This window comes from Nicotiana sylvestris, chromosome 11, assembly GCF_000393655.2.
Source record: "Nicotiana sylvestris chromosome 11, ASM39365v2, whole genome shotgun sequence".
NCBI classification, from domain to species: domain Eukaryota; kingdom Viridiplantae; phylum Streptophyta; class Magnoliopsida; order Solanales; family Solanaceae; genus Nicotiana; species Nicotiana sylvestris.
In genome coordinates, this window is record NC_091067.1 from 99,448,960 (window position 1) to 99,521,048 (window position 72,089).

Sequence of the window (72,089 nt, forward strand, 5' to 3'; positions counted from 1 at the left end):
GCAATATTGGCCTCTTTCAAGATTTAATTGTAATTATATTTATAAAATCGACTCCAGTATTTTTAATTTGATTATACGCATTGTTAACCATTTTAATACCTTTAATTTATTTCCAAAAATTATTTTACTATTTTTTATAAAATAAATAAAGGAAAATGGCTATTTAAATGTTAGCCCATTTGCATTTCAATTTTAGCCAGATTTGACACCCCAATTAAACTCAATTTCAAATCCAATTCCCAGCCCAAATCCTAAATCTACCCGACCCACGACCCTTTAAAATAACCCGCCCGGATTCCCCTTCAATCCAGGTCGTTGATCAACATGATCAACGACCATCCTTAACCCCTTCCTTTTTTAACCCGACCTAAACCCTAAACCTAATCATTTTCCCTTATGTAGCCGCCCTTGAATCCCCCCTTTCTCCCAGTTCTCTCTCAAGCTCCCCTCAAACCCTAGCCGCATCCCTCCGCTTCCACCATAAAATCCCCGGAATCCATGGCTTCCAAGGCCACTGAAGTCCTACACCGACCTCCTATAACTCCTACACGCCTGGTTACTATAGTTTCAAGGCCTAACTCTGAAAAATCTTGGCTCAGACTTTGTTCAATTCGAGTTCTATGGTCGTCTCCACCTTGCTCCGGCCAACCATGGCTATTCAAGCCTGGTCTCAACTTCTCCTACTAAGATCAATGACTTTCCAAGCCTTTCTCACCATCTGGGTTCTGCTGAAACCCTAACTTTTGAGGTTTTTCTGATTTCTTTAGATCTGTTCTAGATCCGTGTTTTCCCTAAACTTTCAAATGTTTTCTCAAAGTTTCTTTCGAAACTCTGCTTTCAAAACCTTTATCTTTTCCGATTTAGGGCTTTGGCAAGATATTTAGAAGTCTCTCTGATCTTTAGCATGTTCTACTATGTTTCTTATGTTGTTCTTCTACTACGTTTCTTATGTTGATTCTTTTACTGTGTTTCTTTATGTTAAAGTCTTACGTTCTTTCTTAGGGTTTCTAATTTTATTTCTTTGTTGATATTTTTGCTTGATTCTCTTGTCTTTCACCTCTACACTCGATTGATGGCAAAATCCCTAAGATTTGGGGTTCATTCAAGTTCTGATATTATATGCTATGTGATTTGTTTGTTCCTCATCTTCGAACTTGTTTGGTTTCAAAACCCTAATTTCTTTGGACCTATTTGAGTTTCTGAAGTTGTTTCATTTGTTGCTCGATTTAATTTCAAAATCTTTTGTTTCTTTATATGATTCTGAATCCCTTCTAAACTCTTCTAAGGTCTTTCTACTGGACCCTTTGCATGCTATTTGATACTCCCTCCCTTCTCCATTGCTTACTTACTGAAACTGACCTATGTGACTACCATGTTCCTGTAGTTCACTACTTACTGATTTTGCAATTGCATGTCACTTTTCTGTTCAGCCTCGCATGCCTAATACTTGTGTGCTCTTTATATATGCTGAGCTTCTCCTCTAAAATGACTTTCAATTTTTGACTAATTTCAGACCTCCTTGTGTAAGTCTGATTGTTTCTATCCTTGTTTTACTAATTTCCCTATTTCTTGGTTTGATTTGAAAACTTTCCTTAGCCTTTCTGACTTGGTTTATTCATGAACCAGTAATTTCGAATCTCTGACTCCTGGATTTACTATGTACTGATTGATTCTAACCTTATTTGTTTAACCGCGTATTTCAAAGATCCTTCCCTTAATTAAACTCCTATGTATTTACCCCTAATTATCTACTTTGCACAAGATGCTTATTTGATATCTTTATTTAAATGATTTCTATTCATTACCGTTTAAGTTTGAACTCCTTAATTAAAGAAGTTCTTCCACTGATTGATTTTAATTGGTACATGGTTATTTTCTTGCCTTATTCTCTGCCTGTTTTCAAACTATAAATACCATGTTCTTTCATTGACATAAGGACACGAACACTCTTAGTTTTCTGAACTCACTCACATTCAAAAAGCACTCTCTCTCTTGTTACTTGTACTGTGGCCCGTTTTCTTTCAAGTACTGCTATGCTGTATTTTGCTTATTTGAAACTGGTATGTCCTGATTAAGGCTTTCAACAACTACAACAATGTGTTTATTTAATATCTTCACTTTCATGTCTTCATATTGCTTGTGTTTAGTTCAGAATTTACTTTAGCATGCTGTAATTTCCTTTCTATTATTCATCCCAAACCCCCTACCCTAATGTATTTGATGTTAATGGTTTGTTTGAGGCATGACAGTATTAAGTATTATTGCCTATGGCTCAAACTTGATTCCCCTGGAATTATAACCTCCATGTCACTATCATATGTTGTGTATTCTTGTTGATTTGTAAGCATAACAACACTCTCTATTGCTGTGCATGCCCAGAACTAGCTAAATGCCTAAGCACATAGGCTCTTTGCAACTTCCCTATACCCCTGAACCCCTTTTGTGTACTTGTTTGTAGATATTTTCCTCTCCTTTATCCCCTTAGAACTCTGTCCTTCACTTGCACTCTCTCTTAGACTTTAAGTTCTGCCCCCCTCTTGTGAGCCTTGCCTTGGGACTTTTTGAGCTCCCTCTGAACTTGGACACTTGATGGCTGAAACTTCCACACTGCACTTATACCCATTATGATAATGCAATTTGAGTGTGAGTATTGCCCGGAGTCCCATTGAGGCTCTTAGGGAACTTTGACACACTCAGATTGGAGAAAGGCTTTGGATCAATGGTCTTTAAGTTGGGTTTATCTTGTAACTCAGAGAGGAAGTCAGAATCAAGCTTCCTCTAGTTGTACTTTTTTACTTTTCCTGATGTAATTTTATTTATTCTGGTTTGTAATAATTTGTAATAAACATTTGGGGCTGGTTAGTGAAAAAGGGTGGGTAACTATGTATGCAAAGGGTAGAAATCATGGCTATAGGATTCTGCATATTCAATTACATCTTGAAATCATGGCTATAGGATTTTGCATATTTAACTTCATTTAGAAATCATGGCTATAGGATTTTGCATATTCAAACTTCACTTAGAAATCATGTCTATAGGATTCTGCATATTCAACTTCACTTAGAAATCATTTCTATAGGATTTTGCATATTCAAACTTCCCTTAGAAATCATGTCTATAAGGCTTCAGCATTTTGGCACTACGTCTACAAGGTCTTAAAATCAGTAACGCCTAGAAAGCATGCCTATAGGAGTCTCTAATAAAAAATCTGATTCGCCTCACTCAGTGTTAGATATAAAACCAGTAGTAATGGCTTCTATCGTTTGCCGAACTTGTAATCAATTCGTTTGAATTCTACCTCTCTCTTTCAATAATCTAAGTCCCTCACTTAGCAAGTTTAACGAGTATGCATTCAAACCGTTTATTTCGAGCCTTACGGTTTCATTGTTATCTGAATCCAGTAGATACCATGCTTATTGGATCCTTGTCCAACACTTAGGCAAGCCTTAGGGTAAAAATATAAATTGAATCTGCTTCTGTTAATAATTACAACTAGTAGACAAGCCTGATTCGGACTTCTTATCTGAGTTATGTGATAAGCTGAATCTGTCTCAACAATTTCCTCTCACCCGTCTTTAATACCTTTTAAATCAGACCTAAACAGTATGTGTAAGTCATGCTAATTATGTACTTCTTTATTTAAGGAGGTATATCTGAGCCTCTTCTTGTTATAAGCTTTCCTCAATTTGCAATGTGTGTTTTGTATGTCGGCTTAGAGGTTTTTTTCCTTTCAAGCTACAAATAAGCCTAATATCCCTCACTTTTAGGATTATTAGTCCTAAATACCTCCGGGACTTATAGAATTGGGGCGGGTAATGGCATGCAATAAGTAAACGAGACCAATTCACGCTTTAAATACCTTAACGTGGTAGAAAGGGTAGATATGGATATGATGACCACGCGATAATGTCACGTGTAGCCCCTCATTGAGGAGTGATTACCGGGCATTGTGTGGGGTGATCCATATTGTTAATAAACCTAGGGCCCCCTTCCCTTATTTCTTTATTTCTTTTATCATTTCAACTCTTTCTTTAAAAAAATCAGCTTTCTTTGCTCTTCCAAACTTTGTTTGTTTGCAAACCATTATATGAAACCCCCTCTTATTTGAGCCTTATTTGTCTACATGTTAATTGCACCCCAAATTCACAATAATTGTCTGGCCGGGAACCACACTAGTGGATTCTGAGGGGTACCTAACACCTTCCCCTTGGAATAATTTCAAGCTCTTACCCTAATCTCTGGTTATTCAAAATCAAACTCTTTTGGTGTCCTAATGTACCCTAATCATTAGGTGACGACTCTTCAAACGCAAACCCAATTCTCAAAAGGAATGAGTTGTCCCTCCAATTGTCATAAACTCTATTTCGCTCTAGAAAAAGGGGGAGTGACAGCAGGGAGGTTCTTCCAGCCAGCCCCAGGACTCAGTCCAGGCCCAAGTCCCAGTGGAGCCACAGATAACAGGGAGCCATTCATAGGTTCCCGAGCAGACAGAGGACCTATGGACCCAGACTTAGGATCCTATGCAGACGAAGGGCCCATAGGGAGTTTCTTTTTCCTCTCTTTCCTTATTTTGTGCTTATTTTGGTTAGTTGGCATTGATGACAATGCTAGCTTTCATTTGAGGGGGTAGCCCTATTTGGATATTTGGATGACTGTATATATGACAGTATTTTTTACTTTATGCTTTCTTTTTTACCTTGGTATGTATATAACTGTATCATTTCATTGCATTTTTCGTACTTTTTACTTTTGGGTCTGTATATAAAGTTACATTCTTCTGTATATATTCATCTTCCCTATTGTATATTCGATTAAATCCCCTATTGTACATATTCATTTTACTTTCCACATTTTCCTTTCTTAGCTTCTTATTTTATGTTTGTAGCTTCTTGTTTTGAGTTTTTGCAATAAGTTTTTGGTTTTCTTAATGCCATGATTCTTTCCAAAGGTGGAATTTGTGTGAACCGGGTGGCTCTTCCCGATGATGGATGGCATGTCAACCTTCTTAAGGGTTTGATTCTGTTTTCTTTTTGATTTTTAGTAGTTAGTTGGTAAGGGTGCCCCAAGCAAAGCTTTACTTGAGCCTAACACATTTTCCTTTGATCCTATGGTTAAAAACAAATCGTTGTGTATATGATGGTGATTATTGTGACCTTGAGACTCTTGTGTTGGCCGATAATCATCAAGTGATTTTTTGGGACCATTGTGTTGCTCAAATATTAGCTAAGGTTGTTGTGGGCCCTCGACTCTATTTCTTTAGCAATCCCATAGCTGGTGTGGTGAGAATTTGAATTGCAAGTCCAAGTCCCGAGCCATTGGTCTAGAACTTGCCCTGAATGTTTGTCTATGCAAAATCCTAAGTGTAATTTGACTTGAGATGTAATTATAGGTTCTCCTTAATCTGAATGATATCTTGAACACTTCCATAGCCTACCAATGATAAAATCTCTAGTCAACCCTTTTGAGCCATAGACCTTTTTCTTTCAAAAACCATGATACAAGACTTTAACCGTTCTAAAATACCCTCTCTTGGCACCCGATCATTCCTTAGCACAAGGCAAAGGCATAAGATTTGGGGAGAGACGAGGAATGCAACAAAGTGGAAAAGGTACAAAATGAAGAAAAGGAAAGGCAATGAAAAAGGAAAAAAATCAAAAAGACAAAAAGAATGTTCAATGTAGAAAAGAATGAAGGGATTCAATAAAAGTAAAAAGAAGAAATGGGTGGAAAGTGAAAATGAGAAAAAGATTTGAAATGAACAAGAAGGAGTGACAGTGTGTCTCTCTAACCCCTAAGAAAGAAGTTAAAGGACTTTAAAAGTCAAGAGAATATATGCCAAAATGAAGCTAAAGAAGTGCTAAAGGGAAGATGAAACCTACTTAGACCAAAAATTTCCTACCCTGAACCAAAAGCCTTCACTATGTCTCTACAAAAGCCCTATATGATCTTGAGATGAGTGAAGCTTACATTAGTGGTGACTCACATAAGGGGCAAGCATATGGTACTTAGAATCGGAGTTGTGACTTTTCTTTAAGAGCGATGAGTGTAGTTCCATTAACCTCGTTCTGAGTGCTACAATCCTAAAGGTGAGGTTTGCTTAGGGAGAGTTAAGGATGTGTGAGTTTGGGTTCCACAATGACCAAAGTAATAGAAAGGGTTTCTTTGATGTATTGAGTCAACTCTTGATACTTTTGTGTCGCACTAAATCCATGGTGCTTAAAAGAGTGAATGTTGTTAATAAATCATTTGAATTGAGGGCAATTGTTAGTCCCAATTGATGCTAGATGAGGTCACTTTAGATCAGCTAAATTTTCTAGGGTTTACTCTTAAGGGGTGGGTCTTATTTTATTTGCTTGAGGACAAGCAAAAGCTTAAGTTTGGGGTAGTTGATAACTAGGGATTATGATGCATTTTACACTCCTTCTTACTTGAGTTTTGATTAGAAATGTGTAAAAAATAGTCCCAAAGGCTTACATGTTGTACTTGATTGTAGGGTTTGGTCAACAAGGTGACAATTCGTTAAAACTAGCTCAAAAAGGAGTGAAACATGCACAAGTACCAAGAACAAGTCCAAGCACAATGTAACAGGACCAATGCGCGCGCACTCCATTATGTGCGGTCCGCAAAGAGGAAGTTCAGAGAGGTGCTCATTTTAGATATTCAAGCAATGCGGCCGCAAAGCATTTCATGCGGACCACATTGGCTTCATTACAGCCGCACTCGATTTTGTGCGGTCCGCAAAGCTAGAGTTCAGAGAGTTGCTAATTTTAGGGATCATAGCCAATGTGGACCACAATAGAAGCTACCGTGGTCGCGAAGTATTTTGTGCGGCCCGCGGTGGCCATGTTCAGAGAGCATAAGTTTAAGCCAAGGAGCCTTAGTGCGGCCACACTCGATTTTGTGCGGACCGCGCTACCCTCGCAGGGGTATTTGTCAAGAAAATTCGGCCTAGTATAAATAGTTTCTTTTCCCATTTTTAGGTTATTAGTTGTAGTTTTAAGCAGAGCTATGCTCGTGAACAGTGTCCCCTTACTATTTTGAGTAATTTTACAATAGTTTTATCATTGAATCTTCAAGTTTAAGTTAGTAATTAAATATTATGGGTTTTTCTTCATCCATTTCTTTGTTTTCTTCTTTTATCATGAGTAACTAGACCCATTATCTAGGGTTATGGCTCAACCCTAGTGTGAGTATTTGATGGGTCTTGTGTTTTAAGGCTTGAATATCTATGAGTGTTTGATATTTGGACTAATTTATGATTTTAATATTAAATTAGTGGTTGCAAACACTAATTTGTGCCTATTTGACTTGGGCCCTTCTTGAGATAGAGAGCCTAAGTCTAGGAAAATTAGTCCAATAAGGAATTGGGGCGTATTCAAGAGATTGATAGCCGCAATTAAAGGGTTAAACGTAGAGATAGTAATACCCGACTTGAACCTCAGTTGCTTGCACAAATTAACACACCCATTGGTCTTGAGAAAGTCAATTAGGGCAAAATCACTCAAACTACCGAGAGGTATAGAGTGAGTAGTATCGTGCAATGGTTATATCATAATCCCCAACATGACAGCCTAGCCTTAGACTTGAGAGCCCGTCAAGTATCCATCTTGGAGAAAGTCACTTTCCTAGTGCCTTTTAACTATTTAGAAAACCTTCAATAGTTTACTCTTATATTAATTTAGCATCTTAGTAGTATAAATTTAGAAGTAATATCAAAACCAATTATGATTAGAAGTGCAATTAGGAACAATTACGCAACTTTAATTTAGATAGAAGCTCAATTTCCATCTCTAGCTCCCTGTGGAAATTGATCCCGACCTTCTCGGGTAAAAGCTGCTTCGACCACTCATGCTACTTTGTAGTAGTGCAAGATTGGCTTCGATAAATCTACACAAGTTTATTATATGGGTGTTGTGTCAAAACCTTGTCACTGCCACGTCGAGGTTAGGTTTGACACATATGAGTACATGGGGTCGGTTGTACTCATACTACACTCTGCATTTCTTGTGGAGACTTTGATACTGGCCCTATCTATTCGTGAGGTGTAGCAACTTGGATTTTCTCATTGGAGACTCGAGGTAGACCTGTTGGCGTCCACAGACCTTGTGACTCCATATCCAGATTTTAGTAGATATTATGGGCATATATGTTATTTTGCACTCAGGTTTGTTTCATTTACGCTTAATTGACTTTATTTGTTGAAACTGAATAACAATTGACTTAACGGTTCTCTAACATTGGCTTGCCTAGCTAGTGACATGTTAGGCGCCATCAAGGCCCCGAAGGTGGGAATTCCGGTTAGTGACAAGTTGGTATCAGTGCACTAGGTTGCCTATGTCTCACAAGTCACTAGCAGGCTTAGTAGAGTCTAGAGGATCGGTACAGAAACGTTTGTACTTATCCCTCAAAGGCTATGAAGTTTAGGAACAAATTTCACTTCTATTCTTCTAAGTCGTGCGATTTTGTTCTCTCATTTCTAATTTAACTCTTTTACTCATGTTTTCTCGTAGATGACAAGAACACGTATTACATCTTTAACTGAGCAGTAGCCAGAGCCCCTAGTGGCAGCTCCTACGAGGGGCAGAGGTCGAGGCCGAGGCCGTACTAGAGGCCAAGGAAAAGGCAGAGCTTACCCAGAGCTCGAGCAGCAGCACCAACAGTAGAGCCTCAAGTGAAGTTTGATGAAGAGGTTCCAGCCCAGACTGTACCTGTTGGACCAGCTCAGGTCCCGGAGGGGTTCATCGCCATCCTAGTGCTTCAGGATACTTTGGTCCGTTTGGTGGGCCGTATGGAGAGTGTGGCCCAGATCGGTACATTTCCCATAGCACCAGTTATCTCTCAGGCTGGGGGAGGAGCACAGACTCCTGTTACTCACATCCCGGAGCAAATGGCTCCCCAATAGCTCAGCTAGTTAGAGTAGTTCAACTGGTTATTTGTGACACTGACCTGTGATGGACCAGCCATATCTTCTGAGGGCTTATTGAGATTGGACAAGTTTACCAAGCACTTTCCAGTTCACTTTAGTGGTGCACCTTCTGAGGACCCCATAGGATTATCTTGACCACTACTATGAGGTGCTGTGGACATAGGGATAGTTGAGACTAATGGAGTCGATTTTGCTGTGTTTCAGATGATAGGTTCCGCCAAGAGATAGTAGAAGGATTTTGTATAGACCAGACTAGCTGGGTCTCCGGCTCTTACTTGAGGCTAGCTCTCTTAGATATTTCATGAGAAGTTCCTTTCTGTCACACTAAGAGAGGATTATTGCAGGCAGTTTGAGCGTCTCCAATAGGGTAGTATGTCAGTCACCCAGTATGAGACCTGTTTTGTGGATCTGGCTCCTCATGCTATTCTTCAGCTTCCTGCCGAGAGAAAGAGGATGAGGAGGTTTATTGAGTGACTTTTCCAGCCTATCAAGTTGCAGATGGCCAAGGAGACCGGGAGTGAGATTTCTTTTTAGATGGTTGCCAATGTCGCCAGGTGAGTCGAGATGGTTCTTGCATAGAGGAGAGGTTAGGGGTCTGACAAGAGGCCTCGTCATTTTGGTGGATTCAGTGGTGCCTCATCTGGAGGCATGGGTACTTTTGATAGAGGCCACCCTCCCAGGCCGTTCTATTCAGTAATCCAAGCATCCTACAGTGCTTCAGGTGGTCGTGGCCCTCATATGCCTTATTCCGACCAACTAGCCTATAGTACACTACCAACTCCTATTAGTGCGCCTCCGCTACAGAGATTTTAGGGTGGTTACTCAGGTCAACAGGGTTAGTTTTAGGGTTAGCAGTCATAACAGCCGAGGTCATGTTATGCTTATGCTGATTAGAGGTACATTGCAAGGTTTTGCCCTCGGGCATCGAGCAACTCACAACATCAGGGTTCTTGTACCATGGCCCCGGCACGGGGTGCTTCACCACCCGCTCAACCACCAGAGGTAGGGGTCAGGCAGCCAGAGGTGGAGATCAGGCCATTAGAGGTGGAGGTCATGCCGCTAGAGGTGGAGGCCAGCGAGCTAAGGACCATCCTAGAGATGTAGTTCAGAGTGGTGGGGCCCAGCCCCGATGATATGTTTTTCCAGCCAGGACTAAGGGTGAGTCATCTGACGCTGTTGTCATAGGTATTGTGTCAATTTGCAATAGAGATGGTTCAGTTCTATTTAATCTGGGTTCTACTTATTCCTATGTGTCATCCTATTTTGCTTTATATTTGGTTGTGCCCCGTGATTCATTGGGTGCTCCTGTGTATGTGTTCACACATGTGGGAAATGCTATTGTTGTAGATTGCATTTATCGTTCATGTGCAGTTACAATTGGGGGTTTTGAGACTAGGTTAGATCTTTTACTTCTCGATATGGTAGATTTTGATATTATCTTATGTATGGATTGGTTGTCACCTTATCTTGCTATATTGGATTGTCACGCCAAGACAGTGACCTTATCCTTGCCGGGGTTGCCTCGATTAGAGTGGAGAGGGACTCCTGGCTATTCTACCCATACGATTATCTCTTATGTTAAGGCTCGACACATGGTCGAGAAAGGGTGTCTAGCTTATTTGGCTTATGTCATCGATTCTAGTGCCGAGGTTCCTTCCATGGATTCAGTACCAGTTGTTCGTGATCTAAAGGTATTTGCTACAGACCTACCGGGGATGCCACCCGACAAGGGTATTGACTTGGCTCCGAGTACTCAGCCGATTTCCATTCTGCCATACCGTATAGCCCCGCCATAGTTAAAAAATTGAAGGATTAGTTGCAAGATTTGCTTGATAAGGACTTCATTAGACCTAGTGTCCCGCCCTGGGGTGCGCCCATGTTATTTGTGAAGAAGAAAGATGGATCGATGAGGATGTGCACAGATTATCGGCATTTTAACAGAGTCACCATCAAGAACAAGTATCCATTGCAAAGGATTGATGACTTATTTGATCAGCTTTAGGGTGCCAAGATGTTTTAAAGATCGATTTGAGTTATGTCCCTAAGACAGCTTTTCGGACTCAGTATGGGCATTATGAGTTTCTAGTGATGTCATTTGGGCTGACAAATGCCCCAGCAGCAATTATGGATTTGATGAACCGGGTGTTCAAGCCCTATCTAGATTCCTTTGTGATTGTGTTTATTGATGATATCTTGATTTACTCCCGTAGTCAAGAGGAGCATGAGCAGTATCTTCGGATTGTACTTTAGACTATAAGAGACAGGCAGTTATATGCTAAGTTTTCAAAATGCGAGTCTTGGTGGGACTCAATCACTTTATTGGGGCACGTTGTATCAACAAGGGGTATTCAGGTGGATCCCAAGAAGATTGAGGCAGTTTAGAACTGGTCTAGGCCCACCTTAATTATGAGGATCCAGAGTTTCTTAGGATTGGTGGGTTAGTACCATCGTTTGTGGAGGGGTTTTCATCAATTGCAGCCATGTTGACCAGTTGACCCAGAAGAGTGCCCCATTCAAATGGTCAGACGAGTATGAGGCGAGCTTTCAGAAGCTCAAGACTATTTTGACTACAGTGTCGATGTTGGTGTTGCCCACAGGTTCAGGATCTTACACGGTATATTGTGATGTATCTTATATTGGACTTGGTGCGATATTGATGCGGGATAGCAAGGTACTTGTATATTCTTCGCAACAGTTGAAGGTTCACGACAATAATTACCATATTCATGACTTAGAGTTGGCAGCCATTGTTCATGCGCTAAAGATTTGGAGGCACTATCTTTACGGCGTCTCGTGTGAGGTATTCACGGATCATCGGAGCTTGCAGTATTTGTTCAAATAGAAGGAACTCAATTTGTGGTAGAGTAGGTGATTGGAGCTACTGAAAGACTATAATATCACCATCTTGTATCAGCCCGGAAAGGCCAATGTGGTGGCCAATGCCTTAAGTAGGAAAACAGTGAGCATGGGCAGCCTTGCATACATTCCAGTCGGTGAGAGATCGATTGCATTAGATGTTCAGGACTTGTCTAATCAGTTTGTGAGGTTGGATGATTCTGAGCCTAGTCGTGTTCTAGCTTGCACAGTAGCTCGGTCTTCCTTGTTTGAGCGCATCAGGGAGCTGTAGTATGATGACCCTTAATTACTTGTCCTTAGGGACACAATGTGGCACGGTGATGCCAAGCATGTTACGATCGGAGATGATGGAGTTTTGAGAATACAAGTTCGTTTTTGTGTGCCTAATATGGATGGACTTCGTAAGTTGATTCTTGAGGAGGCTTATAATTCTTGGTATTCTATCCATCCGAATTCTACCAAGATGTATCAGGACTTGCAACAACATTATTGGTGGAGGAGGATGAAGAAGCACATAGTTGCATATATAGCTCGGTGTCTAAATTGTCAGCAGGTAAAGTATGAGCATCAGAGACCTGGTGGTTTGCTTTAAAAGTTAGAGATTCCTGAGTGAAAGTGGGTGCGTATCACTATGGATTTCATTGTTGGACTCTCACAGACTCAGAAGAAGTTCGATGCAGTTTGGGTCATTATGGACAGGCTTACCAAGTCAGCACATTTCATTAATGTGGCAATTACCTATTCTTTAGAGCAGTTGTTAGAGATTTATATCCGCGAGATCTTCTGTCTTCATGGTGTGCCCGTGTCTATCATTTTTTATCGAGGTACGTAGTTCACCTTGCACTTCTAGAAGGCAGTACATCGTGAGTTGGGCACTTAGGTTGAGTTGAGCACAATATTTCATCCTTAGACGGACAGACAATTCGAGTGCACTATTTAGATATTGGAGGATATGCTTCGCTCTTGTATTATAGACTTCGGAGGTTCTTGGGATCAGTTCTTTCCACTTGTGGAGTTTGCCTACAACAGCAGCTACCACTCGAGCATTCAGATGGCTCCCTGTGAGGCATTATACGGTAGGCGGTGCTGATCACCAAATTGGATGGTTCGAGCCGGGGGAGGCTTGGTTGTTGGGTACAGATTTAGTATAGGATACCTTAGATATGGTCAAGATTATTCAGGATCGACTTCGCACAGCTCAGTCCAGGCAGAAGAGTTACGTCGACCGCATTCATGGTCGGAGAGAGAGTATTGCTGCAGGTTTCACCTACGAAGAGTGTGATGAGGTTTGGAAAGAAGGGCAAGTTGAGCCCTAGGTATATCGGGCCTTTTGAGATTCTTCAGACATTGGGTGAGGTGGCATACAAGCTCGCATTGCCACCCCGTTTATCAGCAGTTCATCCGGTTTTTCATGTGTCCATGCTCTGTAAGTATTACGGTTCCCATGTGTTAGATTTCATCTCTGTCTAGTTGAACAAAGATTTGACTTATGAGGAGGATCCGATGGCTATTCTAGCCTGGCAGGTTCGTCAGTTAAGGTCAAAGAGTTATCCTTCATTTCGAATGAAGTGGAGAGGTCAGCCCGTCGAGGTAGCTGCTTAGGAGTTCGAGTCGGACATGCGGAGTAGCCATCCCCACCTTTTCACCAGCACAGGTACTTTTCTATATCCTTTCGGGGACAAGCAGTTATTTTAAATGTGAAGAATGTGATGACCCGATAGGTCACCTATATTTTACAACTTAATTTGTGCTTTAAAGCCTTAAATACTTTATCTTATCCCTCCTCAAAATATGAAACTTTTGCCTTAAAATCTAATTGAGTTGACTTCGGTCAATATTTTAAGAAAACGAACCTGGATTTGTGTTTTGACGGTCCCGGTGGGTCCATATCATGATTTCGGACATGGGCGTATGCGCAGAATCGAATTCAGAAGTCCCTAGCCCGAGTTATCGGACTTTGTTGATATTTGAAAGTTTAAAAGCTTAATGACTTTAAAACTTTGACTAATGTTTTACTTTATTGATATCGGGTCCGTATTTTGGTTCTAGAACCCGGTATATGTCCAATACTACATTTATGACTTATCTGTCAAATTTGGTGTGAAACAGAGTTGGTTTGACGTGATTCACACGTCCCGTTGTTTATTTAGCGATTCTAAAGTTTCTTGAAAATTTCGTTTGATTTTGGTGTCTGATTCATAGTTCTAAGTGTTATTTTGGCGATTTGATCGCGCAAGCAAGTTCGTATGATGTTTTTAGACTTGTATACATATTTGGTTTAGAGCCCCGAGGGCCCAGATGAGTTTCAAATAGGCTACGGAGTGAAATTTGGACATAGGAATGTGTTGGTTTGTTCCATATCTAGTGTATGCTTCAAACCTCGCAATTTTGAGGCCAGGCTTCGTATTTGTGACCTCTGATAGGTTCGCATTTGCGAGCAACTCATCGCATTTGCGAAGAGTATCTGGGGAACTGTGAGCATGTGATTTGTGCCCAAAAGTGAGTATTCCCAGAAATTCAAACAAAACAATTTCTTTATTATTTTATAATTTTAGGGAATTTTGGTGACATTTTCTGCTAATTGGCGCATTTATATGTGCATTCTAATTCATATGAAAATAAAAAAAATGCATTTGCATTTAGGATTTAATTTCATATTTTTAATGAATTAGGGGTTAATTTGTTTTAGGACAAAAAACAACAACAACAACAACAACGACCCAGTATAATCCCACAAGTGGGGTCTGGGGAGGGTAATATGTACGCAGACCTTACCCCTACCCCGAAGGGTAGCGAGGCAAAATAGGACAAAATAGGAAGAAAATAACAAAAATAGTTCACTTTTGCATTTTTAATTATTTAATTGTGAATTCGTCCGAAATAGTTTTTAAAATAATTTTAGAAATCAATTAGTTTAATTTTAATTGTTGCAATTTTATAAAATCGGAAAAAAATATACAAAAAATAGATAAAAGAAACAAATGAAAAAAAAGAAAACAAAAAGAAATAAAGAAAGGGCGGCCCACGATTTGGGCCATGCCCAAAACAATTCACCCGGGACCAACAATTCATTCTTCTTTCCCATGCCCCAAGCCCAATCCAACACAGACCAGGTCCGGGTCCTCAAAAAATCTAAACGATGTCGTTTTTGCGAAGTCCATCTCAGCAGTTGTTTCTTGATCGAACGAATGAGATCGTCTTAGGTTGTTTTATATATATATGTCCGAAATATTTACCCCCCCTATCTCGTATTTCAACCCCCCCCCTCCGTCCATCCCTAACCCTAAAAAACAAGCCGCCCCCATATCCTTCGCCGGAACCCTACCGCCGGCGAACACAACCTACGCTGATCTGTCCCAAATTCACACCATAGATTCCCCATGAATCCCTCTTTCTAACCATGTCGTTTGTGTCCCTCGAATATTTCTGCATCTCCTTGAATCTTCGACAGAAGATTCTCCGGTCACGACGAGACCTACCCCAAATAATACCAAATTAACACCATGTGATCGCCTGGGCCTCCTCTACCCAACCCCCGTGGCCTTGTCTCTCGAATCTGTCTGGAAAAGCTCGAATCTCAGATAGAGGGTTTCTAACCAAAAACCTAAGGCAGGATCTCCATGATTTCGAACCCTAACAACCCTAACCAGGTGTTTTCTTATGAAAACGCATGGTTAGGGATGTTAAGGGTCAGAAATTTCGGGGATGTGGAGAAAAAACCGCTGGCCGGAGCTCTTCGTGGTCAGGGGGTTCGTATTGGTATTTTTCTTTCATCTTCAATTTCTTTTTCCTTTTCTGATTTTCTGCATGTTTGAATTCCTTGTTTAAATGTCTAGTTAATTTACGTTTTAATTTTTGTCAATATTGCTCTAATCTTTTATCCCGATTTGATTAAGTCTAGTTGTTTGTTTGAATATGTTCCATTTCCTAATACTAGCTCGATTTATAATTTGCTAATAAGTTTTATTAAGTTTTGCTTGAATTAGTTTCTGTTTTTCTGTTAGTTAAATAATAATTAGTTCATGTTTGGTTTCAGTTTGATTAGACGTCTAGCTAGTTCTAATTAGTTTAATTTGTTTTGGTCTGATTAAGGCTGATTTGGATTCTTTGGGAAACTATAATTGGTCCGTTTAAGGCTAACAGAGGGTTTTGAGTCAGTTAGTTAGGGGCTTGAAGTTTAGCTTGTTTGGGTAGTAATTTCAGGGAGGGAATAAGGGTAATTTAGGCATGGAAAAGGGTAGTTGTATTAAAAATAGTAATTTCAAAACTAAGATAAGGGTAGTATAGGTATGGTATAGGTAAAAGAACACCTTAGGGCCTTCTAGAATAAGACTTTAGTGTAGATTTCAGTAAACTTAGGGAAGTAACTTGAGAAATAAGGCAGAAATTGAAGGACTAATAGGGAAAATCTGAAATTAAAAGGGGAAAAAGGTGTGAGTGCCATCTAGAGCATTCTACCTTATTTGTTGCCTATAAAAGGCAACCCCAATGCCTTAATTGAGGGGTCTGAAAAATTTCCTAAGGAAGCTCCTTTCTGAATGTTCAGATCTAAAACTTGAAGTTCAAAACATTTAAAAAAAATCACTGTTTCATTGTTTTCTTCAGGTTGTTTTGGAATTCCAGCTTTAATTCAACATTCTAGTTCATCTCGAAATCAAAAACAGCTTGAACTCTTTCGTGTTTGTTCAATAGTTGAAATCTGAAAAGTGTTTGGAAGTATTTGAGCACTGGTTTTGGTTTATTTGAGTTGGCTGTGGGTTATTCATCGAATGGGTAGATTGATGGGTTCATTGCTGGTTGTATTGGTGCTATTTTGGTTTTGAAAAGTCTCTTGGATCACTGATTCATTTCTGGGTTGAAATTGCTGTTTGAAATTCCAAATCACTGTTGCTTGTTTTGTTGTTACTAACTGCTCCTTCTTCATTTGATATTCAGATTTCCAGGTACACATTTGAACTGTCCCAATGTAAACTCTCCTATCCAACGATGAACTGAAATCGAAGTTTCTGCTGCAGTTCTCTTCTTCTATTCAATTTTATTATGTTATAAACATATCTTGTGAATTAGTGAACTGTTTATTCTAATCAATTATGGACTGTATGCCTGGGCTATTTCGATATGTAGCTTGTGTTCGTTTAGACTTGATTTTAGTATAATAGGTACTGGACTCTGTGTAATCATAGTGCTGTTAAAAAAAATCAAAAATAATTGGTATTGGAATAGTTAACAAACACCTAGTGAATCATTAATTGATTCAGGTTTTGCTAGGTTGAGTCCAGTCAGATGTATGGCCATGTAGGTATTTGGATTGTTGATCAATGTTTGGAGTTGACAATTATAATTGAGAATGCTAATTATTATGGAAAAGGTTATGGAAACCCTGCGGTTTTATTTTGTTTAAAAGGTTGGGCAGAGTCACTTGAGTTTGAATCTCTGTTAGTGTTAATTTGGTAGACTGATTAATTTCTTAGATTAATAATTGTTTGGAAGTAAAAATCGTTTGGTTTGTGTTTGCCCCTGATGGGATTCGACCACCCAGTTGGCTCTGTGTGGCCTGATAGGTTCACCTACTTTGGGCCAAAAGTAGGCCCAGTATTTATAGTTAACGAGAATTGGGTTTTTCACAAGCCTGGTTCATTGGACCAGCAATCATGAAATAAATTCATAAGGATTGGGCCATTTCAAATGGAATAATTGTTTAGGAATTCCTTTTATGTCTATGCACAAAAAATAAAAAATCGTAGTTGCTTTTAGGTTGGCCTTTAAAATAATAAGTGAGACGAGCCTCGCCAAATAAAACTACAAATTGTGGGGGCCCCGATCTAATTTTTTAGAATTCGGAACGGGCCGTTTAGCGAATTTCACGGCTTTCCCTAAAGATAATAACGCGTTAGACACTTTAGAGGCGTTTTTAATAAATTACCTTCTTAAACTCGGGTGCGCATTGATGCGACCTAAATCCAAATCTCAACGGAGTCGAAATGTGTCAACGACCTCGGGTACATTGATTGTGACATGGTTCGAGACACGTCTTCACGACATTGCAATTCTCGTAATAATAATAAAAGTGGTTCGAAAAAAAAAACATAAGCAAGAACATGTTTTGAAATCAGATAAATTCAAAATACAACAGTTGAGCGACCGTGCTAGAACCACGAAAACTGGGAATGCCAACACCTTCTCCCGGATTAACATAATTCCTTATCCGAATTTCTTGTTCACGGACTGTTAATAGAGTCATATTTTTCCTCGGTTCGGGATCAAAACCGGTGACTTGGGACACCCTTAATCTCCCAGGTGGCGACTCTGAACAATAATAATTAAATCCCGTTCCGATTGTCCTTTTACTGGAAAAACTCCTATATTCGTACACCTTCACGGGTACAGGTGAAAAAGGAGGTGTGACAGCTCTGGCGACTCTGCTGGGGATAGATCGAACCCAGAATCTCTAGTTCAGGGTTCAGAATTCGAGCTTAGATAAATTGTTGTATTTGGTTATATATGATTTTCCTACATGTTTCATAATAAATGTGCTAAATGCTACCGCTTTGATATCATTTGAAATGTATATAAACTGTGTCGATACCCTTCTCTATTCACCTCCGGGGATGTGCGTACTGGTTGAGACTCCCTATTCTGTTAGTGTCATACCATGAAATAAAAAAGAGGCTCGGATAAGTTACAAAGACGGACGATCTCGTGGGTCCCCGGTACGCTGCCCCCTCATCGACTCGAGTTGTCCACTTGGGTGCACTGTTTAGAACACATACCTAGGTTTTGAACCTAGAATAACTTGACTTCATGTCGGATCCCTAGTAAGAGCGCTTAATTGCATCATGCCGCATTTGACTTAGGGGACTCAACACATGGGTTGGGTCCGTCTAGGGCTAGCAACCTGAAATGAAAAGACCATCCTAATGCATCCTACTTGTTCTGTACATATATTTGTTCCGAACCGGCATGTTGACCAACTTTTGAATCTCGGGAATTTTGGAAAATTGAGAAAAAAAGGAAAAGAGAAAAAGAGAGAAATAGCAGTTAGAGAGTTAAATGATTATTTTAGAAAAACCAATGACCAGATACTGTCGAAACTCCGCCAAAATTTTGAGAAAATGGAAAAAGAAAAATGTTTTATTTTTAATAGTTTGTTTTACTAAAAAGCAAAGGAAAAATAGAAAAAGAGTCTTGAAAAAGAAAAGAAAAAGAGTCTTTGTTTTAGTTTGGGAAAAAAAAATAGGTTGTTTATTGTTTGTTGAAAATGAAAAAGAGAAAGGAGAGTCGTTATTTTGTCTTATTTTCAAAAAATAGAAAAGGAAAAATAGTTTGTCTTACCATGGAAAATGAAAATCAAGAGCCTTGTTTTCAAAAATATAGTTAGTTTCTTGGCCCGAACTACGCAGGTTTGATTCTCACAGGGTGTGAGATACGTAGGCAACCTTCCTCGGGTCCAACCTCCCCTTTGCAAAAAATAGCCAAAAATATTTCAGTTTACATTTTTGCATGAATAAATCAGGTGATGTCGTTTTGTCAAAAATAGCCGAACCTTCCCGAGATGGACGCCGGAAGGTTGACTATGCATAACGACCACCTTTGGTCAATTTTGATTTTTGACCGGTTGACTCTCACAGCTTTAAAATCTTCGTTCTGGGGAGTGCTGAAAGGCCGTATTTGAAAACCGAGTCTTTCATTTTAAATTTGGGAAAGGAAATAGTTAATTTTGTTTTGAGTCAAATAAAAATTTTGCTTTTGCTTAAATCACCTTAATAAATGTGCAGGATGAGCACGATGCAAAACGAACCTTTCTCAATAATGACAAAAATCCCTATCGAGTTGCGGCTATGGTGGAACGATTTAGGAAAAGAAGGACAAGACGAAGTCAAGAAATATCTGAAAGGTCTTATGGGTTAGCTGGAAATCAAGCCTCGGGGTGATATTATAAGAGCGTTGGTTACTTGCTGGGACCCAGCGCACAATGTCTTCCACTTCCCAGATTTTGAGCTCACCCCAACTCTGGAGGAAATCGCCGGGTACATCGAAAATGCTGAGGTTCCGTTAAGAGAAAAATATCTGGTTGCTCCAAGAGCCAACATGGGGCATCGGTTTTTAGATTCATTAAAAATACCCAGGACAGTCCATAATCCAGATTTGGCAAAAGGCTTCTGTACTCTGCGCTTCATATACGACAGATACAGCCATGTGGGAGGGTTTAACAAGACGGACATCAAGCTATACAGTAAAAATAACCGTCAAAAATGGGATGAATACAGACGGGTGGCTTTCATGATAACCTTTTTAGGACTCCTGGTGTTCCCAAGGAAAGACGAGAATATTGATATAAAAGTAGTCGGGGTCGTCAGTACCTTGCTTGCTCAAAATGAAAGCACTCTTGCGCCTATGATCGTGTCTGACATTTTCCGAGCTCTCACTGCCTGCAAAGCCAGGGGAAACATTTTTGAGCGGTGTAACTTGTTGCTACAAATGTGGATGACCGAGCATCTATGCTAACGTTCCCCGCTCTTGAGTTATGGTTCGTATGACAAGACATGTATATGAAAGTTTTACACAAGGATTGACGGGGTTAGTCTGCCTGAAGGAGTAATAGCATGGATATCATACTTTCGTACTCTCACGGACAGTCAGATACAGTGGACGTTGGGATGGTTGCATGTTGAAGAAATCATATACATGCCAGCAGCTAGGTCGTATTTTCTTTTAATGGTGTGAGCACGTGATTTTTGCTTCACGGAAATTACTCCAAAAGAAATCAAAACTAAAACAAATGGTTTTGTTGTACAATTTTTTTTTTGATTTTACGTGGCATTTTTGGTAGTTAGTTGTAGTTTGTGTGTGATTGTTTAGTTTTGTCGAATGAAAATGCAAAAATGCATGTCGCATATGAACTTGGATATCATTCTACTATTAGGAATTAATCAAACCATAAGTTGGCTTTAAAAGGGAAATCACAAAATATGCAGCTGTTATTCTATTTGTTGTCCTTGAGTGATTTTAAATGTTAATGTGTGTGATAGTTGTTTAATATTTGTATAGTTTTGTTTTACAATTTAGGTGGGATTTTTAGAAATTAAAGAAGAAGGAAGAAAGGGGTTTTCGGATTGGGCCAGTTTGAATTAAATAAGAACAGGACCAAACCAAAATAACCCAGTCCAAATGCCCTTTTACCCGGTCCAATTAGGCGGGCCACACGACCGTCCAAACGACGTCGTTGTGTCACCCTCAATTTGGACCGTTGATCTCACTAGATTGATGGTCCAGATCACTCACCCATAACCCCATACCCGACCCGTTACCCGAACCAACCCCGACCCAAACACTAAATCAAACGACACCGTTTGATTAGCTCTTGGATCTTGGCCGTTGATCTTGACTGATCCAATGGCCAGGATCAAAACACACCCCCCGTATATAACCCCTCATCTCTCACCTCGCACCCCCAAGCCAGACCCCTCCCTCATCTTCGTCTCCCTCACCAGACCAGACCCCACCAACCCTAGCGCTGCACCCTTTCCCCCTCACCGTAAATCCGGCGGCAACAACGCCGGTGACCACCAAATTAACACCCCTGGTGCACCTTGACCCACTGGACACAGATCTGTAAAACGTTTGGTTCGAATCAACCCACATAGTCTCGAATCTTCGTCTGATGATTCGAGCCAAACCTCAGCTTGTACGAACCAACCCCAGACTAACACCCAATAATCCCCTTTACTTCCTCGTCCCTAATCCCTGAACAGATTGGTTCGAACATGGTTGAAAGCCATCGAATAACGGATCTAGGGTTTTCAACAGTTCAAGACGTGTCAAGTTTCAAGGTCGATTGTTTCCGATTCAGTATTGTAGGCCTATTTCTCACGAAATAGACGTATAATACTAATTAGGACCCAAGTTCGAAAGAACATGCTGTTTAAAATCTGAGAAAAGAACAGTAAGTTCTCCTTAATTCCTTTGGTCGCCTTCTGCAGCTTTGTTTGTCGATTTTAAATAGCATCTTTGTCTTGATCTGTTTCTTGTCTTTGGTTCAGTGCTTCTTTTTTTATCAGACCTTTTATTAGGTGTAGTTCCCCTGATCGATAGAATACATGCTGTAAATTGTTTGGTCAATTTATAGTTCATTATGTGTGAGTCAGTTTTAACGGGATAGTTAGCTCTAATCCTGGCTTTGGTGCCAAGTCCATTTCAGCCTGTTTTTGATATTTTTGTTTAAATGATGTATGGCATTGGTCCGGTTGTCCTCTATATGTGATGTGTGCTTCCTTTGTTCTTTGATATACGATGAGTTCAGTATATTCATAGGATTTCTTTCGCTCCATTTCAGCTTAATTTGAAATTATGAATCAATCATCCCCACAATGTGCAGTTGGTGGTTTGGGAAGTTTTGACCTTGATAGTTAGCTAGACTTGTGTTCTGAGTTATGGTGATGTTGTTACTGAGTTTTCTGTTTAAGCATGGATGCATTTTTCAGTTTTAGTTTCAGTTTCAATGTTCTGCTAAGCTTTTGTTGTTAGTGTTGATTTTGTTTTGAGGTTCCAACCCAGAATTTAGGTGTTTGAATTGGCTACAGCTGCAGATAATACAGATTTCAGGGTTCAATTTGAACTAATATAGGATTGCTGTCCCTTTTTGCCTACTTTTGTGGACAGCATGTGCATTGAAGCCTTTAAGGGATTAAAATTAACTTGACAGTATGTGCTGTCAGGGCATATTCAGGCTGCCCATACTCTTGTTTAGCTTAACAAAAGGGAAACCACTTTTAATATTTAAAGATATGGCTGTCAGGGCGAATCTCATGGGAGGGGGGCTTTATTTTAATCCGTTGAGTGGAAAAAACAGCAGGAGAACATGGGAGGGGGTTCAGTTTGTTTAAACAGGCTGTTTTGAATGGGCTGGGAGAAGCTATAAAAACAGAAGGGTCTCCATTAGTGCGGTAGAGGTTTTTTTGGAGCCATCAAAAACAGCCCCCTAAAAACTTATTTTTGGGAATTGCTGAGCAGTATAAAATCACAGAGAGAACAGAGGGGAGGAGGGATTTTTTGAGGTTTATCATTTTGTTCTGAAAACAGCTGACAAAAAGGGGTTAGATAAAACATCATTCCATTGAGCTTTGGTTCTGTTCAAAGCCCCAGTAGTTGATATTAATCTTCTGGTTTGACTCTAACTTGTTGGAACTTCTTATGCAATCTACTGGTCCAACTTTGATTTGAGTTCAAGTCCATTTTGAGTCTTTTGCATGCTGTTTGGGTTTCACAAATCATTTCGGGCTTCGTTTGAGTGTGTTCCTGGTGCATCTAGTTGCTGAAACTGCTGTGTTGCTGGTGCTGTTTTTTATTTATCACTACTGCTACACTGATCACTCCTATTTTCCTTCTTGTTGTACAATTTCTAGGTACACATTTGAATCTCATACTGATGTAACAGTAAAAGCATGAAATGAAAGATGCAAAGGAGTTTAATCAGTTGCCGTTGTACTTACAGCTTTATAAATGTTGCTAAAATTGTGTAATTCTTTAGTTTGTAGCTCAATAGAGAACACCTTAGTTAGATCATACTTAATTGAAACTTAGTTGGTCTAAAACTGCGATATATGGTTTGTTTAGTAGTATACATGATGTAGCTATGTGATTCATGGAATGTACAATTAGCTAGTATAATTGTTAATTTGAACTTCCTCTCCAGTTATGTTTTGAATATGTAGGGCAGGTGGCTTTTAACCTTGCCAAATGCAATGTAGTTTTAATATTTTGAGTTTTAACTTTATTGGATCCCGTTTAGGCAGTTTATAGGACAAGTTTAGAATACCATTAGTAGCATCTTCTAATAAGTAATTCCATTAATTTTGTTTAAATGGGTTAGTTTAAATTCAACTTGAGAAGCATTTGGAGTGAGCTTAGCATTTCATCAATCTTGTATGCAATTTCCTTTACCAAATTAAAAGCATGTTCACCCATGGAATAAGGCACGAAATAATTCCCGCTTCATAAACAATTAAACAGGTAATTAACAAGAATCCGGAGTTGGCCAAGCATGCAATTCAATTAGTATGTATTTTCTTTCTTCCATTTCCTAGAGACGAGCATAATAAAGATGTAGTCATTGTAGGTTTATCCTTTCAAAAAATAATGAGACGAGCCTCGGCAAATAAAAAATGCAAATTGTGGGGCCCTCAATAATTGATCATAATAAATACTTAGAATTCGGGATGGACTGTTTAGTGAATTTCACTGCCTTCCCCAAAGATAATAACGCGTTAGACTCTTTAGGCGCGACTTAATTAAATTACATTCTTAAATTCGGGTGCGCATTTATGTGACCCAAATTCAAATCTCAACGGAGTCGAAATGTGTTAACAACTACGGGTGCATTGATTGTGACGTGGTTCGAGATGCATTTTCACGACGTTGCAATTCTATAAAAATAAATGATAATAATAAAAGCGGTTTAAACTTAATAAAAGCACATAAGTCACAACATGTATTTAAATCAGATATTTAGCCATTATAACAATTTAAGCGACCGTGCTAGAACCACGGGATTCGAGGGTGCCTAACACCTTCCCTTGGGTCAACAGAATTCCTTACTTAGAATTTCTGGTTCGCAGACTTCATTTGGAAAGTCGAAAATTTCCTCGATTTGGGATTCAAGATAAACCGGTGACTTGGGGCACCAAAAGCCAAACCTTTCCCAAGTGGCGACTCTGAATTAAATAAATAATCCCATTTCGAATATTGTCACCTAAATTGGAAAAACTCCCTCGCGCATTTTACCCTTCGGGGCGGGGTGCGCAAAAAGGAGGTGTGACAGCTCTGGCGACTCTGCTGTGGAATTAACCCAGAAACTCTGGTTCAGGGTTCAAGAATTCAAGCTTAGAATAATTGTTATATTTGGCTTTATTATCTGATCTTTATTACATGTTTTGGCATAACGTGCTAAATGTTGTCTTTTACCGCTTTGATATTATCTGAACTGTATATAAACTATGCCGAAACCTTTCTCTTCTTACCTCCGGGGAGAAGCTCGCTGGTCGAGACTCCCTATTTTGTTAGTGTCAATACCTGAAATAAGAAAGAGGTCGGACAAGTTACAAAGCCGAACGATCTCGCGGGTCCCCGGTACGTAGCCCCCTCCTCGACTCGAGTTGTCCGCTCGGGTACATGGTCTAGAACATATACCCAGGATGAACTTAGTATCACGAAACCTCATGTCGGATCCCTAGTAGGAACGCTTATTTGCATCATGTTGCATTTGACATAGGGGACTCAACACAGGGGTTGGGTCCATATAGGACAGGCAACCTGAAATGAAAAGACCATCCTGCTGCATCCCGTTTGTTTTGCGCATTTATTTGCTTCAGATCTGCATGCTGACTGGTTTATAAAAAAAATTCAAAAAAAGGAAAGAAAAATAACAGTGTAGGGAGATAATTACCTATTTTGGAAAAACCAATGTCGAATTAGTATCAAAACCTCGCCGGAATTTTCTCAAAAAAAAAAGAAAGGAAAACAAAATTTGTTTTTTAGTTTGATCTATTAAAAATCCAAAAAGGTATTTAAAAAAAAATTAAAATAATATATATATAATATTTTTTTTTGTTGTATCACTTTTATAAAAGCATACTAATAGTCCTAATACTTCCTTAGGAGATTTTTCGAAGTTTCAAAAAAAAAAAAAGAGAAAGGGTCTTAAATTCAAAAAAATATATTTCCTTAGTCTTCGTCTCTTTTCCAAAAACAAATAATATATAAAAATCCAAAAATATTTCCTCCTTTTCTTTAAAAGATTTTATTCAAAAAAAAAGAGGATTTAGTTTGTTTCCCCTATTTTTGATCATGCCCGAACTACGCCGGTTTGATTCTCACAGGGTGCGAGATACGTAGGCAACCCCCATCGGGTCCAACCTCCCCTTCTCAGAATAGCCAAAATATTAGAATTTTAATTTCGTCATGAATGAGTCGGGTAATGCCGTTTTGTCAAGAATAGCCGAATGTTCCCGAAAGGGACGCCGGAAGGCTGACTTTGCACAAACGGCCACTATTGATCATTTTTACTTTTTCCGACTAAATTGCCCAACGACCTTAGGATACTCGTCCCCGAGGCTCTGTGAGGCCGTGTTCCCCATATTGGTTCAATACTAAAAAAGAAAAAAGAGTCATAAATAAATCAAGTGATGCTGTTTTGTCAAAAATAGCCGAATGTTCCCGAAAGGGATGGCGGAAGACTGATTTGGCATAAACGACCGCTTTCGGTCATCTTTTAGAGTTTTTTTTTGATCAGTTGACCCTCACAGCCTTAAAATCTTCATCCCCGAATTGCTGAAAGGCCGTGTTCGAAAAACGGATCTTCCTTTTTCTTTTTTTTTATATAGTCAATTTTTTTTTTGAGTCAAATCATTTTGCTTAAAGTCACCTTAATAAATGTGCAGGATGAGCACAATGCAAAATGAACACTTTTCGATAATGACTAAAATCCCTGTCAAGTTACGGCTATGGTGGAATGATCTAGGTGCTGAAGGGCAAGATGAGGTCAAGAAATATCTGAAAGGTCTCACGGGTTTATTGGAAATCCAGCCTCGGGGAGATATCATAAGAGCTTTGGTCAGCTACTGGGACCCAGCGCACAATGTTTTCCATTTCTCCGATTTTGAACTCACCCCGACTCTGGAGGAAATAGCTGGGTACATCGGAAATGCTGAACTTCCATTAAGGCAAAGATACCTGGTCGCCCCAAGATCTGTCACGGTGCATCGATTTCTAGACTCACTAAAAATACCCAGGACGGTCCACAACCCAGATTTGGCCGCAGGTTTTTGTAATCCATGCTTCATATACGACAGGTATGGTCATGTAGAAGGATTCAACAATCCGATTAACAAGCTATGCAGCAAATGTAGTCGTCAGAAGTGGGATAAGCACAGACGGGTGGCTTTCATGATAACATTTTTGGGACTTCTGGTATTTCCGAGGAAAGATGGAAATATTGATCTGAAAATATCCGGGGTCGTCACTACTTTACTCACTCAAAATGATAGTACTCTCGCGCCTATGGTGGTATCCGATATCTTTCGAGCTCTCACAGCCTGCAAAGCCGGGGGAAATTTCTTCGAAGTTTGTAACTTGCTGCTACAAATATGGATGACTGAACATCTCTGCCATCGTTCCGAGCTTTTGAGCCATGGTTCCTCGGAGAAAACTTGCATAGAAGAGTTTTACACGAGAACCAAAGAGATCAGTCTGCCCAAAGGAGTTATGGCATGGACTTCATTATTTCAAGCTCTCACTGCCAGCCAAATACAGTGGACACTGGGATGGTTGCCTGTTGATGAGGTCATGTATATGCCAGCAACTAGAACTCATTTCCTACTGATGGGACTTAAGAGCATTCAACCTTACGCGCTCTGCCGAGTCTTGAGACAACTCGGAAGATACCAGATAGTACCACACGAGGAAGATCTTAGTGCTCAAACAATTGAGATAAGCCCTGATGGACAATTTCCTGAAGCAAAAATCCGCCAGATCTGGAATGAATGTCAATATTTGAAAGCAGATACTTGTGTGCAGGATCGAGCCAAAAGTGAAATGGCGCCAGGTTACCTTGCATGGTACAGAAGAGAACTCGAACACAAAAGGCCGGCTAAAAGACCCCACATCCTGAATTTCACCGAGTCATCGCAAAAGCAGTGGGATTGGTTGGCAAAAGAAAGAGGCTATCGCACCGAAATCAGCAAGTTGAAGCAATAAGTGGAAGGTCTGAAATATGAGCACAACGTGCAAGTTGCTACCGATCTGGGAGAAAAGAACAGGTTGACTCAGGAAAATGAGATGCTCAGGGCCCAGATCAAACAGATGAGGATAGATGCTGATAACTAGCAAAGGAGATGGTCGGATGAACGATTGATAAAATCTTTAAGGACGGAAATTGGGGAGTGCCGGAGTGAGTCAGAAAATACCATAGCAGGGCTCGAAGCACACTGGGCAAGAAGGACAGAAAAACATAACCGGCACCTCCGGCAGTTGGAAAGGGATCACGAGCGAACCATTGCCAATCTAAAGGAAAAGGTGGACAAAGCGTTTGAGCAAACCCGAACCCTGGGAGTTGAAAATAGACATTTCCGCAAGATCTTTGCCCAGATGGAAGCAGAAATTCAGCAGTGGCAAAATCAATGCCTCCAGGATTCTCGGGATATGACAGCCCGTAATGATCAAATAGAGCACTTACTCAAAGAAAAGAGGCAAACCAGGGATAAGATCAGGACTATTGCCCATGCCATCATCAGAAGATGTCTACGGTGTGAAAACATGACCAGCATTATCGTTCTCTTGGCAGTAATGGTTTATGTCAAGCAAACCATGTATGAGCTGGAACAACTTGAAAGGGACCTCACACCTAAGACCGCGGCAAGGCCGAACGATGCCCCGCGGGCGCCAATTCTCGAAACCTTAATGTATTCATAGGTCGAGTCTGTCCGTCTTTTGCATCAAGGTGTATTAGTCTGTTGAGTCTGTACTTTTTTTCAAGGCTTGTTATTTTCCTTTTTTTAAGAATGTTAGTTTGTAATAGATTTTTCAGTAAGAAAATGTGTACTTCTTTTACAATCATCTGTTTTGAACTATGTAATGATATGATTCACGCGGCATCGTGATACGTAGGCAATCCTCATCGGATCCGGTCACATTTTTAACTGCAAATATTGAAAACAGTAATGAAAAAAATAAAATAAAGGAAAGCCTAAAGAGAAGCAGGAATGACGCATGCCTTCGTTGCAAACATATAGAAATTCATTTAACTGTATAGGTGCATCACACCCTAACGTGCGATTACCTATCTGTTATTTGTTTCAAACTAACTGTTTGCTTGCTGCTGAGACATCCAGGTTTCTAGAAAAGGTGGTTGGTTTGGTGGAGGTCTGGCCTCGCATTCATACTTCACGAGGTCGAAAGGGAGTGTTCAGTTACCCGTTGTTAAGTCAAGAGGGAGTATTCACACTTACTTCACAAGATCAAAGGGAAGCATAGAAATGTCTTCAGAAATTCCTTTGCCGACAGTTCCTGTTTCCGAGGAGAGTTCAATCTCGGCCGTCCTAACGCCCGAGTCAGCAACTGCTGAGGAAAACAGAATCCTGCGGCTCCGCATGTTGGAAATGTTGGATGACTGGAATAATGAAAAAGAGCCACCGAGTGTAATCCCTGGGTTCCCTGAGTTGTTCTCCAGGACAAGTGGGACTTCCAACGTCCCCATAAGCTATCCAGCTACCCCATTCGGGTACCCAGCCATTTCAGCCCTCTCTGCTGGATCGCCCTCTGATTCTTATCCCCGGATGTCAACAACAGATGTAGCTGCCAACATATTCACTGCACCTCCCTGTCCAATCGTGGCACAACCTGCTACACACAGGCCAAATATTAATTCATCCTCATTCACATTTCAAGCACCATCCTTCTCACTAGAACCGACTCGGTTCACCACCAGCACTCATCCTCAACAACCTCAATACGAGTTTGCACCTGGGCAGGATCAAAACCCCAAAGCTGTTGAACAAGATGAGATGGCGAAAAGAATGAGGAGCCTCGAGCAGAGTTTGAAAAACATGCAGGGTTTAAGCGGACAAAAGAGTGTTTCCTATACCGATCTATGTATGTTCCCTCACGTGCACCTACCCGTGGGTTTCAAAACCCCAAAGTTTGAGAAGTATGATGGGCACGACGACCCTATTGCTCATCTCAAAAAGTATTGCAACCAATTGAGGGGAGCCGGCGGCAAAGAAGTACTTCGGGGAAAGTCTGATAGGAATAGCTTCAGAGTGGTATATGGACCAAGACATATCTCGATGGCATATATGGGATGATCTCGCCAGAGATTTTGTGAGACAATTCCAGTATAACATCGACATTGCACCAGACCGAAATTCTCTGTCAAACTTGAAGAAGAAACCTTCAGAAAGCTTCAAAGAATATGCTATTAAATGGCGCGAGCAGGCATCGAGGGTAAAACCTCCCATGGACGAGATAGAAATGGTCACTACTTTTCTCCAGGCTCAAGAATCAGAATATGATGTCAGCCATGGGAAAGCCTTTCGCGGAAGCAATCAAGATCGGGGAGATGGTAGAGAACGGTTTGAAAACGGGTAGAATATTAAGTCAGGCATCCATAAGGGCAACCTCCCAAGCCGTCCAAAGCGGGTCCAGAGGAATGGCAAGAGGGAAGAAAATGAAGAAACGTCCATGGCAGCATCAGAAGCAAGGGAATATCGTTATCCCAGGCCCCCGTTTTCCAGAAAGAACCCTACAACATTACTACCCCCACCAAAATGTGACGTATGCTACTCAACCCTACATGGTCATGAATACCCAGCCCTATGTCCATCCACCACAGCAAGCCAATCGAGGCCAAGCTCCACCTCCTAGAAATCAGCCTCCCTACCGGAACCACTATAATCCACAGCCCCCTCAAAATAACTTCCGCCCTCAGGAACCACCTAGAAGACAGACTTTCACACCTATTGGTGAACCATATTCTACCTTGTTCCCAAAGCTAGTCCATATGGGTTTCCTGCAGCAAGTCCCTCAAACAAGGCACAATCCGGCATAACCTGCTTACAAAGCCGGTGTTAGGTGCGCTTATCATTCAGGAGCGGAAGGGCACGATACAAATGATTGTTGGGGCTTGAGAAGGGTAGTTGAGAACTTACTAGAGCAGGGGAAGATAGTACTAAGGGACGAGGAGGTCCCAAATGTAACTAACAATCCGTTGTCCGCTCACAATAATGGGTCGTTGATTGGAATGATTTGCGAGGACAAGGAATTTGATCCTGCTTTAAAAGCTATAATCACCATCTTCGATGCAGGTAAAAAGCCTAAAACCAGCCCAAAGCTAGAGAAAGGGGAAAAGAAGGCCAGTACTGTCAAGGTTTAGCCCGAAGAGAAGGTTGAGAAAAAGACAGTAACGATGTTGCCTGTGAGGAATGAAGTCCTTTACGTTCCACGAGGTCGAGCAGAGAAGCCGCAGAGGTTCGAAGTCAAAAGGGCAAAACCGATGTACATACCAAAAGGGTCCTATGTGGTCCGGGGGACGATTCAACCATCTCGGCTGAACGAGCCAGTGGTTATCGGACACGTGCCACAGAGGCCGATGACAAACCCGTCCACAGTACCGTGGAACTATCAAAGAACGTTGGTTACGTACAAAGGCAGAGAAGTCACGGGAGAACTTTCGGAGAATACTTTCATTGGAAGGTATTCGAACACTCAAGAGTTAAACAACGCCACACGGAAGCGCTTCCCACCCAAAGAGCCTGTAAGCGTTGAGGAAGCGGAAGCTTTCTTCCAAAAGATGAAAATGCCTGACTACGAAGTGGTAGATCAACTACGCAAGTGCCCCGAGCAAGTGTCCATGCTATCTCTGCTGATGAGGTCGGCCGAACACCAAAAGATCTTGCTCAAGACCCTAAACGAAGCGTACGTACCAGTTGAAACCTCAGTCGAACAACTAGAAAGGATGACGGAGAGGTTCTTCGCCGTTAACCAGGTTTCTTTCAGCAAGAACGACTTACCTCCAGAGGGAGAAGCTCACAACAAAGCCTTACATCTGACAGTTAAATGCGAAGACTACTACGTCAAGCGGGTAATGTTGGATGGAGGATCAGGTGTTGACATTTGTCCGCTCTCCACACTGAAGAGAATGGAAATTGGGACCGGAAGAATCCGCCCCAATAATGTCTGCGTAAGGGCTTTTGATGGCGTCAAGAGGGACACCCTCGGGGAAATAGACTTGGTATTGACTATAGGACCAGTGGAGTTTGAAATAACATTCCAGGTGCTTGACATGGATACGTCTTACAATTTTCTCCTCGGCAGACCTTGGATTCATACGGCAGGGGCTGTGCCTTCCACTCTTCACCAAATGGTGAAGTTTGAGTACGAAGACCGGGAAATTGTGGTCCGCGGAGAAGACAAACAGTCTATTTATCGGGACCCATCCATCTCATATCTTAAACCAAGTGAAGGGAGCGAGCACACGGTTTATCAAGCTTTCGAAGTTGTGCTAGCGGAGCAGTATGAAGAAGGAAGACCTTGCCCCCAACCTTTCTTGTCCAACGCCTCAATCATGGTAGTTAAAGAAATGATCCGGCATGGATTCAGGCCAGGGAAAGGGCTCGGACGAATATTGCAAGGAATAACGGAACCCATCACCTTGCCTTCCACCAAGAAACCTTTTGGGATAGGTTTTCAACCCACTCCAAAAGATGAAGAGTGGGCAAAGAAGAGGAATAATGAGGGTTGGAAACTGCCTCGGCCATTGCCAGATTTATATGAAACTTTCGTCGGACCGAAATACATTGAAGAAGAAGACGATGAGGTTTTCACGGCCGAAGAGATCGATGAGATATGTGGGGCAATGAGAGAAATGCTCTACGAATCTCACATGGTTCAACCAGGAGAAGGCACAAGCACCGCTGAGATGCTATATGTGGGGCCAAACGCCAAGCTTCGAAACTGGGAGACCACGCCATTCCCAACTAGACAGGAGTCTGGGTAGACCTATCCTGCCACCCTTCTTGCATCACGAGTTATCCCCAGGATATAACTTGGATGTTTTTCCCTTCAATTGTTGTTTTGAATTCCTGAAATATAAACATTGTTATCTTCAAAATTCCAAGAAATAAAAATCATTGTTTTCTCATTTTTCCTTTGTTCTGATTTTTTGTTATTTTTCCTTTATCTTTTCTTTCAGTTATAATAATGTGGCTTTAAATAATATGACATGCTTGCGGACTTCACGCCCAGATCACAACGAGCTGTTTAATTGTGAAATAATGAACCAAGAATCAGAATATGACGAAGAAGAGGCTTTTAGGGAAATAAATCGAGAATTGGAACACTTTGAGAATAAACCTAAGCCGAATCTGAATGACACTGAACCGGTTAATTTGGGAACTCCTGAAGAAATCCGAGATACCAAGATAAGCATTCACACGGATGAGAAAACGCGAGACGCGATAATTCAACTCCTTTTTGAATTTAAAGATGTGTTTGATTGGTCATACGATGACATGCCAGGATTAGGTGTTAATCTAGTGGTGCATAAATTGCCAATTCACCCTGATTGTCCTCCAGTTTAACAAAAGCAAAGAAAGTTCAAAACTAATGTCAGTGACAAGATTAAAGAATAGATCACCAAGCAGCTGAAAATGGGAGTAATTCGGGTAGTCCAGTACACCACGTGGTTGGAAAATGTAGTTCCAGTGCCGAAAAAAGATGGAAAGACTCGGGTATGTGTGGATTATCGAGATCTGAACAAGGCGAGTCCCAAAGACAATTTCCCATTACCCAATATCCACATCCTTGTGTATAATTGCGCCAAACATGAGATCCAGTCTTTCGTAGATTGTTACACTGGGTATCATCAGGTGTTGATGGATGAAGAAGACGCCGAGAAAACTACCTTCACTACACCTTGGGGCACTTACTATTATTAGGTTATGCCATTCGGTCTGAAGAATGCTGGGGCAACTTACATGAGAGCCATGACTACCATTTTTCATGACATGATGCATCAAGAGATAGAGGTGTATGTGGACGACGTGATAGTCTAGTCCAGGACTCGGGACAATCATATCCAAGACTTGAGGAAATTCTTCGAGAGACTGAGGAAGTACGACTTGAAGCTGAACCCGGCCAAATGCGCTTTCGGAGTCCCATCAGGAAAGCTTTTGGGTTTCATAGTAAGCAGGAGAGGTATCGAATTAGATCCAACAAAGATAAAATCTATCAGAGATCTACCTCCCCAAGAACGAAGAAAGACGTGATGAGTCTATTGGGCAGGTTAAACTATATCAGCCGATTCATTGCCCAGCTGACTAGCACGTGTGAGCCCATATTTAAGCTATTGAGGAAGGATGCAGTGATCAAATGGATAGCTGAGTGTCAGGAAGCTTTTGACACGATCAAAGAATATCTTTCAAATCCCCCAGTTTTGGTCCCGCCAGAGCCAGAGAGACCCCTGTTCTTGTATCTAACAGTCTTGGAAAATTCTTTCGGTTGCGTCCTCGGGCAACATGACATAACCGGAAAGAAGGAGCAGGAAATCTACTATTTGAGCAAGAAATTCACCGGCTATGAGGCCAAGTATACTTTGCTAGAAAGAACGTGTTGTACTTTGACATGGGTTGCTCAAAAATTGAGACATTATCTCCAAGCTCACACTACTTACCTCATAAGCAGGTTGGACCCTTTGAAGTACATATTTCAGAAGCCAATGCCTACGGGAAGACTGGCCAAGTGGCAAATCTTACTTACTGAATTTGACATAGTCTATGTCACCCGCACGGCGATGAAAGCCCAGGCGTTAGCAGATCATCTAGCCGAAAACCCGGTGGATGAAGAGATAAACACCATAGAAGTAGCCTCGGAAAGCGCTCATGTTTGGAAGATGTTCTTTGATGGGGCCGTAAACACTAAAGGGGTTGAAATTGGGGCAATTTTGATCTCACCCTCTGGCCAACACTATCCTGCTACAGCTAGACTGTGTTTCTTCTGCACGAGCAATACAGCTGAATATGAAGCCTGCATCATGGGCATGCATATGGCGATCGATCAGGATGTTGAAGATTTATTGATTATGGGGGATTCTGACCTGATTATCCGGCAAGCCCAAGGCAAATGGGAAACTCGGGATGTCAAGCTTATTCCTTACCGACAGCACGTGGAGGACCTCAGCAAGCGTTGCATGTCAACAGAGTTCAGGTACATCCCGCGGTGTCACAATGAACTAGCGGATGCACTTGCTACCTTATCTTAAATGTTACCCTACCCAGGCAATGCCCACGTCGATCCCTTAGAAATCCAAATCAGGGAAAGACACGGTTACTGTAATGTAATCGATGCAGGATCACGTACACAGTCATGGTACCATGATGTCAAGAGGTTCTTGAAGATGCAAGAATACCCCGAACATGCTACCGGAGATCAGAAGAGGACTATCAGGCGGCATGCAGGAGGTTTCTTTTTGAGCGGCGAGGTATTGTATAAAAGGACCCCGGACCTCAATTTGTTAAGATGTGTTGACGCCGAGGAGGCGGGAAGAATTATGCATGAAGTACATGCAGGAGTGTGCGGGCCCCACATGAACGGGTATGTTTTGGCAAAGAAAATCCTTCGAGCAGGTTATTACTGGATGACCATGGAAAATGACTGTTTTAGCTTCGTTCGAAAATGTCATCAATGTCAGATACACGGTGATTTGATTCATGCGCCTCCCACAGAACTGCATCACATGTCTGCACCTTAGCCATTTGTTGCTTGGGGCTTGGACGTCATTGGTCCGATCGAGTCGAAGGCCTCAAATGGACACAAATTCGTATTGGTTGCTATTGACTACTTCACGAAATGGGTAGAAGCGGTCACTCTCAAATCAGTCACTAAGAAGGCTATAGTGGATTTTGTACATTCGAATCTTATCTGTCATTTTGGTATTCCCGCAACTATCATCACAGATAACGCAGCAAACCTAAATAGTCACTTGATGGGAGATGTATGCGAGCAGTTCAAAATAATGCGCAGGAACTCCACTCCTTATCGGCTCAAGGCCAATGGTGCTGTTGAAGCAGCAAACAAGAACATCAAGAAGATTTTGAGGAAGACGATCCAGAGCTCCCGACAATGGCATGAACAGTTACCCTTTGCGTTGCTGGGATATCGCACTACAGTACGCACATCAGTAGGGGCAACCCCTTATTTGTTGGTTTATGGGACCGAGGCTGTGATACCAGCAGAGGTAGAAATTCCTTCGCTACGAACCATTGTCGAAGCAGAGATTGAAGATAGCGAGTGGGTTAAGACTCGATTGGAGCATTTGACTTTGATCGACGAGAAACGAATGGCTGCGGTTTGTCATGGGCAGTTGTACCAACAAGGAATGGCCCGTGCTTACAACAAGAAAGTACGACCCAGGAATTTTGAAGTGGGTCAACTGGTATTAAGGCGCATTCTGCCATATCACCAGGAAGCGAAAGGAAAATTTGCTCCTAATTGGAAAGGCCCATACATCATCAGGAAGATATTGCCGAGAGGAGCATTGTATTTGGGTGATATTGAAGGAAATGATCCTGAAACAGCGGTGAATGCGGATGCAGTCAAAAGGTACTATGTCTGAGTTTTACTTCGGTGATGTCTTGGCACATTTGAGATGATGAAGAATTTGTTCCCGCTGCCCAAACACTATCAACTCTCTCCACAAGCCCTTAGAGCCGGTTCCATTTCTTTGTAAAAAAAAAATCGAAAAACATTGATTGAGCTTGAACTATGTCTGACTTGATTCCGAAAGGATACGTAGGCAGCCTCTCTCTGGGGTTCAGTCACACCAAAATAAAATCCAATTTGCCCAGAAATTGAAACCGAGTCACACCAAACGGCTTAGAAGTTGTAGTTTCATCTACCATTCTTTTACCAAGCACAAGTCCTTCGGATCAATTGCCAAAGGCAGGGGAGGCCAAGAGATATCATGATTGGAGGCCGGTACATTCAGAATTGAGAGAAATAAAATGAGAGAGTCTTGTCGGTGAAAACCTTCAGGCACCGTGAGGAGACGGGAGTAGAGAAACGAAAAGGAGAGATCTTGTTTAGTAAAAACTCGCAAAGAATGCTATCAAGCGACAACAAGAATAGAAATGAGAGAGGTCGACTAGCGAAAACCCGCAAAGGGCGCTGTCGGCCGAAAGGATGATTCCACCTTAGGAAGTCTTGGCAAAGTTCCACAGGTTTGGAAACATAGATCTATTTTGGTTCATGAGGAAATGCAAGTTCATTGAAGGTCAGGCGTCCAGTCTAAAAAGCATATCATGTCAATTTAAAGTCAGCATGTTTCCCTCAGATAAGTCTTTCTTGTCCCGAAAGAGACACTTCTCTTCTAAAATTTGCTTTCTCCGTTCTTTGTTTTACTTTTATTTGAATCCCTTTCATTTTTAACCCCAAGTTCCAGATATACTGGAAAGAATAGGTGGCAGGACTGGTTTAACGGAGCTCCGTTTCGTAAGAAGTAAATACCCCGCTTCAGCAGTACGTTTGTCCAAACCCAATGGATCATGATGTTGGCTGCATTCGGAGTAAAGCCACACACACCCATTAAAAAAATCCCCACAGGGTCTCCCTTTGTAAAAATCCCCACAGAGCCTCCCTTTGTAAAAATTCCCCAAAGAGTCTGCCCCAGCAAATCCCCAACGAGTCTGCCTTGTACAAATCCCCACAAAGTCTCCCCAATAAAAATCCCCACAGAGTCTCCCCAGTAAAAATCCCCACTGAATCTGCCTAGGTAAAAATCCCCAAGCAGAATGGGATGAAAGAACCAAAGCCTTACACGGGCAAATCATCACAGAATCCGGGAACGCGAGTTTGAACAGCCTAAAGGGATCTCGCCCGTGGATCCAATCAATGGAGGAGTTTCTCAACAGGAACAAGGACGCAACAAAGCAATTGGAACAATCAAGGTCACCGAACCAACCACCATTTTAAAACTGACAATTGTTCTTTGTTTGGAAGATTGAAACAGGTGTGATCCGGGGCAACCGTCCAAAAGCAGGTGCCGCCCAAGAAGAAAAGGAATACACAAGTGCAAGAAACGGCTTTGCAATAAGGAATCGACCCAAAAGAGAAGTTTCCCCAAAGTTCTCTCCTGCATTTTACTAAACGAAATATAATAAAAAAATGAAAAAGGAAGTAAGAAGAAAAACTCAGCGTTTTGTTTTAGCCAGCATTAGGGCTCCAATCCCTGAACTGAGCATTTTTCCATTTAGCCAGCATTAGGGCTCCAATCCCTGAACTGAGCGTTTTTCCTTTAGCCAGCATTAGGGCTCCAATCCCTGAACTGAGCGCTTTTCCATTTAGCCAGCATTAGGGCTCCAATCCCTGATCTGAGCGTTTTTCCATTTAGCCAGCATTAGGGCTCCAATCCCTGAACTGAGCATTTTCCTGTTAGCCAGCATTAGGGCTCCAACCTCTGAACTGAGCATTTTCCTGTTAGCCAGCATTAGGGCTCCAACCCCTGAACTGAGCATTTTCCTATTAGCCAGCATTAGGGCTCCAATTCCTGAACTGAGCATTTTCCTGTTAGCCAGCATTAGGGCTCCAACCCCTGAACTGAGCATTTTCCTGTTAGCCAGCATTAGGGCTCCACCCCTGAACTGAGCATTTTTTCTGTCAGCCAGCATTAGGGCTCCAACCCCTGAACTGAGCATTTTTTCTATTAGCCAGCATTAGGGCTTCAATCCCTGAACTGAGCACTTTTTCCTGTTGGCCAGTATTAGGGCTCCAACCCCTGAACTGAGCATTTTTTCTGTCAGCCAGCATTGAGCATTTTTTCTGTTAGCCAGCATTAGGGCTCCAACCCCTGAACTGAGCATTTTTCTGTTAGCCAGCATTAGGGCTACGACCCCTGAACTGAGCGTTTTCCTGTTAGCCGGCATTAGGGCTCCAATCCCTGAGTTGTGCATTTTGTTTAGCCAGCATTATGGCTCCAATCCCTGAACTGAGCGTTTATTTTATGTTAGCCGACATTAGGGCTCCAATCCCTGAGTCAAGCACTTTTTCATTTAGCCAGCATTAGGGCTCCGACCCCTGAACTGAGCGTTTTTTTTAGCCGACATTAGGGCTCCAATCCCTGAGTCGTGCATTTTTACCTTTGGCGACATTAGGTCTCCAATCCCTGAGTTGCGTTTTATAGACTAGAGTTTTTTCCAATCCCCGCATCAGTACTATAGATTTATTATGGAAATTAACTCATGAAATTTTCCTAGTGAAACTGGGGAAGAAAAATTTCGTTCGTTTATTTCGTTTGTCTCAGCAGGTTTGACCTCGAGGCGCATGGATCGAGATGACCTACGGGATGAGTCTCAACCTTGAATAAAGAAAAGTAGAAAAGAACAAAAGGAGAAGATGTTCCCAAATACTAGAACAAACAAACGGTGGGTCGCTCCAAAAGTCGATCAAAGTCCCGAGCTCCGCCAATCCCGTCTCACTCAATACCGCAAAAATAAACAGGCGCCTACAACTTGCGAGCATCAAGATTCGGATCGATGTCTACAAGCAGAATCAGCTAACACCCAAGATCAAGTTGCAAAAGAATTATAGATAGGAATCTTGTAACTAGCGGTTGACAGGCATAAGCAGCTAGTTCAGTTTCAATTTCCTTTGGTTGTAATAAGGAGGTCAGTAAAGCGGTAGTGGCAACAGCAGCAACAGTAACAACAAGCATTGCAATTCCATGGTAGTCCCAGCTACCTAAATTTCCCGAACTACATTGACCTTATTCCTGTTTATCCCAGGATATGTAGGAAACCTCTGAAGCAAAGGTTCGGTCAAAAGCTTTTAAGAAATGTTTCACACGGAGTACCCGACGAGCGAAAATCGTTCATACCCGCTCACTTTATCTTTGCACGAAAACTCTTTGTGTTTTGGGCAAAGAGGGGCAGCTGTGAGCATTTGATTTTTGCTTCACGGAAATTACTCCAAAAGAAATCAAAACTAAAACAAATGGTTTTGTTGTACAATTTTTTTTTTGATTTTACGTGGCATTTTTGGTAGTTAGCTGTAGTTTGTGTGTGATTGTTTAGTTTTGTCGAATGAAAATGCAAAAATGCATGTCACATATGAACTTGGATATCATTCTACTATTAGGAATTAATCAAACCATAAGTTGGTTTTAAAAGGGAAATCACAAAATATGCAGCTGTTATTCTATTTGTTGTCCTTGAGTGATTTTAAATGTTAATGTGTGTGATAGTTGTTTAATATTTGTATAGTTTTGTTTTACAATTTAGGTGGGATTTTTAGAAATTAAAGAATAAAGAAGAAAGGGGTTTTCGGATTGGGCCAGTTTGAATTAAATAAGAACAGGCCCAAACCAAAATAACTCAGTCCAAATACCCTTTTACCCGATCCAATTAGGCGGGCCACACGACCGTCCTAACGACGTCGTTGTGTCACCCTCAATTTGGACCGTTGATCTTACTAGATTGACGGTCCAGATCACTCACTCATAACCCCATACCCGACCCGTTACCCAAACCAACCCCGACCCCAACACTAAACCAAACGACACCGTTTGATTAGCTCTTGGATCTTGGTCGTTGATCTTGACTGATCCAATGGCCAGGATCAAAACACACCCCCCCCCGTATATAACCCCTCATCTCTCACCCCGCACCCCCAAGCAAGACCCCTCCCTCATCTTCGTCTCCCTCACCAGACCTAGACCCCACGGATCTAGGGTTTTCAACAGTTCAAGACGTGTCAAGTTTCAAGGTCGATTGTTTCCTATTCAGTATTGTAGGCCTATTTCTCACGAAATAGACATATAATACTAATTAGGACCCAAGTTTGAAAGAACATGCTGTTTGAAATCTGAGAAAAGAACAGTAAGTTCTCCTTAATTCCTTTGGTCGCCTTCTGCAGTTTTGTTTGTCGATTTTAAATAGCATCTTTGTCTTGATCTATTTCTTGTCTTTGGTTCAGTGCTTCTTTTTTTTATCAGACCTTTTATTAGGTCTAGTTCCCCTGATCGATAGATTACATGATGTAAATTGTTCGGTCAATTTATAGTTCATTATATGTGAGTCAGTTTTAACCGGATAGTTAGCTCTAATCCTGGCTTTGGTGCCAAGTCCATTTCAGCATGTTTTTGATATTTTTGTTTAAATGATGTATGGCATTGGTCCAGTTGTCCCCTATATGTGATGTGTGCTTCCTTTGTTCTTTGATATACGGTGAGTTCAGTATATTCATAGGATTTCTTTCACTCCATTTCAGCTTAATTTGAAATTATGAATCAATCATCCCCACAATGTGCAGTTGGTGGTTTGGGAAGTTTTTGACCTTGATAGTTAGCTAGACTTGTGTTCTGAGTCATGGTGATGTTGTTACTGAGTTTTCTGTTTAAGTATGGATGCATTTTTTAGTTTTAGTTTCAGTTTCAATGTTCTGCTGAGCTTTTGTTAAGGGATTAAAATTAACTTGACAGTATGTGCTGTCAGGGCATATTCAGGCTGCCCATACTCTTGTTTAGCTTAATAAAAGGGAAACCACTTTTAATATTTAAAGATAGGGTTGTCAGGGGGAATCTCATTGGAGGGAGGCTTTATTTTTATCTGTTGAGTGGAAAAAATAGCAGGAGAACATGGGAGGGGGTTCAGTTTGTTTAAATAGGCTGATTTGAATGGGCTGGGAGAAGCTATAAAAACAGAAGGGTCTCCATTAGTGCGGTAGAGGTTTTTTTGGAGCCATCAAAAACAGCCCCCTAAAAAACTTATTTTTGGGAATTGCTGAGCAGTATAAAATCATAGAGAGAACAGAGGGGAAGAGGGATTTTTTGAGGTTTATCTTTTTGTTCTGAAAACAGCTGACAAAAAGGGGTTAGATAAAACATCATTCCATTGAGCTTTGGTTCAGTTCAAAGCCCCAGTAGTTGATATTGATCTTCTGGTTTGACTCTAACTTGTTGGAACTTCTTATGCAATCTACTGGTCCAACTTTGATTTGAGTTCAAGTCCATTTTGAGTCTTTTGCATGTTGTTTGTGGCTGTTTGGGTTTCACAAATCATTTCGGGCTTCGTTTGAGTGTGTTCCTGGTGCATCTAGTTGCTGAAACTGCTGTGTTGCTGGTGCTGTTTGTTATTTATCACTGCTGATGCACTGATCACTCCTCTTTTCCTTCTTGTTGTCCAATTTCCAGGTACATATTTGAATCTCATACTGATGTAACAGTAAAAGCATGAAATGAAAGATGCAAAAGAGTTTAATCAGTTGTCATTGTACTTATAGCTTTATAAATGTTGCTAAAATTGTTTAATTCTTTAGTTTATAGCTCAATAGAGAACACCTTAGTTAGATCATACTTAATTGAAACTTAGTTGGTCTAAAACTGCGATATATGGTTTGTTTAGTAGTATACATGATGTAGCTATGTAATTCATGGAATGTACAATTAGCTAGTATAATTGTTAATTTGAACTTCCTCTCCAGTTATGTTTTGAATATGTACGGCATGTGGCTTTTAACCTTGCCAAATGCAATGTAGTTTTAATCTTTTGAGTTTTAACTTTATTGGATCCCGTTTAGGCAGTTTATAGGACAAGTTTCGAATACCATTAGTAGCATCTTCTAATAAGTAATTCCATTAATCTTGTTTAAATGGGTTAGTTTAAATTCAACTTGAGAAGCGTTTGGAGTGAGCTTAGCATTTCATCAATCTTATATGCAATTTCCTTTACCAAATTAAAAGCATGTTCACCCATGGAATAAGGCACGAAACAATTCCCGCCTCATAAACAATTAAACAGGTAATTAACAAGAATCCGGAGTTGGCCAAGCATGCAATTCAATTAGTATGTATTTTCTTTCTTCCATTTCCTAGAGACGAGCATAATAAAGATGTAGTCATTGTAGGTTTATCCTTTCAAAAAATAATGAGACGAGCCTCGGCAAATAAAAAATGCAAATTGCGGGGCCCTCAATAATTGATCATAATAAATACTTAGAATTCGGGATGGACTGTTTAGTGAATTTCACTGCCTTCCCCAAAGATAATAACGCGTTAGACTCTTTAGGCGCGACTTAATTAAATTACATTCTTAAATTCGGGTGCACATTTATGTGACCCAAATTCAAATCTCAACGGAGTCGAAATGTGTTAACAACTACGGGTGCATTGATTGTGACGTGGTTCGAGATGCATTTTCACGACGTTTCAATTCTATAAAAATAAATGATAATAATAAAAGCGGTTTAAACTTAATAAAAGCACATAAGTCACAACATGTATTTGAATCAGATATTTAGCCATTATAACAATTTAAGCGACCGTGCTAGAACCACGGGATTCGAGGGTGCCTAACACCTTCCCTCGGGTTAACAGAATTCCTTACTTAGAATTTCTGGTTCGTAGACTTCATTTGGAAAGTCAAAAATTTCCTCGATTGGGATTCAAGATAAACAGGTGACTTGGGACACCAAAAGCCAAACCTTTCCCAAGTGGCGACTGTGAATTAAATAAATAATCCCATTTCGAATATTGTCACTTAAATTGGAAAAACTCCCTCGCGTATTTTACCCTTCGGGGCGGGGCGCGCAAAAATGAGGTGTGACAAATGGGCCTCAAGAGCATCCAGCCTTATGCTCCGTGTCGGGTTCTGAGACAACTCGGGAGATGCCAAACCGTGCCACGAGAGGAAGATCTTAGTGTTCAAGTAATTGAAATTAGCCCTGACGGACAGTTTCCCGAAGCAAAAGTCCGTGAGATTTGGAATGAATGTCAATATCTACAAGCAGATACTTGTGTGCAGGATCGGGCCAAAGGAGAAATGTCGCCAGAATACCTCGCATGGTACAGAAGAGAACTTGAGCATCAGAGGCCAGCTAAAAGACCCCACATCCAGGATTTCACTGAATCTTCACAAGAACAATGGAGTTGGCTAGCAAAATAAGAAGGCTATCAGGCCGAAATTAGCAAGTGGAAACAACAGATCGGAGTTCTGAAATTTGAGAATAGTGTTCAAGTTGCTGCTAATCAGGGAGAAAAGAACATGTTGGCCCAAGAAAATGAGGTGCTTAGGGCCCAAGTCCAGCAAATGAGGATAGCGGCCAATAACCAACAAAGGAGTCGGTCAGACGAGCGGTTGATAAAGGGGCTGAAAAGGGAAATTGGTGAGTGCCGAGATGAGCTGAAAAAATCTGAAGGCACCATAGCAGAACTCCGGGCACAGTGGGTAAAAAGAACGGAAGAACGCACCCATTACATGCAACAATTAAAGAAGGATTATGAAAAGACTATCGGTAGTCTGAAAAGGAAAGTGGTCACCCTTGAAGATAAAGCAGTTAAGCAAGCTAAAACTTTTGAGACTGAAAGTGAACACTGCTATGATTTACTGGCCCGAATGGAAGTAGAAATACAGCAGCTGCAAGATCAACATCTTCAGGATTCTCATGTGTTAGAGGCTCGCAATAATCAAGTAAGGTGATTGCTTGTAGAAAAGGGTAGAACAAGAGACAAGATTGAGACCATTGCCCATGCCATCCTCAGGAGATGTCGGGCATGTGAAGACATGACCCGCGCTACCTTTTTTTCGGCAGTAATAATTTATGTCAAGCGAACCATGTATGAGCTGGAGAAACTTGAAAGTGATTTGGCACCTAAGCTCGCGGCGAGGCCGAACGATGCCCCGCGGGCACCCACTTTTGAAGCACTAATGTATTCATAGATCGAGTCTGTATTTTCCATTCTAGAGTTTGTTGTTTATCAGTCTATTTTCTTTTTGCGTCCAAGTATGCTAGTATGTTCAGAGTTTGTATTTGAGTTTAGTTGGAATCCGTTATTTTCCATTTCAAAATGTTTAGTTTGTAATAGAATGTTGTGGTAATGAAAATCTGAAAAATTCCCTAAAAAATTTGATCCTTCATTTTGCACTTATTTTCACGAACTACGCCTGGTCTGATTCATGCGGGGTCACGATATGTAGGAAATCTCCATAGGATTCGACCGTAACCAAATGAAGAGAGAACAAAATAAGAAAAACAAGAGAGGATGGAAAAGGAGTAAGAAAAGAAAAGAGCGGAAAAACAAGAAAGGGATAAAATGCGGAGAGAAAAATGAAAGAGAGAAAAGAAATAAAACAAAAAGAAAAGAGAAAGCTTACCGTTGGAACTAAGGAAATGCTGGGATGACGCATGCGGTTGAACAAAATGCATAATAGAAATGGTTAACTGTATAGGTGCATTCATGCCCAACGTGCGGTTATCCAATCTGTTAAAGCCTAATCGCTAACAGAATTGTTGTCTAAATGTGTGAGTCTAGGTAGGTGGTTAGTTGTTTGGCATTCTGGCAACTCATCCATACAACACCCGGTCTAAAGATAAAGTGAACATGACTGGCCCGGAATCTGATACGAGTATTGTTGACCCATCAAAAGAAGTAGAAGAAATGGACGTTCATGCAATGAGGGAGGAAATGTATAAGTTGAAACAACAGATGGAAGAAATGTACCAAGCCTGGGCAAAGGGGCATCCACCGCCAGTTTATCCTGCTAACCCCGCTTATATCCCACCATTGGCTCAGCCTCAAGAGCCACCCACTGTGAATTCATCTCCAGCATTTCCCCTCTACCAACAATGCCAGGGCACCACTTCTCGTACATCACGGTCTCCTCCATCCAAACAAGTCTCATACCCTCTTCCACCAATCACTCCCGTTTTTGTGGCACCTCCGCCTGCAACCCTACACTGATCCCCCAGTGAACCTCTGTTCCAGACGCATGACAACTAGTATTATCCCTCTGAGCCTACCTTCAAAGTGCCAGAACCCTACTCTTATACCCCTCATCTTGATCTCACGACAGGCACCGAGAAGCCGCCTAAAAACCCTGAGCAGGAGGAGATGATCAGAAAGGTCAAAAGTCTGGAGCAATCATTCCGAGACATGAGGGGGTTAGGGGGGCAAGTAAGTGTGGCCTATAAAGATTTATGTTTGTTCCCAAATGTTCAATTACTGGTTGGGTTCAAGATGCCTAAGTTTGATTTGTACGATAGGCATGGAGACCCACTAGCACATTTAAGGGGATTCTGTAGCAAGACGAGAGGAGCAGGAGGGAGAGATGAATTGCTGATGGCATATTTCAGCCAAAGTTTGAGTGGATCGGCGTTGGAATGGTACACTAGACAAGACCATAGAAGGTGGTACACCTGGGATGACTTGGGCCAAGTCTTCGCCTGTCAGTTTCAATACAATCTCGAAATCATCCCAGATCGACTGTCATTGACAAAGATCGAGAAGAAGACCGGTGAGAGCTTTCGAGAATATGGGTTCCGTTGGAGAGAGCAAGCGGCGAGGGTTGACCCCCGATGAAAGAGAGTGAAATGGTTGATTATTTCTTGCAGGCTTTAGAGCCCACCTATTTTGGTCATTTGGTGTCAGCAGTGGGCAAGTCCTTTAATGAAGTTGTGAAAATGGGAAGTATGGTTGAGGAAGGACTCAAAACCAATAAGATCATGAGTTATTCAGCAATCAAAGCAACCACCCAAGCCATTCAAAACGGCACTGGGGGTGTGCTTGGGAAGAAGAAGAAAGAAGAGGTTGCAAATGTCGAATCAGGATTATGGTCCAGGTATGGAAGCCCTTCACCATATTACAACCAACCCAGACCCCACCACCCAAATTACCCGTATACCCCATATGGCCCTCCTCAACACAATTATCCACCACCGGAGCCACAATTTTCCGTCCATCATGCCCAAGCTTATACCCAGCCTCCGGATCACGTGCAATGGCATGCGCCGGCTACCTAAAACACATACCCAGCTCCACAAAACACATATTCACACCCGAGGGCTTATAGGCCAGGAGTCGGCTTTCGCCCGAACCAAACTTTCAGAAATGAGAAAGTCCAGCACAAAAGAACCTTTACTCCATTGGGAGAATCTTATACCACTCCCTTCCATAGATTGAAATATCTTGGAATGTTGACACCAGTCGAGCCTAAAACGCCAAATCTCCCTCCAAGAAACCTGGACCATTCGGTCAGTTGTGAGTATTGTTTAGGGATGTCGGGGCACGATACTGATAAATGCTGGAGATTGAAGAACGCGGTGGAGGAACTTATTGATAATCGTCGAATTGAAGTACAGGCTCCGGAGGCACCAAACATTAATCAAAACCCGATGCTGGCACATCATGAGGCCAACATGATTGAACTGCTATATGAGGAACAGGGCCTAAAAAGCCCTCACAGACGGTCATGATGATCATTTCTATTGAATCCAAGGAGAAGGAAAACGCAGTTAGGGCAAAGCCAACAACCCAGCCAAAAGGGGTGAATGATAAGCCAGTGGTGGTAATAGGGAAAGGGTCGTCCGTCGTCGCAAAGAAGCCAGAGCCAGCCAAGTTAGTGGTACCAGGGGCATCGTCTGCGCCCGTGGTTATTGTGAAAGGGGTCTACATAGAACCAGTTGTCATAAAGCTGGTAGTCCAATTACCCGTAGTTGATAGCAAAGCCATGCCATGGAAATATGAAAAGGTAGTGGTGACATACAAAGGGAAGGAAATTGAGGAAGAGAGTTGTGAGGCGCAAGGATTAACTCGGTCAGGACATTGTTTTGCTCCCGAAGAGTTGAGAAAGGCCAGGGTTACTAAAGACAATCCAGTACTAGTCAAGAAGGTTGTGACGGAGGAAGAAACGGAAGAGTTTTTGAAAAAGATGAAAGTACAGGATTATTCCATTGTTGAACAACTGAGAAAAATGTCGGCCCAGATCTCGTTGTTGTCATTACTGATCCATTCGGATGAACATCGCGAGCTTTGATGAAGATATTGAATGAAGCTCATGTACCTGAAAAAATTTCAGTAAACCACTAGGAGACAATTACCAACAAAATCTTTGAGGTAAACAGGGTGACATTTTCTAACGATGAATTGCCGGTGGAGGGCACAGAACATAATAAAGCTCTCTACTTGACGGTCAAGTGTGAAGATTCAGTGGTTACTCGGGTGTTGATCGATAACGGGTCTAGTGCTAATATTTGTCCATTATCTACATTGAACAAGTTGAAGATTGAGGATGATAGAATCCACAAAAATAGTGTTTGCGTTCGAGGGTTCGACGGAGGCAGAACAGACACAGTGGGGGATATTATACTTGAATTGACTATTGGCCCGGTCGAGCTCACTATGGAATTTCAGGTGCTGGATGTTGCAGTATCTTATAAACTTTTGTTGGGTCGACCATGAATCAACGCGGCCAAAGTAGTGTCTTCCACGTTGCATCAAATGGTCAAGTTCGAGTGGGACAGACAAGAGGTCGTGTTACACGGGGAAGACCACACATGTGCTGTAAGTGATGCCATCGTGCCTTTTATAGAGACTGATGATGATAAGGGACCATGGGTTTATCAGGTCATCGACACAATCTCGGTGGATAAGGTGCCGGAGGGTAAAAGCATTCCATGTCCCAGGGTAGCAGCTGCGCCCGCCATTGTAGTGTCAGAAATGTTAAGTAATGGGTTCGTGCTAGGGAAAGGTCTGGGGGCTGAGCTTCAAGGTATCGTTCAACCTGTCTCTTTGCCCAAGAATTTGGATACCTTCGGGTTGGGATTCAAGACAATAGTGGTAGATGTTAGAAGGGCTCGTAAATTGAAAAAGAAAGCTTGGGTTCTTCTCAAACCAATTCCATGCCTGTCCAGGTCCTTCGTCAGGCCGGGTGTCAGAAAGCAGTTGTTGGCAAAAGTGACAGGGTCACTGATTGGGGCAGAGGAGAATTTGGATAAGGTGTTCGAGAGGGTATTTGCTGAAGTGAACATGGTTGAGGCTGGTGAAGGGTCCAGTAAAGCAAATATACAGTGCATCGGACCACGTGCTAAAGTCAACAATTGGGAAGCTATTCCTCTTCCAATTCGGAGGGAGTCGTGGTAGTGGGTGTTGTTTCCTTTTTGTTCACCTGGATTATTCCAGGGTTTGTAATTCAGTTGCTATGTTCCGTCCATTAGGATGAGTTAAAACCCTGTTATCTTTACATTCAATGAAATGCAATTTTTTCTCCTTTCTTCAGTCCTAATTTTGTTTTCATTTTTCTTCTCTTTTTTGTACAGTTCTTGTTATGCTGATATCAATGACATGACACGCATGAGGAAGCTTTGGCCCAATTTTAAAATCCAGTCTAACTCAGAAATAATAATACAAGAAATCGAATATGATGATGAGGTGGAGTGTGACGATAACAAGGCCTATGAGGAAATTAGTAAAGAATTAAGTCACTTTGAAGAAAAACCCAAACCTAACCTAAATGACACAGAAGCAGTTAATCTAAGGGACCAAGACAATATTCGTGAAACTAAAATAAGTGTTCATCTGGAGCCACAAATCAAGGAGGAGATAATTAAAGTATTATTTGAATACAAGCATGTTTTTGCTTGGTCGTATGATTATATGACGGGTCTAAGTACCGATTTAGTGGTTCACAAACGGCCCACTGATCCGGCACTCCCACCTGTCAAGCAGAAGCTGAGAAAGTTCAAAACGAACATAAGTGTAAAGATCAAAGAAGAGATTACTAAGCAATTTGATGCAAAGGTCATTCGGGTTACGCAGTATCCTACCTGGTTAGATAATGTTGTGCCGGTACCAAAGAAAGACGGCAAGACCAGGGTGTGTGTCGATTATCGAGATCTTAACAAGGCAAGTCCAAAAGATAATTTCCCCCTGCCGAACATCCTCATATTAATTGATAACTATGTCAAACATGAGATTGGTTCTTTTGTGGATTGTTACGTGGGTTATCATCAGATTCTAATGGATGAGGAAGATGCGGAAAAGACAGAATTCATCACTCTGTGGGGAACGTACTGTTATCGGGTCATGACGTTTGGTTTGAAAAATGCTGGGGCAACTTATATGAGGGCAATGACAATAATATTTCATGATATGATACACAAGGAAATCGAGGTGTACGTGGATGATGTGATCGTGAAGTCTAGACAGCAGTCTGACCATGTCAGGGATTTAAGGAAGTGTTTCCAAAGGCTTCGTATGTACAATCTTAAGCTCAATCCTGCAAAATGTGCTTTTGGAGTACCATCTGGGAAGTTGTTGGGATTTATAGTCAGCCGTTGGGGTATCGAACTAGACCCGTCGAAGATCAAAGCTATTCAGGAACTGATGCCCCCAAGAAACAAAACTGAGGTGATGAGTTTGTTGGGAAGATTGAATTATATCAATAGGTTCATTGCTCAACTCACGACAATTTGTGAGCTGATTTTCAAGATGTTAAAGAAAGATGCTACAGTTAAATGGACTAATGAATGTTAGGAGGCTTTTGATAAGATAAAGGGGTATTTGTCGAACCCACCCGTGTTGGTCCCTCCAAAACCGGGGAGGCCTTTGATTCTATATCTGGCGGTTTTGGATAATTCATTTGGTTGTGTACTGGGGCAGCATGATGTTACAAGCAGGAAAGAGCAGGCTATCTATTACCTCAGCAAGAAGTTCACATCTTACGAGGTTAAGTATACTCATCTGGAGAGGACATGTTGTGCCCTAACTTGGGTGGCACAGAAGTTGAAACATTATTTGTCATCCTACACTACTTACCTCATATCTGGCTTGGACCCATTGAAGTATATTTTTCAGAAGCCTATGCCCACAGGGAGGCTTGCAAAGTGGCAGATCTTGCTTACAGAGTTTGACATTATCTATGTGACACGGACTGCAATGAAAGCACAGGCGCTGGCAGATCATTTGGCAGAGAATCCAGTTGACAATGATTATGAGCCATTGAAAACTTACTTCCCTGATGAGGAGGTGATGCATATTGATGAGTTGTAACAAGTTGAGAACCCAGGATGAAGACTTTTCTTTGATGGGGCCGCAAACATGAAAGGTGTGGGAATAGGAGCAATACTTATTTCTGAAACAGGTCAGCACTACCCTGTTACGGATCAGCTTCGTTTCTATTGTACGAACAACATGGCAGAAAATGAGGCATGTATCTTGGGGTTGAGATTAGCTGTAGACATGGGTGTCCAGGAAGTCTTGATCATGAGTGACTCGGACCTACTGGTACACCAAATTCAAGGAAAATGGGAAACACGGGACTTAAAGCTTATACCGTACAGACAATTTTTGCATGAGCTTTGTCAGTGGTTTCAGTCAATAGAATTCAAGCACATTCCAAGGATTCATAATGAAGTGGCCGATGTGTTTGCTACTCTGGCATCAATGTTGCACCATCCGGATAAGGCTTACGTGGACCCTTTGCAGATTCAGGTCCGCGATCAGCACGCTTATTGTAATGTGGTGGAAGAGGAACTTGACGGTGAGCCATGGTTTCATGACATCAAGGAATATGTCAGGATAGGTGCGTATCCGATACAGGCCACACGTGATCAGAAACGAACAATTCGACGGTTGGTAAGCGGGTTTTTCCTCAGTGGAGGAGTGTTGTACAAAAGAACTCCAGACCTCGGGTTGTTGAGGTGCATGGATGTAAGGCAGGCCACATCTATCATGACTGAGGTACATTCGGGAGTCTGTGGACCGCACATGAGTGGATATGTTTTGGCAAAAAAGATCCTACGGGCAGGTTATTATTGGCTTACTATGGAGCGAGATTGAATCAGTTTCGTACGTAAGTGTCATCAGTGCCAAGTGCATGGAGACTTGATTCATTCTCCGCCATCAGAACTACATACGATGTCTGCACCATGGCCTTTCATTGCCTGGGGCATGGATGTCATTGGGCCAATTGATCCAGCAGCGTCAAATTGGTACAGGTTTATTCTGGTAGCTATAGATTATTTTACCAAATGGGTGGAAGCTAAAACGTTCAAGTCTGTGACCAAGAAAGTTGTGGTGGATTTTGTGCATTCTAACATTATTTGTCGGTTTGGGATACCGAAGGTGATTATCATAGACAATGGGGCTAATCTTAATAGTCATCTGATGAAGGAGACATGTGAGCAGTTCAAGATTACTCATCGTCATTCTACTCCATACCGCCCTAAGGCAAATGGTGCGGTTGAGGCAGTCAATAAGAATATAAAGAAAATACTCCAGAAAATGGTGGAAGGATCTAGACCGTGGCATGAAAAGCTGCCTTTTGCATTGTTGGGGTACCACACCACCGTTCGAACCTTGGTGGAGGCAACTCCTTACTCTTTGGTATATAGCACAGAAGCAGTGATACCCGCAGAAGTGGAAATCTCGTCTCTCCGAATCATAGTAGAGGCTGAGATCAATGAGGATGAATGGGTGAAAAGCCGCTTGGAGCAGTTGAGTTTGATTGACGAAAAGAGATTGATATTCGTGTGTCATGGTCAGCTGTACCAGCAAAGAATGGCAAGAGCGTACAACAAGAAAGTGCGTCCGAGGAAGTTTGAAGTCGGACAGTTAGTGTTGAGACGTATTTTGCCTCATTGGGCCGAAGCAAAAGGAAAGTTCGCCCCGAACTAGCAGGGGCCATTTGTCGTGACCAGAGTGTTGTCAAATGGTGCATTATATCTGACAGATATGGAAGGAAAGTGTGTAGAAATGGCTATCAATTCCGATGCAGTCAAAAGATACTATGTATGATTTCTTTATTTTGATTGTACTTGTTTGTATTTGGCATATTTCAAAGATTAAAATGATGAAGGCATTTTTTTCTGATATGTAAACACTTTTACCCCTTGTCATCCCCTTTGAGCCTTATTTATTCTCTTTCATATCCCTCTTTCGGAATCAATGGCACTGTTAAGAAACGCGAGTGCGGAATAAAAGAAAATGAAAAGAAAAAGTAAAAAAGAAAAAAAAAAGAAAAAAAGAAAAAAAGAAAAAAAGAAGAAGGAAGAAAAGAAGGAAAAGAAAAAAAAGAGGAGGAAAATTGAAGGTGAAAAGAAGAAAGAAAAGAAAGGGAAAAGAAAAGAAAATGAAGAAAAGAAAGGAAAAGAAGAGCAAAAAAGAAAAACAACAACGTAGTCTCTATAACGTGAACTACGTTTGACTTGATTCCGAAAGGGTACATAGGCAGCCTCTCTGAGGTTCAGTCATACCAAAATAAAATCCAAAAGTCCCCAAGCAAAGAAACTGGGGCAGAGGTCGTGGTTGTTGTAAGAAATCTGATTCCGAAAGTTGTAATTTTAACCCATTTTGAAATTTTGAGCCTTTCATACCCTTTCTTTCTAACCCCATCCAAAGCCCACATTACAGTCCAAAGAAAGACCTTTTGATAAATTTTTGAGAAATGCCAAGTCAAACAGGTAAAGGTAACTCATGTCCAGGGCAACACTCTGGTTCAAGCAAGAAAAGCAAAAGATAAAATGAGAGAGTCTTATTGGTGAAAACCCTCGTGGGCACCTTGAGGCGAAAGTGAGTTGAGAAATGGTTAATGGAGAAAGGTCTGTTGGTGAAAAACTGTTTCGGGGCATTGCATGTCAAACAAGATTAAGGTTTGGGTGAAATAATCAGTTGGTGGAAATTCTGAGGCAGTAAAGTATGGCAGCTGAAAGCTAGTTAGTTGGATTGATTGGGTCAGTTAGTCCGAAATGCATGTCACAATCATTGGTGCCAGTTGTTCCGGTCAGATAAGTTTCTCTTCTTTGTTCTTTTAACAGTCATCCGATTTTGGATTTTTCTTATCCTTAATTCATGAAATCATTGCGTTTCATTTTCTTTTGGGGTTTCGTCCATCTAAAATGTTACAGTGTCAATTTTGTTCAAAGCAAGAGGGAAAGGATTTCAAAGCTCACTACCAGCTTCCAAAAATGGTAAAGCATAATGTGGTCAGAACATGGCAATAATAACATGATGTAAAGGGGAATAAGAGAGGTCGTCGGGAGTTTCATCGGTGGAATAATTGGAAAATGTTGTGGGAAATGTAAAGGTTCAGACCAAAGGGTCAGAGGTATGAAACAACAACACGGGTACATGACAGTCAGGTTGTCAGAGGTTAGGGACTTGGAAAGTCAGTTGGAAAGTCAAACGGTTCAGGGTTAGTTCGAGGAATTCAGTCAACACAAAGCAAGGAAGTGAAAGGATTTTTCAGCAAGAATGCCATCAACTAACCGCCATTTTAAACTAACAAAATTTTCTTCGATTGAAACAGGGGCAGAAAAGTTGTTTGTTCAAGAGGAATTCTCCATGATGAGAAAGCAAGAGGTAATCAGGTTTGACTGCAAGTGAGGTATGTTTAAAACACAAGATAATGAGGAGTAACATAGGAAATGTAGGGTAGTCTCAAAGTTTGCATGTTTAGAACAAAATATTAAGTGTTAAAGTGGGGAGTCCGCCCCTATAACAAGGGAATACATTTTAGTTTTTAAATTTTAAGTTTTGAAGTGGGGAGCCCGCCCCTATAACAAGGGAATACATTTTACTTTTTAAGTTTTAAGTTTTGAAGTGGGGAGCCCTCCCCTATAACAAGGGAATACATTTTAGTTTTTAAATTTTAAGTGTTGAAGTGGGGAGCCCACCCCTATAACAAGGGAATACATTTCGATTCTTGAATTTTAAGTTTTGAAGTGGGGAGCCCGCCCCTATAACAAGGGAATACATTTCAGTTTTTGAATTTTAAGTTTTGAAGTAGGGAGCCTGCCCCTATAACAAGTGAATACATTTCAGTTTGTAAATTTTAAATTTTGAAGTGGAGAGCCCGCCCCTATAACAAGTGAATACATTTCAGTTTGTAAATTTTAAATTTTGAAGTGGGGAGCCCACCTCTATAACAAGGGAATACATTTCAGTTTTTAAATTTTAAGTTTTGAAGTGGGGAGCCCGCCCCTATAACAAGGGAATACATTTCAGTTTGTAAATTTTAAATTTTGAAGTGGGGAGCCCGCCCCTATAACAAGGGAATACATTTTAGTTTTAAATTTTAAGTTTTGAAGTGGGGAGCCCGTCCCTATAACAGAGGAATACATTTCAGTCTTTAAATTTTAAAGTTACACTTCATTCTTATCGCAATTCAAGTTTTAGTTTTCAATTCTTATTAGTATATGGTAACATGTACCTAGTTTTCCAAATTGGGGTAGAAAGTTTTCTTTGTTTGGTTCATTTTGTGAAGTCAGAAGTCCGCCTGGATAACAGAGGAATACATACGGTTCAAGTTTCAGTAATCGGAAGCCCACCCGTACAATAAGGAAATACATTCAAGTTCAGCAATTTGAAGAAATGAACAACACATCAGTTTGTAGTTCGCAATGGCAATGAAGGAATTTGCCAAGAAAACGCAAGACAATAAAGCAACGAGGAAGTACAACATTTGATGAATTTATATAGGATTTTGCAATTCCTAGGTCATAGTTTAGTTTAACTTCTTTTATTTTGCCATGGTGTAATAAGGGAAGTCAACAAGCAGTAACAGCAGCAATCGCAGTGAAATCATAGCTCTTGGTAGTCTCTGTTGCCAGACACTCCTGAACTACACAGATCTGATTCCTGTTTAGCCCAGGATATGTAGGCAACCTCCGAAGCAGGGTGCGGTCAACTCTTTCAAAAAATGCTTCACACGGAATATTCAAACGGGCAAAAATCGCCCATATTTCCTCACTTATTTTTGCCCGAAAACTTTTCATGTTTCCGAGCAAAGAGGGGCAGCTGTGATCATGGGATTTTTGCCCAAAAGCAAAGTATTCCCAGAAATTCAAACAAAATAATTTCTTTATTATTTTATAATTTTAGGGAATTTTGGTGACATTTTCTGCTAATTGGCGCATTTATATGTGCATTCTAATTCATATGAAAATACAAAAATATGCATTTTCATTTAGGATTTAATTTCATATTTTTAATGAATTAGGGGTTAATTTGTTTTAGGACAAAATAGGAAGAAAATAACAAAAATAGTTCACTTTTTCATTTTTAATTGTTTAATTGTGAATTCATCCCGAAATAGTTTTTAAAATAATTTTAGAAATCAATTAGTCTAATTTTAATTGTTGCAATTTTATAAAATCAGAAAAAATAGACAAAAAATAGATAAAAAAACAAATGAAAAAAAAAAGAAAACAAAAAGAAATAAAGAAAGGGTTGCCCACGATTTGGGCCATGCCCAAAACAATTCACCCGGGCCCAACATTTCGTTCTTATTACCCACGCCCCAAGCCCAATCCAATGTGGACCAGGTCCGGGTCCTCAAAAAATCCAAACGACGTCGTTTTCGCGAAGTCCATCTCAGCCGTTGTTTCTTGATCGAACGGATGAGATCGTCTTAGCTTGTTTTATATATATATGTCCGAAATATTTACCCCCCCCCTATCTCGTCTTTCAACCCCCCCCCCCCCCATCCCTAACCCTAAAAAACAAGCCACCCCCATATCCTTCGTCGGAACCCTACCGCCGGCGATACAACCTACGCCGATCTGTCCTAAATTCACACCATAGATTCCCCATGAATCCCTATTTCTAACCATGTCGTTGGTGTCCCTCGAATCTTTCCCCATCTCCTCGAATCTTCGATAGAAGATTCTTCGATCGCGACGAGACCTACCCTAAATAATACCAAATTAACACCATGTGACCGCCTGAGCCTCCTCTACCCAACCCCCATGGCCTTGTCTCTCGAATCTGTCTGGAAAAGCTCGAATCTCAGATCGAGGGTTTCTAACCAAAAACCTAAGGTAGGATCTCCATGATTTTGGACCCTAACAACCCTAACCAGGTGTTTTCTTATGAAAACACATGGTTAGGGATGTGAAGGGTCAGAAATTTCGGGGATGTGGAGAAAAAACCGCTGGCCGGAGCTCTTCGTGGTCAGGGTGTTCGTATTGGTATTTTTCTTTCATCTTCAATTTCTTTTTCCTTTTCTGATTTTCTGCATGTGTGAATTCCTTGTTTAAATGTATAGTTAATTTACGTTTTAATTTTTGTCAATATTGCTCTAATCTTGTATCCCGATTTGATTAAGTCTAGTTGTTTGTTTGAATATGTTCCAATTCCTGATACTAGTTCGATTTATAATTTGCTAATAAGTTTTATTAAGTTTTGCTTGAATTAGTTTCTGGTTTTCTTTTAGTTAAATAATAATTAGTTCATGTTTGGTTTCAGTTTGATTAGTCGTCTAGCTAGTTCTAACTAGTTTAATTTGTTTTGGTCTGATTAAGGCTGATTTGGATTCTTTGGGAAACTATAATTGGTCTGTTTAAGGCTAACAGAGGGTTTTGAGTCAGTTAGTTAGGGGCTTGAAGTTTAGCTTGTTTGGGTAGTAATTTCAGGGAGGGAATAAGGGTAATTTAGGCATGGAAAAGGGTAGTTGTATTAAAAATAGTAATTTCAAAACTAAGATAAGGGTAGTATAGGTATGGTATAGGTAAAAGAACACCTTAGAGACTTCTAGAATAAGACTTTAGTATAGATTTCAGTAAACTTAGGGAAGTAACTTGAGAAACAAGGCAGAAATTGAAGGACTAATAGGGGAAATCTGAAATTAAAAGGGGGAAACGGTGTGAGTGCCATCTAGAGCATTCTACCTTATTTGTTGCCTATAAAAGGCAACCCCAATGCCTTGATTGAGGGGTCTGAAAAATTTCCTAAGGAAGCTCCTCTCTGAATGTTCAGATCTAAAACTTGATGTTCAAAACATTTAAAAATCAAAAAAAATCATTGTTTCATTGTTTTCTTCAGGTTGTTTTTGAATTCCAGCTTTAATTCAACTTTCTAGTTTATCTCGAAATCAAAAACAGCTTGAACTCTTTCGTGTCTATTCAATAGTTGAAATCTGAAAAGTGTTTGGAAGTATTTGAGCACTGGTTTTGGTTTATTTGAGTTGGCTGTGGGTTATTCATCGAATGGGTAGATTGATGGGTTCATTGTTGGTTGTATTGGTGCTATTTTGGTTTTGAAAAGTCTCCGGGATCACTGATTCATTTCTGGGTTGAAATTGCTGTTTGAAATTCCAAATCACTATTGCTTGTTCTGTTGTTGCTAACTGCTCCTTCTTCCTTTGATATTCAGATTTCCAGGTACACATTTGAACTGTCCCAATGTAAACTCTCCTATCCAACGATGAACTGAAATCGAAGTTTCTGCTGCAGTTCTCTTCTTCTATTAAATTTTGTTATGTTATAAACATATCCTGTGACTTAGTGAACTGTACATTCTAATCAATTATGGATTGTATGCCTGGGCTATTTCGATATGTAGCTTGTGTTCGTTTAGACTTGATTTTAGTATAATAGGTACTGGACTCTGTGTAATCATAGTTCTGTTAAAAAAAATCAAAAATAATTGGTATTGCAATAGTTAACAGACACCTAGTGAAGCATTAATTGATTCAGGTTTTGCTAGGTTGAGTCCAGTCAGATGTATGACCATGTAGGTGTTTGGATTGTTGATCAATGTTTGGAGTTGACAATTATAATTGAGAATGCTAACTATTATCGAAAATGTTATGGAAACCCTGCGATTTTATTTTGTTTAAAAGGTTGGGCATAGTCACTTGAGTTTGAATCTTTGTTAGTGTTAATTTGGTAGACTGATTAATTTCTTAGATTAATAATTGTTTGGAATTAAAAGTCGTTTGGTTTGTGTTTGCCCCTGCTGGGATTCGACCACCCAGATGGCTCCGTGTGGCCTGATAGGTTCACCTACTTTGGGCCAAAAGAAGGCCCAGTATTTATAGTTAACGAGAATTGGGTTTTTCACAAGCCTGGTTCATTGGACCAGCAATCATGAAATAAATTCATAAGGATTGGGCCATTTCAAATGGAATAATTGTTTAGGAATTCCTTTTATTACTATGCACAAAAAATAAAAAATCGTAGTTGCTTTTAGGTTGGCCTTTTAAATAATAAGTGAGACGAGCCTCGCCAAATAAAACTACAAATTACAGGGGCCCCGATAAATAATGTCCTCATTTCTTAGAATTCGGAACGGGCCGTTTAGCGAATTTCATGGCTTTCCCTATAGATAATAACGCGTTAGACACTTTAGGGGCATTTTTAATAAATTATCTTCTTAAACTCGGGTGCGCATTGATGCGACCTAAATCCAAATCTCAACGGAGATGAAATGTGTCAACGACCTCAGGTATATTGATTGTGACGTGGTTCGAGACACGTCTTCATGACATTGCAATTCTCGTAATAATAATAAAAGCGGTTCGAAAAAAAACCATAAGCAAGAACATGTTTCGAAATCAGATAAAATCAAAATACAATAGTTGAGCAACCATGCTAGAACCACGGAACCTGGGAATGTCTAACACCTGCTCCCGGGTTAACAGAATTCCTTATCTAGATTTCTTGTTCGCAGACTGTTAACAGAGTCATATTTTTCCTCGGTTCGGGATCAAAATTGGTGACTTGGGACACCCTTAATCTCCCAGGTGGCGAAACTGAACAATAATAATTAAATCCCGTTCTGATTGTCCTTTAACTGGAAAAACTCCTATATTCGTACACCTTCACGGGTACAGGTGAAAAAGGAGGTGTGACAAGCACCTCAAGTTCGACTTCTCATTTGAGAAGTGGGACAGAGGGTACAGTGATCGCAATTGCAGTTAAACGGTCGCATTTGTGGAAGATCAATGTTAGCATTTCTAAACAAGTCATCGCAAATGCGATAAAAGCAGAGATGGAAGGACTTTGCATTTACGATTGTTTCTTCTCATTTTGCGACATATACGACTATTATAGGAGTGAGACGGGATTTTAGTTCATTCTTCAAATTTTCAAAACAAGAAAAACCTAGAGACAATTTTCCAAAGTACCTTTCTTCCCCAAATCATTGGTAAGTGATTCTAATCTATTTTCTTTCAATCTATCACTATATTTCCTAAGATTTCAACCTAAAATCTTGTGTTTTCCTGGTGGAAATTGGTGGTTTCAGTAAAATTAGGAATTTTTGTAAAATGGGGATTTAGACCTCAAATTGAGGTCGGATTCCAAAATAAATTACATAATCGGGCTCGAGGGTGAATGAGTAATCAAATTTGGGTCCGAATTTCAAGTTTAGACCAAGCAGGCCCGGGAGTTGACTTTTTTAATAATAATCCTTTGTAATCGTGGGTAGTTCCTAAGGCTTAATTTGAATCATTTGGTTGGTAATTTGCTAGATTCTATTGGTTTGGAGGCTTGGTTGAAAGACAAAGCTGTGGTTGAGCTTTGAATTGATCCTTTGGAGCGAGGTAAGTGTCATGGTTAACCTTGACTTGAGGGATTAGGATTTGTTTGTCTATTTCTACATGTTTAGATGTTGGGTACAACGTATATGTAAGGTGACGAGTACTTATACGTTGTTGTTGGGTTAAAGCATGCGGGTGGGACTTGTTCCTTGAATTTTATTGCTTATTTTGATTATGTTAGTCATGCTTAGGATAACTACTATTTAAATTGATCGTTGTTACCATGTTTATGTGCTTTTGTGATAATTGCGTATTGTTTCTAAGGTTGAGATTTGTATTGTGGAACCATTGTTGACGTAAGGTTTATTCTTGTTGAATCTATCTCCCTGACGTTACTTGTTCATTGTCATATGGTACAGGAGAGTGTTAATGCACGAAGGGTTATGCCATGCCGTATGTGAGTGTAAAGCACGAAGGGTGATGTCGTGCCTTATTATGAGAGTTAATGCACGAAGGGTAATATCGTGACATGTTTTGAGAGTTAATGCATGAAGGGTGATGTCGTAACGTATCTATTGATTTATACTGAAAGTAAGAGTAAAAGTACAGAGGGTGATGCCATGCAGTATCATTGTTTCATGGTGAGGTTGAGAATAAAAGCATGAATGGCGATGTCGTGTAATTCTCTTTATCGTGCTTATTCGTTTTACTGGTTAAAGACATATTATTTTTCTGGTTATCATTTTCGATGTATCTCTCGTATCTTGTATCTCCTTAGCATGTCCCCCTCCCAATAGTATATGTTTAGCTTCTATTTGTTGTTATCTTGTACATATATTGTATCTGTACATGTTTATTATGTGGGTGTCTTGTCATTGCCTCGTCACTACATCATCAAGGTTAAGCTCGACATTTGCTAGTACATGGGGTCGGTTGTATTCATACTACACTCTACATTTCTTATGCAGACTTTCGTATCGGCCCTAGCTGTTCGTGAGGCATAGCAGCTTGGATTTTCTCATTGGTGACTCGAGGTAGATCTGCTAGTGTTCGCTGACCTTGGAGTCCCCTTCTATTTTCCCTATTTTACTATTTCCTTTCATTCAAAACAGTTGTATTTCTTTCAGACTTTGCTTGTAGAAAATCTTAGAAGCTCGTGAGTTGTGACTCCAGATCTGGATTGCAGTTAATGCTGCACTGTGGGCCGGTCCCGAACCGGACCGGACCGGGCCCGCGGTCTTAACGGGCCTCACGGGCCTGGTGGGCCGGTCCTGGTGTTCTCTTAAAGCCCGAGGCGGGCTGGTCTTCTTTGGTAAGCCCACGAGCCCGGGACCGTTTAGCCCGGGACCGGCTGGCGGGCCTGGTCCGGGCCTAACGGCTATAATTTAAAAAAAAAAAATTAAAAACAGCCCAACGGCCATATTTAAAAAGTAGTCGTTTGGGGCTTTTTTTGACAGTTTGGTAGTTTAGAAAATGGCCATTTGGCCCCCAAACATTATTTTAACCCCAAACTTTATATAATTACACTTTTCCCCATTTCTCAACTATAAATACCTCCTCATTCTTTCATTTTTATTCAGCAATTCATCAATATCTCTCAATCTCTCTCAATCTCTCTACTACAATTACTTAATCTATTGTTGAAATTTCGTGAAAAATTGTGAAGTTGTTACATTGAAGTTTTCAAGTGTTCAACGATTTTCAATTTTGAAGTTGTTCGGCAATCCGGTAAACTTGTTTCAACTCTTACGTTTTAAAAATATATTTTTATGTGGTTTAGATTGCATAATTATAATTAATATGGCATTTTCTTTGAAAAAAATGTTTAGTAAAAGAAAAGATAAAACCGGTGAAAGTAGTGGCCAACCAACTACCCTTCTTCCGGCTCCCCGACCTAGAAAAGATAAGCAAGTTGAAAGTAGTCGCCAACCTAGACGTCCTCCTCCTTCTTTAATTCTTGATAGTGATCACCCTTGTTTTCAATTTACCGATAGTGAATTTTACCATAATGTTGCACCAGGTGAAAGATTAGATGATGAAATTATGAATGCTCTTTATCCTAATGAAACCATCTTAGAAAATAATGAGGAAAATGAGGATGATGATGAAACCCAAGCACCGGATTTAGATGATACACCTACTAGTCCTCTTAATAACCCAACTGATGCACCGGTCGACCCACCTGTAGAAACTCCTACTTTTAATAGAGAACCTGCTAAACGCCTAGAAACATCATTAGTTTGGAATTTTTTTACTCAAGTAAGAGAACAAAATAAGGCTAAGTGTAAAACTTGTGGGAAATTAATGTCGCATAAATATACTGGAGACCGTAGCGGCACAGGTAGTTTGACTAGGCACATAAAAACACACCCTAGAGATAAGGCTAGATTTTTTCAAATGAAAGCGCAGCTAGAGGGGACAAGTGTAGATTCTGCGGTTAACCCTAGTACAGGTTCAAATCTAGTTCAACCAGGAATTAACACTGTCACCGGAGGTATTTTATATTACGATCCAAATAGAGATCGTGAAGAATTAGCAAAGATGATTACTGTTATGTGCTTACCTTATACTTTTGCTTCTAATCCTAATTGGGTTCATTATATTAGAAGAGTTTTTAATCCTACTTATAAAGGTTGGCCTCGCGCAACAGTTAAGAGTGATATTTATAAATTCAAACATGAATATGAACAATATTTGCGGTATTTATTTACTCATATACCTAATCGGATTTCTATTACTACTGATATTGGTAGAAGTGGTAATGATTGTGATTATCTAACTGTTACAAGTCATTGGATAGATGAGGAATGGATAATGCAAAAACGCATAATTGCATATAGAATAATTAATTCGCGTCACACAGGTAAGTTTATAGCTAACACTGTTGCAGATATTTGTAGATATTTTTGCTTTAGCGATAAAATAATGGCAATTTCTATGGATAATGCTTCTAGTAACACTAGTGCTATAGGCATGCTTACAACAACACTAAATCCTGCATTTACTAATATTTTCCATGTTAGATGTATTTGTCATATTTATCATTTAATTGTCGGTGATGGTATGCGAATTTTAAACATAGAAATTGAAAAGGTTAGAATGGCTCTTAATTGGCTTTTTTATTCAAACCGTAGAAGTAGACTTAGAGAGTATTTTAAAAAATGTGATGAATATGGCCTTAGAGAAAGAAAGGTTCCTAAACCTTGCCCGACTAGATGGAATTGTATGTACGAAAGTTTAGTAGTTGCATATGAATATAGAAACCCAATTAATGCAACGTTTAATTCTCGGGTAGGTGGTGAGGATGATGATGAAATGCTTACTACTCAAGATTGGACGAATGTTAAAATTCTTTTAGATTTTTTAGAACATTTTCAAATTGCTACAAATGCATTTTCTGGGCAATATTATCCTACTATTTCAAACTGTTTAGTTTATATTGCAGCACTATCTGATTTGTTTGTTGAATTTGGTGAGGGTGGGGACATTTATGAACTTGCTATAAATGAAATGAAACAAAAGTTTAAAAAATATTTTTTTCCTATCCCTCCTATTTATGGTCTTGCTGCAATGCTAAATCCTACAATGAAATTGGGAGGTCCTCATTTTTGGTATTCAAATATTTATAAGGCTTTAGATCTTTCAAATGAGGAAATTGCTACACTTGCAGATGCAAAAGCTTCAATTAAAATTAATGCTCAAACAGTTTATAATGCTTATCAACTTGCCTTAGAGCATGCTAGGCCAACTATTCCAACCCCTACTTCGTCTAGCTCACAATCGTCTAAAAGAGTTGCGGGCTTAAAAGCTCTTAAATCTTGGACGGAGTTCAGGGGTTCTCAAGGTGATAATTATGATGAAACTTCACATCTAAATGAGCTTCAAGTTTATTTGTCTCAGGGACTTGAAAAGGAGAATCCAGACGGCTCTTTTGATCTTTTGGAATGGTGGAAGGCAAGGGAAAAACATTTTCCGGTTCTTGCAAGGATGGCTCGGGATATTTTATCAATTCAAGCTTCAACTGTTGCATCAGAGAGCGCTTTCAGTCAAGCAAGACTGCAAATAGGTGATCATAGAGCGTCTATGAGGGATAGCTTGGAAAAATCAGTACTGTTTAGAGATTGGATCCGCTCGGAAAGAAGAAACTTTGGAATTGCAGAAGCACAACCGGCGATAGATGAAGCTTATGAAGAAATGATAGCGGAACTTGCGGAGGATTCGGCTTCGCCCGGAAGTGGTGATGAACAAGCTTCTTTTCCACCACCACCAACGCAACCTCCTCCGAACCTTGAAGGATTTATGAGATTTGTTAGAGATAATACATAGACTAATATGTAACTTGTATTTTGGCACATCTTCCTTAGTTTTTTTCCTTCTAATGGTGGTATTAGTACCTTGTTGTGCTCATTCCATTGGGGGAAGGATGACTAAGAAAGATATGCCATTTTTGGTAATAAAATTTATTGCTTCTACCCTTGAATATCTTTTTGCAATATTTCTTTGTCTTTACTTAGAATTATTTATAAGCTACAATATATACATAAGATACAATATATATACTACAAGACAATATATTATGCGAATATATATACATAAGATACAATATATATACTACAAGACAATATATTATGCGAATATATATATACATAAGATACAATATATATACTACAAGAAAATATATAAGAGAATATATATACATAAGATACAATATATATACTACAAGACAATATATTATGCGAATATATATACATAAGATACAATATATATACTACAAGAAAATATATAAGAGAATATATATACATAAGATACAATATATATACTACAAGACAATATATTATGCATGACAATTTAGTGTTTTACTATTGTTTTGTTATTTTTCTTTTTCGTCAAGCACTTTAATAATTAGATCTACATATATACTACATATATATTTTTAATATAGCCATGATACTACAAGAAATTGCCTTAAAAAAAACGCTAGGCCCGCGAAGCCCACGAGCCCGACCCGTTAAGCCCAGGACCATGTGGGCTTAGGCCCGTCATGGGCCGGTTCCACCCGTTTAGCCCACGAAGCCCGGGACCGCCAGAGCCTAAGCCCATGAAGCCCGGTCCGTTTGGCCCACGAAGGCCCGGGCCCGGTCCAGAATACAGCACTAATTGCAGTAAATATTATTGTGATGACCCAAAGGGTCATCTTAAGTTTTAGAACTTGATTCCGTGTTCTGAGGCCTTAAAAATCTTATTTTATCTCTCCTCGATTTGCATGCGCGTTTCCGGAAAGCTTCTATGTGGAAATTTATTGAAATAATAATTTTTGGCCTAAAAAGTTGATTTTAGTTGACTTTGGTCAACGTTTTGAGTAAAAGGATGCGGACCCATATTTTGACGATCCCGGTGGGTTCGTGGTAAAATATGGGACCTGGCCATATGCCCGGAATTGAATTCCGAGGTCCCAAGCTTGAGAAACGAATTTTTGATGAAAATTGTAAGACTGAAAATCTAATGATTTAAAGAATTTTGGAAATTGTTTGATCTCACTGGTATCAGGCCCGTAGTTTAGTTCCGAAGCCCGGTACAGGTTTATTGTGATATTTAAGACTTACCTGTGAAATTTGGTGTGAAACGGAGTTGATTTGACGTGATTCGGACGTCCGGTTGAAAAGTTGGAAGTTTTAAAACTTTCGTTAAAATTTCATGCAATTTGGTGCTAAATTCATAGTTCTTGGTGTTATTTTGGCGATTTGATTGCACGAGCAAGTCTGCATGATGTTTATAGATTTGTGTGCATGTCCTAGGCTCGGGTGAGTTTCGGATAGGCTACGGGATGATTTACACTTAGAAAATCTGGTATAAGTTGTTGCTTCTAGTGTACAGGTATTTTGTGCTTCGCGATCACAAAGCCACTCTCGTGATCACGAAGTGTAAGCTGGGCTGGGGCTGGATTTCTTCTACACGAGCGCGAGGCTACGGTCGCGAACGCGGAGCACTGGGGAGGGCGCATAGCTCTTCGCGAATGAGACTGGTCTTACGCGAACAGGTAGTGTATTGGAGGTGGGTTGGGAATTCAATGAGTTGTTCTACGCGAACGCGGTCCTAGGCCCGCGAACGCAATGGTCAGGGGGGACAAACCAGCGCAAACGCGTACAACTCTTCGCGAACGTGAAGGCCTCTCTGCCGCTGTGCATCGCGATCGTGACAGGTCTACTGTGAACGCGATGAAGACCTATCTAGTGTTTTAAAACAGACTTCAAAAACGGGAGTGGTTCAAAATTTCATATCTTTTCAATTAGAACTCAACCTAGGGCGATTTTTGAAGAGGGAATTCAACACCATATCATAGGGTTATGTTGTTAAACTCATTTCCTTCAGTTTCCATCAACACTCGTTAGACTTTTAGTCCTAAATCTTGTTCTTAAGGGTAGAAAATTAGGAATTTTGGGTGAATTGGGGATTTTGCAAATTTGGGAATTTAGACCTCGATTTGGGATTGGATTCCGGAACTAATTATATATTTGGGCTCGTGGGTGAATGGGTGAATGGGTTTTGGTCCGAACCTCGAGTTTTGACCAAGCGGGTACGAGCTCAGTTTTTGACTTTTTGGGGAAAATATTGGAAAATTTATAATTATGTATTGGAATTGATTTCTTTAGCAACGATTGATGTTATTAAGTTAATCATGACTAGATACGAGTGGTTCGGACATAGAAACTAGAGGAAAAGTGACAACTGAGGAGTGAGTGGCCCGACGATCGAGGTAAGTATTTGGTCTAACTTTGACTCAGGGATTAGGGATCCCCGACTTAATTGCTATGTGAAAATCCAAGTGTGTGGCGTATAAGTGAGGTGACGAGTACCTATGCGCCGCCAATTTATCTATTTTAATTGTTCCCTTCCCGTTCTTATTATATATTGTTCCTTGTCTTAACTGCTACCTGTTTAATTTGATATTTCCATGATTAGTTGCTACTTGACGGATATTATTTTCGTTGTTAAAGTATTGGATATTACGTGGTTTCCTTGTTTCATCTTATTGGTTTAGCGGGTTATCAGTGTTTATTAGTATACTTTGAATTGGTTTCGCTGAGTAGTATAATTCGAGTGAAGTTTCATAATTCTAACGCTTTCAGTTTGTTTTAGTTGAGGTTAAATACCATGGGGAGTTTTGAGCCAAATTGTGAAATTTCTATTCTTATTGTGTGATTGGTATTGATATGGTGGGATCGGGTTGCACGCTACAACAGGAGGAATAAGGGTGATATATTGAGGAGGAATAAGGGTGAAATGTGATTATATGGCGGGATCGGGTTGCGCGCCGCAACAGGAGGAATAAGGGTAGATTGATAAGTTGTAATAAGGGTGAATGTTCATACTGTTAGTGATTATATGGTGGGATCGGGATGCACGCCGAATCAGTTTATTATCTATGTATCCTTCTTCTGCTGTAAAGTTATTTTGTAGTGTTGTATCTCACTTAAGGAGTGTTATAGCTGAGTACTGATAAGATATTTGAGTTCCGTATTCATTTTGTTGCAAGTTACTGTTTCGTTTTGTTCTATACTTCTTTTTATCTTTATTACATACTATATGCAGGTAATATTGTGATTGCCCCGCCGTAGCCTCGTCACTACCTCATTGAGGTTAGGCTCAGCACTTACTGGTACTTGGGATCGGTTGTACTGATATTGCACTCTGCATTTTCTGTGCAGATTTCGGAGCAGGCAGTGGCTGATTGAGAGATTGCCTGCAGGTTCACAACTTGGAGACCCAAGGTTGTCCTATTGGCGTCCGCAGGCCCTGGCGTCCCCTTCTACATATCTATATTTATATTTTTCTTTCATTTCAAATAGAAGTAATTTCTTCCAGACCAATATTTGTAGTAATTCATAGTATATTCGTGGATTGTGACACCAGCTTTTGGGTAGTAGTAGTAACAGTTCTGGCAATAGTTTATAATTAAAGCAGTGTTTACTTACTTCCGCAGTTATGATCACTTGTTTTAACTTGTTTATTTTTATTCAATGAATTGTAAAGGAAAATGATTAATAATTCTCTAACATTGGCTTGCCTAGTGAGTGTGATGGTAGGCGCCATCATGGTCCCGTTGGTGGGAATTTTGGGTTGTGACATGTCATGACCCGGATTTTCCACCCTCGGAAGTCGTGATGGTTCCTACTAATGAAAGCTAGGCAAGCGAACTATTTGAACAAATTACCTCTTTCCTATTTTAAATCCTTTAACAATTATGAAACAATAGCTTATAGACAGCGGAATGTAAACAAGCGGAAGAAACATTTAAAACTATTTGAATACATCCAGTACAACTTCTCAAATAATGACTACCCAGAACTGGTGTCACAGCTTCACAGACGGTCTAGGAATACTACAAACAAAGTCTGAAAGATAAATAATGCACTGTTTCTGAAATATTTTAATGAAATAGGATGAAGGGATAGATGGAGACAGGGCCTGCGGATGCCTGTAGGACTACCTTGGATCTCCGTATGGACTGAAGGCAGCTACCCAAGCTAAGGTCAAAAAGCTGCTGCTCCGGGATCTGCACACAGTGCAGAGTGTAGTATCAGCACAACCGACCCCATGTGTTGGTAAGTGCCTAGCCTAACCTCGGCAAAGTAGTGACGAGGTTAGGACCAGACTACCCAACAAACCTGTGCAGTTAAATCATATACAGCGGAAAGTAGAAACAAGAATGTACAGTTAATAATGGGAGGGGAAAACATGTTGCGGGGGAAACATCAAATAAGAATAAGAAGACAGCAAGTAAATACGAGGAACACCTTATCTAAATTTTCAACAAGAATCAGAAATCAAACAAGTGCACGGCATCACCCTTTGTGGTTTTACTCTCGTCCTCACCATAAGAATCAATATAAACTGCACGGCATTACCCTTCATGCTTTTACTCTCGTCCTCACCATAAAAATCAAGATAACCAGCACGGAATTGTACATCATGCAGCACGGCATCACCCTTCGTGCTTTACACTCTTCATCACAAAATCATGCACGACATCACCTTTCGTGCTTTAACACTCTCTCACCAAAACAATACACGGCATCACCCTTCATGCTTTAAGACTCTTCCTCACCCAAACAACAATCACAAGGAATAAGGTGAGGAAATGAATAAAATTTCGATAAAATCTCGGCAAGGGAACAATCGCTTAACAATCAAATCCTGGCAAGGGAGATAGCATTAAGAGCAACAACATACCGGCAATGGAGACAATATAATAATTCTCTTCTCTTTTTTACTTTTACTTCACAACTCACTTCACAACTTGAGTCAATGCTCTATAATGTTCAAATGTCAATTATACTTCTAGAATTCATTATAAAACTTGAGCCAACGCTCTTCAATGCTCAAACATCACTATTACTTCCACAAACTTTACTCAACAATAGAAATCATCACAAAAAGGCATGAACAATACAAACGGAGTTATAATAATCATAATATAAGACTCACGGGCATCCTTGACACCAACGTATAGATACTTGTCACCATGTCTATACGTCGTACTCAACAAATAACACGTAGCAAATAGGACACAACGCATAATCCCTCAAGCTAAGGTTAAACCAAACACTTACCTCGATGCCACGAACACAATTCAAGTCTCAACTATCACTTTACCTCTTGATTCCACCACCAATTCGCTCATATCTAGCCACAAGTTACTTAATTACATCAATAAATGTTAAATGAATCAATTCTAATGCATGAAAATAAGTTTTCTAAAGTTTTTCCCAAAAAGTCAAAAATTGCCCCCGGGCCCACATGGTCAAAACCCGAGGTTCGAACCAAAACCCGATTACCCATTTCCTCACGAACCCAAATATATGATTTGTTTTGAAATTGGACCTCAAATCAAGGTCCAAATCCCCAAAGGTTCTACCCAAACCACCCAATTTCCCCTATGAAAATCATTGATTTTGAGTTGAAATCATGTGAAAATATGTTAAATATTGAAGAAAACGAGTTAGAAATGACTTACAATCAATTTGGAAAAGAAGTTGTCTTCGAAAAATTGCCCAAGAGTGTTTTGGTTTTGAAAGAGTGTGAAAAATGGTTGAAATGCGTCTAAGTTATGAATTTACAGGTTGCAGGTATTGCAATTGTGACCAGGGTTCACAATTGCAAACCCAGAAGTCTGCTATTCTTGCATTTGCGAAGATGCTTTTGCAATAAACTTGTCACATTTGCGATGACTAGGGAGTTCAGGGCATCTTCGCATTTGCGAAGGGACTTTTGCATTTGCGAAGTCGCTTTTGCGATAAAGTCGTCGCATTTGCGACCCCAGGCAGCACAGGTCGTTTCTCTCATTTGCGACATATTGCTCGCATTTGCGAGCCAGGCTTCGCATTTGCGAAGCCTGCAGACCTGATCATACCAGCTAAAAACCTGCAATTTCCTAAGTTAAAATTCCACTCCGTGGCCTATCCAAAACTCACCCGAGCCCTCGGGGCTCCAAACCAAACATGCACACCAACCTAAAAACATCATACGGACTTTCTTGTGCATTCAAATCACCAAAATAACATCAACAACTATGAATTTAGCCTCAAAATCATGAAATCACATAAGAACATCAAATTTTCCAATTTTCTCAAATAATGTCTGATTCGCGTCATTTCAAGTCTGTTTCTTACCAAATTTTACATACTAAACTTAAATCACATATAAGACTTGTATTGGGTACCAAAACTAGAATATGGGCCCGATACCATCAAATTTCAAACACATTTCATTTCCAAAAAACTTATAAATATTCCAGAAAATAATTTTCTTTAAAAATTTATTTCTCGGGCTTGGGACCTCAAAATTCAATTCCGGGCATACGCCCAAGTCCCATATTTTCCTACGGACCCTCAGGGACCGTCAAATCACGGGTCCGGGTTCGTTTACACAAAATATTGACCGAAGTCAACTTAAATTCATTTAAAGGCAAAATTTATCATTTTTCACAAGTTTTCACATAATGGCCTTTCGGCTACGCGTCCGGAGATAGAAAGAGGTTTTTAAGGCCTCGAAATAGAGAATTTATTTCTAAAATAAGTGAGGACCTTTTGGTTCATCACATCCTCCACCATTAAAACAATCGTTCGACCTCGAACAGACATAAGAAGGAAGTAACTGAGTCGGGGAAAAGATGAGGATAACGGCTCTGCATATCGGACTTGAACTCCCAGGTCGATGCCTCAGTAGGCTGGCCTCTCCACTAAACACGAACAGAAGGGAAACTCTTCGATCTCAATTGACGAATCTGCTAGTCTAGAATAGCTACCAGCTCCTCCTCATAGGACAAGTCCTTGTCCAACTGGACAGTGCTGAAATCTAACACGTGGGATGGATCGTCGTGATACTTCTGAAGCATGGACACATGAAATATTGGATGCACGGCTGATAAGCTCGGTGGCAACGCAAGTCTATAAGCCACCTCTCCTACTCGATCAAGAATCTCAAATGGGCCAATGAACCTAGGGCTAAGCTTGCCCTTTTTTTTCGAAATCTCATCACGCCCTTCATAGGCAACACCCGAAGTAATACCCTCTCACCGACCATGAATGCCAAATAACGAACCTTGCGGTCGGAATAACACGTATGCCTGGACTAAGCTGTAAGAAGCGTATCCTGAATGATCGTGACCTTGTCCAAGGCATCCTGTACTAGATCTGTACCCAACAACCAAGCCTCTCCCGGCTCAAACCATCCAACCGGCAACCGACACCGCCTACCATACAAAGCCTCATAAGGAGCCATCTGGATACTCAACTAGTAGCTGTTGTTGTAGGCAAACTCAGCTAAAGGCAAAAACTGATCCCACGAGACTCCAAAGTCAATGACATAAGCTCAGAGCATATCTTCCAAAATCTGAATAGTCCGCTCGGACTGCCCGTCCATCTGAGGATGAAACGCTGTGCTCAACTCCACCCATGTGCCCAACTCTCGCTGAACTGCTCTCCAGAAATATGAGGTAAACTGCATACCTCGGTCCGAAATGATAGACACGGGCACACCATGAAGACGAACAATCACTAGGATATAGATCTCAACTAACCTCTCGGATGAATAGGAGATTGCCACAGGAATGAAATGTGCTAACTTGGTTAGCTTATGAACAATAACCCACACTACATCGAACTTCCTCTGAGTCCGTAGGAGTCAAACAACGAAGTCCATAGTGATATGCTCCCACTTCCACTTAGGAATCTCAATCTTCTGGAACAAACCACCAGGCCTTTGATGCTCGTACTTAACCTGCTGACAATTCAAACACTGAGCCACATATGCAACAATATCCTTTTTCATTCTCCTCCACCAATAATGTTGTCGTAAATCCTGATACATCTTCGCGGCGCCCGGACGAATAGAGTACCGGGAACTATGGGCCTCCTCTAAAATCATCTCCCGGAGCCCATCCATATTTGGCACACAAACTCGACCCTACAGCCTCAAAACTCCATCATCACCAATGGTCACATCTCTGGCATCATCGGGTTGAACTCTGTCCTTAAGGACAAGCAAATACGGATCATCATACTGGCATTCTTTGATGCGATCATATAAGGAAGACCAAGAAATCACACAAGCCATTACCCTGCTGGGCTCCGAAATATCTGACCTCACGAACCTATTGGCCAAGGCTTGAACATCAACTGCAATAGGTTTCTCCCCAACTGGAACATATGCCAAACTCTCCAAAATCGCCGCCTTTT

At 40.6% G+C, this 72,089-nt stretch overlaps 2 protein-coding genes across 2 annotated transcripts; both read left to right on the forward strand.

Annotated features, from left to right (window-relative positions):
* The first annotated feature begins 30,737 nt into the window (after positions 1–30,737).
* LOC138881392 (uncharacterized) lies at positions 30,738–43,794 on the forward strand. Its single transcript, XM_070161614.1, has 3 exons — positions 30,738–31,316; positions 31,605–31,898; positions 43,348–43,794. Exons 1-3 carry the CDS (start codon positions 30,738–30,740, stop codon positions 43,792–43,794), a joined length of 1,320 nt encoding a protein of 439 aa, XP_070017715.1.
* Positions 43,795–47,591: 3,797 nt separating this feature from the next.
* LOC138881393 (uncharacterized) lies at positions 47,592–58,943 on the forward strand. Its single transcript, XM_070161615.1, has 7 exons — positions 47,592–48,229; positions 48,410–49,172; positions 49,254–49,499; positions 49,626–49,817; positions 50,040–50,117; positions 50,457–50,673; positions 58,705–58,943. Exons 1-7 carry the CDS (start codon positions 47,592–47,594, stop codon positions 58,941–58,943), a joined length of 2,373 nt encoding a protein of 790 aa, XP_070017716.1.
* The last annotated feature ends 13,146 nt before the right edge of the window (positions 58,944–72,089 follow it).

Coding starts and splice junctions, on each gene's coding strand:
- LOC138881392 (XM_070161614.1), top strand. CDS start 30,738: ATGTTGCCTGTGAGGAATGAAGTCCTTTACGTTCCACGAGGTCGAGCA. Junction 31,317..31,604: donor GGTTCTTCGCCGTTAACCAG/GTTTCTTTCAGC, acceptor ATAACATTCCAG/GTGCTTGACATGGATACGTC. Junction 31,899..43,347: donor TGTCCAACGCCTCAATCATG/GTAGTTAAAGAA, acceptor GCTGCTAATCAG/GGAGAAAAGAACATGTTGGC.
- LOC138881393 (XM_070161615.1), top strand. CDS start 47,592: ATGGTCAAGTTCGAGTGGGACAGACAAGAGGTCGTGTTACACGGGGAA. Junction 48,230..48,409: donor CCAATTCGGAGGGAGTCGTG/GTAGTGGGTGTT, acceptor TTTTTTGTACAG/TTCTTGTTATGCTGATATCA. Junction 49,173..49,253: donor GGGGAACGTACTGTTATCGG/GTCATGACGTTT, acceptor ATGATACACAAG/GAAATCGAGGTGTACGTGGA.